The sequence below is a fragment of the Lactuca saligna genome, chromosome 5 (genome assembly GCF_052625555.1).
Source record: "Lactuca saligna cultivar CGN05327 chromosome 5, ASM5262555v1, whole genome shotgun sequence".
Classification (NCBI taxonomy): Eukaryota; Viridiplantae; Streptophyta; class Magnoliopsida; order Asterales; family Asteraceae; genus Lactuca; species Lactuca saligna.
The window spans coordinates 60,820,381-60,892,469 of NC_136421.1; the positions used below are offsets into that span (position 1 = coordinate 60,820,381).

A 72,089-nucleotide genomic window follows, 5' to 3' on the forward strand; every position below is an offset into this window, starting at 1 on the left:
TTCTCTGGCATAGTGATTTGTTCCTTTGCAGTTGTGACAAATGATCACTTCTTCATCACTATCATCCTTTTGACTTTTAATCGGAAGTCTTTCAGGTGTTTGAGTTTGGGCTTGTTGGGAAGGTTGAGAATGGTTTTGTTGGAATCCAAAATTTTGGTTGTTTTGAAAACCATTGTTTTGATTGTTGTAACCTTGATTTTGGAAACCTTTGTTTTGATTTTGAAAACTGTTGTTTGGATTGTGATTATGACCTGAGTTGGGATCGTTTTGAAATCCCTGGTTTTGAAAACCTTGGTTTGAGTTATTTTGGAAAGAAGGTCTTTGAGAATTTTGTCCAAAGTAAGGTCTAGGTTGAAAACCTGAGTTGTTTTGACCAAAAGATGGCCTTGGTTGAAAACTTGAGTTATTTTGTCCAAAAGATGGTCTTGGTTGAAAATTTGGTCTAAAATTTGATTGACCATGATTTGGGATAAATCTCTGGAGATTTGTGTTTGCAACCAACGCGCACAGTTGTTGATAATCTGCTTCATCATTCGAATCAGACTGGAAGGCTTGGTTTTGAAAAGATGTAGTCTGATTAAAATGATTAAAGTTTTGATCATTGAAAGGTGTTTGGTTTTAAGAAGTTGTGGACACAAGTGCAAGTGGTCCTCCAAAAGCTGCAGTGGTTGGTGGGTCAATCGAGGATTCATACGATTGAAGTTCTCCATACAAGTTGTACAAAGTTTCAGTATGAATAGCTGGATTTCCCTGAATAATGAGTTTAACCATTTTCCAGATTTCGAAAAGATTATTTAAAAACTTGAGATTTATCTCGTGTTGTGTCTTTTTGATACCCAAATTGTTCATTTTAACCATAATCAAATTGAACCTATCATGAGCATCATGGATGGTTTCTGATGAAAGCATTTTGAAATTATCGAATTCATTCAAAACAGATGTTCTTTTGTTTCCGATAATTCTTTTATTTCCACAAAAACGATTTTTCAAATTCTCCCAAATTTGATTTGCGGTTAAGAGTATAATGTCATCCATTTGACTTAGAATACTGTGAGGTATTCCAGAAACAAGTTCCTTTTTGGCTTGGAGTTCCAACTTTTTTGTAATTTCAACTTGAGTGGCTTGATTTGTAGCAAGAGTAGCCATATTTTCTGGAGTAACATATGTTCCTTCTACACACTTCCAGACATCTTCATTTATAGCATTAAGATGAAGATTCATACGGCCAACCCACGAATTATACTCTTCAGGAATAAGTATGGGTGCCCGTGAACCAGATCCTAAGCTATTTGCAATGGAGACAGAGTTCATATTGGAGTAATTTGCCAAAGACATTTTTTTTTGAAAGGATTTTGAACAAGTGATATTAAAATGAAATTTTTAAAGAAAAGCTTATGGAAGGTTTATAAACGCTATAACCAAAAGTTTTTCGACAAAAATTTCAAGGTAAATCACACAAGCTCTGATACCAATTGTTGGATATTATTCCTTTTATATATCAGCTCAGATACCGATTTGTTGGAAATATAACAATCTGATCACCACAACAAAAGGCTCGGTTACCAGTTACTGTGTGATAGATATATTAGTTTAAGATGTATATATATATATATATATATATATATATATATATATATATATATATATATATATATATATATATATATATATATATATATATAAAGAATAATAATTGCGGAATAAGTATAAATATGAAAGCTGTAAATGACTGAAAGCTATAATAATATAAATGACTGTATTTAAATGACGTAAAGCTATAAATAATATAAATGACTGTATTTAAATGACATAAAGCTATAAATAATATAAATGACTATATTTAAATGACATAAAGCTATAATAAAGTATATAAATATATAAATATATATCAAGTAGGTTCGTCAATAAATTGACTGAACCGGACTCATGAAGCGACTGGTCGATATTTGTTCTTTGAATGGACTGGTCGATATTGGGACTCTTGGAGCGACTGGTCGATACATGTTCTTTGAATGGACTGGTCGATATTGGGACTCTTGGAGCGACTGGTCGATATATGTTCTTTGAATGGACTGGTCGATATTGGGACTCTTGGAGCGACTGGTCTATATTTGTTCAAAGATCAATCCGGCATTGGATAAGTAACAAAAAGTTCATTTAAAGCTCGATTTTATGTAAAACAAGTGTTTACAAAAGGGTACAAAATACATGGGTTTATGTATTTGTATTTGAAGTATTTTGGGTAAAAACATGCACACGGGTCGTGTAAGATAAGGCACAAGTGACACGGGTCGTGTAGGAGGGTTTTGGAGGGTTTTCTTGAAGAATGATGCTGACACGGGGCGTGTTGATTTAGCCTTGCTGAACACGGGGCGTGTTCATGATGCAGATGCTGACACGGGGCGTGTTGATTTAGCCTTGCTGAACACGAGGCGTGTTGAGGTTCAGAAGTATGAAGAAGGCAATCAGAGGGCAACACGGGGCGTGTTGATTTTTCCTTGGTTTTTAACACGGGGCATGTTCGTGTCAGAGTCAATTTCGGGATTTTTGTGATTTGAAGGTAAGTTTTGTTTGTGATGTTTTGGCTAGGGTAATGGTGTTAAGGTGTTTTGAGGATGTTTTCAAGGTTGTTTAGAGGTTGGAAGGAGGTTTATATAAGGTGGTAAAGGTGGTGAAATTTCTCATGAAGATGATGATGAATAGTGATGGGTTTTGTGGTTGATCTTGATGTAGAAGGTTTTGGGTTGTTTCATGGTTGTGTTTTGGTGTTTTGATGTAAGGAAAGTGTTTGGTGGTGTATGATGTGATGATCAAAGGTGATGAAGATGAAAAACCTTTAGTTTCAATGATGAAGATGAAGATGGTTGATGGTGTTCTTCATTTAGCTTGTTGATGATCTTGGTGTTCTTCACTTCATTGTTGTTTGATCTTGGTGTTCTTCATTTTCTCCAGGGATTTGTCTTTGTTCTTGAGGAAGATGAAGATTGGTGATGTTCTTGGGAGAGTTTGTAGTTTGTAGAAGTGTTACAATATCTTACAAAATGAACACACACACACACTACATACTCACGTATACATATATATGAGAGACAAATATCTTCTTCACTTGTACTTGAGTGTAAGTTGAAGAGTATGGCTGGTGTTTGCAAGTTGATGTAGAGTAGTAGGAGCAAAAAACGTGGGTATGGTTTGGGTTTCTTCATCCTTGACTTTTCTTGACTTCCACCTTTGTTTGACTTATTCAACACATATACAACATATATATAATACATATATACATATATAATACATACATATGTATGTAATACATATATATATATATATATATATATATATATATATATATATATATATATATATATATATTGTTGAAAATGTTTAGTCACACATATGTGTCTTTGTCATTCGCGTGTTTTCGTATTTTCCGTTTTATCACGCATTCATGCAACCTGAAATAACTGATAATATTTGTTAGATTGTATAAAAACAGTTCATCTTATTTCAGTTATGGTCACATACAAGGTTACATAAGAACATTTTTCAACAATATGAATTTCGGGTTGTTACATTAGAGGATAACAATCGATGTAATTATTTAAAATACGTCACTATAATACGTATCTATTTCAAAATGTTATGGATGTGCTCGGGGATGAGATTTATTGGATTTGTAAAGGTTTTAGATTTATAAAAGAAAACTCCAATAAAAAATATACTAATATACAATCTCTTAAATTTTATTTTAAATAAAAAAACATAATCCGAAATCTACTAGAAATACATTTTTCCTTATCCGAGCTTTTAGATGCATTTTTCATTTTATTCTACGCCTTTAATAGCTAAGATATATGTTTTCTGACACTTCTATAAACAAAATTTTATAGTTTCTTGATTATATCTGCCAAATACATGTCCTCAAGTCACATACACACATGTACATGTTAGGAAAATATAATAGAAATATTAGTAGCTTAATAATTTGTTGTTGCATTGGTTTATGTAGTTTTAAATAAAATTTAAAATATTGGGAGATACATGTAAGGTCGAACCTTATAATATGATGATGTTTGAAACTAATCCATCAGCATCAGCATCAGCATCAGCGTCAACATAAAAGTTGTTCAGTATATATATTGTCTTATATGTAACAGATTTAGTATTTATCTTGTTTCCATAGTTATCATATATTAGTTAGGTGAAACATCCTTGATTTGTAGGGATTGTCTATAATAGTTCTATATAATCTTTTGTATGGGTTTGTGAAGGGGTGGTCTTTTACAAACCCTAATACCCGCTTTGTGCGAACAATAATCTCTTTGTGAGATTATCATTCTTAGTGAAAGCTCTTTGTGATACTTCGTTGTTATGTTCTTCTTATTAGTCATTGTTTGATAAATCGATTGATCTAAGGTCCTTTCAATTGGTATCAGAGCAGGTTTCTTTTATCAAACAAATGGCTTCATCCTCTTCTTCTTCAAACTCATCAAATCATCCTTCTGCTAAAATTCCTCCGTTTGATGAAGCAAATTTTGCTATGTGGAAAATAAAGGCTCTGTATGCATTAGAGTCGGTATATGTAACAACCCGTAATTTATTCCGTCACTATAAACCGTTCCCGGTAAATAAAACCATTCGTATTCAAATTTTTCCGTTAACCTTAGAGTTAAATTAAATTAATTGCGACTTTTAATTCGGTTTTATAAGTGTCGGGATGCGTTAAAAACATTAAAATATTTTTCCATATTTATTTGGAAAATTATTAGTTTCATTTAAGTCGTGATTACAGCAATTTATCGGGTACGACCAAAAGCACCGTCTAACGGCAGTATCGAGTAGAATTCCACCGGGCCATAAACTCAACCCCTATATAAGGGAGTGAGTGACATCATTTTGAAGCTTTTTCTCTCTCTCTAAACACTTTCTCTCACTACTCTCTCTCTAGAACTCGAAATTCATCCAAAAACCCCATTTTAAGCTTCAATTTGGTAAGTACTTCATCCTAGCTTGTTGTTTAACTTGTTTGGCATGCAAATTCATGTTTGAAACTTTCAAAAATACCCAAGAACAAATGTTTACGGTCTAGGGACCCTCCCAAAACTGTGAACACCCTTTGAGAGGGTTTTGAAGCCTTAAAACCCCTCCAAACCCATTCTAGTGCTTATATATGGCTTAGAAACTTGCATGCATGAACTTAGGACACCAAATTCGTACCATTTGAGTATTAGACATGAGTTTACGGTCCAAGAACATGCTAGGACCGCAAACCCACATTCATGGACCATAAACTCCTTTTAAAGTGTCAAAATGCCCCTAAACACTTCCAAATGCTTCCATGATGCTTCCATGAGAGTGTAGAACCTTATAATCCTTCATGTGATGCACCAAAACATATGTAAATGGATCAAACTTGATTTTACGGTCCAAGAACATTCTTAGACCGTAAACTCATCTCCTTGGACCATAAAATCATATCCTTGGACCATAAACTCTTCAAATGGGTGTTAAAGTGCCTTGAACACCTTGTATGGCTTGGAATTGAACCTAGAACCTTGTATGCTTAACCTTCAACCACAAAAACGCATGATTCATGGACAAATATGAGTTTAAGGTAGTAAACTCATGTGTTTAAGGTAGTAAACTCCCCAAGAGCATCTTCATAAACCGTAAACTCCTTTTCCAAGACCCTTTCAAGTCCAAATCACTTCCTAAGCCATAGAATCAACCCTAGAACTTTCCTTTGTGCATTGTAAGACCATTTAGCATCCAAGAACACACCATCCATGAGTTTACGGCCATAAACTCATGGTAATATGGTCATAGAACCGTAAAACCTCTTATGAGTTTACTCTTGAGGAGTAAACTCCATATCTGAGCCTTATACGTCCCTAGATGTCACACAGGTCACTCCAAACACTTGATTTGAAGTGTTTTCGCATCTTGGAGTGTATAATCATATCTAATTAGTGATTTAAAGTCTAATTAGATACATTTGTGTATCATTTCATATTACATAGGAACCTCACGCGTTATCAAGCCCCGAACCGATACTTAGCATCCAATCCGACACGCTTCTTGACCGGTGAGTTTATACCCCTACCCTTTTTCAATGGTTTTTAAATGTTTTCAGGGGGAATACAAGCAAAAGTACAAGGATATCTTGTACTTAAATTCATTATTTCATTTTAAATGGTTTCATAATCCTCACACTATTAAGAATTGAAAACTTACTAACAAACTATTTTAACTCGCAGAGTTGTTTGTTCAAACCGATTTTCAATTCTTATTATATACTGTTATGTTGTATACTTTACAATTGATTGTTCACACTTATATTGATTGAGATTATAAATCATATGTAAAGTCTGTAATAAAATACCTTAGGCACAAGTATAAAAGACAGACACCATTAGAAAACATAAATCAATCGTAATGTCCTTAATAACACACCTAGGCTCGAGTGTAAAGGACATACACCTTTAGAATACATAAAACATTGTAATGTCCTTAATAAAGCACCTAGGCTCGAGTGTAAAGGACATGATCCATTAGAACTTAGATAGTCATAGATACTACTTCCCTATGCATGAGAAGTTAAGGGAAATCTTAAAGATTGGAGACACGTCCTTTGTAACACTTCCTTGGCTCGAGAGAGTGGAGGCCTACCCCTGTAACCAAAATCTTCGAACGTAGGAGAGCGTGGCTTGAGTGTGTAGATCTATACGGGACTGAAAATCCTGCACCTAACTGCTAGCTACAGTCGAACCGAAAGGTTCAAGGGTGACGAAAGTCATAGAAAGGATACTGGCCATGACCCGAGTCATATCTAGTCTGAAGTATGGTTAAGGACTCGCAATCAAGATTATTAACACTTTACATTTATTTATTCGTTTTATGTACGTAATAAAACTACTGTACATTTAAGGATAATCGGACTTTTAGGAGACTTCACACACACACATTCAGGAAAACATGGGGTTTTCCTGGGGATAACATTGAACATAATCAGAATCGGTAACAGTTCACACACACACACTTTCAGGAAAACATGGGGTTTTCCTGGGGATAACATTGAACATAATCAGAATCAGTAACAGTTCACACACACACACATTCAGGAAAACATGGGGTTTTCCTGGGGATAACATTGAACATAATCGGAATCGGTAATAGTTCGCACACACAGAAAGTAGTACGTAACCACAAAAGTGTAACAAGTTAGATAACTAAACTTTACAATTCACAAGAACAATTATGATTTCAGTGTACATCTTTTACATTACAATTTGGAATTGGTAAACTTTACTCGTAAGAAAATATGGGATTTTCTTGGTTAACCACTTTTACTGGAAACTAAAGGAACTCATTCTTTTCATCAAACAAACCGCTTATGAACTCACCAGTTTTATGCTGATTTTCAAACCGCTTGTATTCTCAGGTCAGTATTAGACAGGTATCCGACGATCTCTTTTAGTGAAGACGGAGTGCGTAGAAGACTTGTCTCTCTTTTGTTTAAACTATGTATCTATGAAACATGTACTATTTTACTTTTCAACATATGTAATGAAATCTATATAATGTAATGTTTTGTGTTTTACTTTCCTTACTATGTACATTGGTTATGATATCCCCATGAAGTCACCTCCACCCCGAGACGTTTCCACCTTCGGTTTTGGGGTGTGACAGATTGGTATCAGAGCCCTTGTTTATAGTGAACTGAGTATACCAAACCTTATATGGTATAAGACTATAAACATTAAGGGGCCTAAGTGCTCTGAACTAAAAGTATACTTCAAAATATAAGTATTTTCAAAAACATATAAGTATACCTAACCGCCGAGATCCGTAACTAAAAGTAGAACAAAACATAAGTAAATGGGTGTTGTATGCAACGGTTAAACCTGGGCAGTTATGTATTCGTGTCTAGGGTCAATATAGCCTGATCAACTATATTCATTCGAGACACGACCAACATGTGCCTGGGAGTGACTGTGGTGTTCAGCATGCCTAAAACTTACCCAACTATCCCAAACAACGAATCGTCGTCGCACTGAAACATGAAATACTATGGGAGTATTTTTAGATCCAACTTTGTCGTAGAAAATTCTTGTTCAAGCGTTGTCCTTCAATCATTCCTTTAGCGATAGTTTATATGCCTTGATAATTCATTCATGCCCTATCGCTTAATAAAGTTATATGTCTGTCATAAAGAGATATCCCTGTTTCATATCTCTTGAATTAATGCAGAGGAATTATCATCCTCTTTTTCCTAATCACTTTAGATTGAAATGTCTTTGAAGGAAGGATCCAGTTCAAGTAACAACAGCCCTCCGTCACCACCTCCTCCATTCGATCCAATGATGACCCAGTTGGCTATGTCTGCCGCAGTGGCTGCCATCATGACATATTTTCTCTCTAACAGATTCAGTGGACCAGGAAGTATCACCAACCCCCAAAACCATGAAAATGTTCAGGAGCAGCAGAACGAGCGTAAAAAGAGTAAAAAGGCTTTCTGGAAAAAGAGAAAGGGTCAGAGTTCACAAGGACCCTCCAAGAGGCATGAAGCTATGGCAGTTCAAGCTGCCGCTACTCCTGTTGCTGTGTCTACAGTTCAAGCTACCGCTACTCCAGTAGTTGCACCTACAGCTCAAGCACCTATCACTGGGTATGCTGGTAATCACCCTTGGTGCAACAGGTGCAGTTATCACCATCGTATCCCTGACCCATGTCGTGAGTTAATCTGCAAAAGATGTGGCAAAAAGGGCCACTCCGCTCGAACCTGCAGAACACCAGTTCGTCTAATCAATCAAGCTTATGGATCGAGTATTGTTCGAGCCTGCTATGGTTGTGGAAAGGTCGGGCATTTCAAGCGAAACTGCCCAAAAGAAACAACCACTAACAACGTTAGCAACGCCGAGATAGTTTTAGCTGTGAAGCAAGAGGAGGCAGCTGCTGATCCCACCACCGCCGCGGGTATATTTCTTTTAGACAATTCTTATGCTCGCATTCTTTTCGAATCGAGTGTCAAAAAAAAATTATTAGTCATTCATTCAATTATCTTCGTAAACATAGTCCTCGTCTAATAACCGAAACATTTGCCGTCAAAATGGTTACCAGTGAGAATGAGTGCACTAACGACTTATCCTTAAGCTATATCCCTACATTGAGTAATCATTCTTTCCTCATTGATCTGATGTCATTTTCAATAAAGAGCTTTGATGTTATCTTTGGCATGTACCAGTTGAGTCCTGATCATACTGATACACTTTATTATGAAAAAGCTATTCATCTCAATTTCCTCTCTGACCGAACCTGCATGATATATGATGTCAAACCTAGCCCACATCTTCGCATCATTTTCTGTATCAAAGATCGAAAAACTTATGCAAAAAGGAGTATCAGGTATTCCTAGTCCATGCAATCACCGAGAAACAAGAAGTTAAAGACCTCCAGAGCGTCCCCGAAAACTGTAGTATTCCTTAAAAGCTCCCGAGAATTCCTCTCAAATGCTAAATTGAGTCTCGTATCAATCTAATCCTTGGAACTATGATGTGCGTAAAACTCACTTAGTTTTAATCCTACTTTAATTATCAAATAACACACAAAAGGCAGTGAACTTATCAATTGTGGTATAGCTAAATAAGCAGGGTATCGAACATAGGGAACGACAAATTAAATTAAAAACTAATTCTATCTAAGTTGATTAAGCAAAAAGGGGTTTTTCTCTAGTTTTACAAGACTAGAAACTTACTAACTAAAACTAATTTAAGACTAGAAAATGACAATTTAACTAGATTCAATAATGGGAAAGGAACTTCTGTTTAGTTCAACTCGGTTAACTTTATGGTTGATTTTAAGGTAATAGTGCAATGGATTAATTCTTTCGTTGGTTACCGATTCAAGTGATTAGGTTTGTGTTCACTACCCTAATCCTTAGCAAATAAACTAATTCAAACAGTGGCCAATTGCTTAATTTAATTATATTTACTAGATTAATTATTCGGGTTAAGTTAGACTTGCAATAGCTAATTAATGCATTATTCTTAATTAACCTCTTGTTTGATGGTCATCTTACAAGCTTGCACATGAATTTACTCAATTTCCTTATTAATCCTAGTTTCATATTCATTAATTGTAGACATATGGTATAGTGGTCACATATCATATGAGGTTGGTAATCAATAGATGTTCATGCTAATCAATTATCTTCCTATTAACAGAAATTATCATTCATACACAAGGTTCTTTAGCAAGCTAAAGTAACAATAATTCACCAACTTGGAATTAATCATACCAATTAATCAAACCATATTGTCAACTTTGTATTCCCAAACAGAAGTCTAAAGAATTTAGTTCATAACTAAGGTAAATAACAGCAAACAAATATGTTCAAGTTGCTTTTGACAAAACAAAAGAAATAAGTAGAATGATGAAATTATGCCTTAATTATTCCCGGAATTGGATTCTGGCTTCCATGGTCGACTTCTAGGGTTCTTCTGGCTTCTTATTCGCACTAAGCACTTCTGAAACCTCCCAGAATTCTCCCTTCTCGATTTGTGGAGTTATCTTTAAATATGCGTTCCGACTCGTCGAGTCATATGGTGACTCGTCGAGTCCCTCTCACATTCTTCGTATTGCGATAACTATCTTGACTTCCGAATCATTATCCTTCTGATTCCGCGACCGGAATCGTCGAGTCCATGCCCGACTCAACGAGTAGAAGCCTATTTCTAGGTTTTTTCCTTCTTCATTCCACTCTTGAGCTCCTAACCGCTTCTCTTGCTTCCTTTCGCTTCCGAGCTTCATCTTTGGACTGAAAAACATAATTTAACACTTTTAAGTACCTTTTGTCCATAATATGCAACAATTTAGCTAATATATGAATAAAAAAACTACACTTAATACACACTAAATATGCACATATCAAAATACCCCACACTTGTCTTTTGCTTGCCCTCAAGCAAAACTGAATTTTAACACATTAGAATCATATATAATAACTCCAATCTAACCCAGCCATTATGCCAAGACCGCAATGCATGCATTTGTGTCTAAAATGTTTCCTAAAGACCCCCCATATTCCAAATACTCACAATCCTCATAAACATTCGCCCACTCACCCCGAACTATGCTCATTTTATGCAACCCTCCGATTCCATCCTCAGAAAACCTCTTTACCCTCAAGGTATTTTTAACTGAGCAACCCAAGCATACATATTCTAGAATTACAACTTTTCGATACCACTATGGAATTCTTTGAATTCTTCACTTCCTTGATAATTTGATCTTTGATATCTTTGAATTCACCAACTTGTATTGACTTTTGGCTTCTTCAATTTTTTTTTGATTTCTTGGAATTTTGATCTTTAGATCTTCACTTCATTTGCTCAAAAATTCTTAAAATTTTTCTTGTAATTCTCTCTTTTTTTTTTAACATGTAACTCACTTTTTTTTTCACTCAAAACCCTACATGCTTAAGCAGGGGTGCTCAATCTTAACCTTTATTGGCTAATGATAAAAATTTCCCTGGATACATTTCAGGTTTAGGCTGCTAAACATATTGCATCCCTCAGGCTGAGTAAGGTCGTGTTTTTGTTTCATGATTTCACTGAAATAAGGAAGCCACAAATGAACTAGAACGTATATAGGATCAACTAAACATTTGGATTTTCATGCAATTATTAACACAATTCTAATATGGAATCCTAATTTTTTTACCAAAATTTTCTAAATTAAATCCTAAATAATACTTTTGGTATGCAAATTTTTTTAAAATTGACTATTATGTAACCAACCCCCTACCCCACACTTATGTGATGCAATGCCCTCATTGCATATGATGCATAAAAACAAAAAAATAAAGAGGGAATTGGAACAAACTCCCCTGGGATAGCAGTGGATAGGTTGATCACTCTCATTTAAGCTCCACCTTCAATCAACTTTAGATATGGGAACATCCCATCCATGTCTTGGGTGTTTCGTCTAGTGTGGGTCGCTCCAAATATGCGAAAATCGGTGTAAGATCTTCAAGAATGGATATGGAAGAATAAGGAAGCAAGTGGTACAAGTATTAACATCAAATCAGCAGTCTTTCGGCATAAAAAAGAACGACTCGTCGAGTCATATGGTGGACTCGTCGAGTAGCAGCGCCTTCTCAGAATTTGTGGAAATACAAGGCGACTCGTCGAGTCAGCTTAGTGCACTCAACGAGTTGGCCACTGAACGAAAAATCTTGGTATTTTGCAACTGTTTTAGCCTATAAAAACTTCTTTAACCCTTCCTCACATTCAGACTCAATTGCTCATACCCCTAGGACCGGACTCGACACTTTAACGTTAAAAACCCGCTTCCTTGACTCGCTCTCACTCGCGAAAACATCCATGCTTTACATCTCTAAACCATCCTAAGCAAGCAATCATAATTCAATCTTGAAAAATAACTAAAGCAAACAACCATTAAACATAATAAAATCTCAAAGCATACACACCAAATAAAACAAAACAAAAAATTAAAATTGTTTAAAAACACAAAAATATAAAAAATCAATCTTCATCCTCCTCATCATCATTGGCGGCTCCACTTCCCCCGGCTTCGCTTCGTCGCGCACCAATCCTCTCATCCCAAGATGGAATGAATGGGTAATTCCCACCATCAATATGTGGAATATTGAAGTGGTCAAAAAGTCGTATGTGGGATTGGTTGCTAAAGTTCAACCCCATCGCCATTTGATCCTGCATCCGCCTCATCTCTACATTGTACCAATCCATTGGTACGTCTTCATTCTTGACCAGAATCACTGGTGGCTCGTCCTCCACATCCCGTTCTCTTCTTGATCTCACCCTCCTTCCCGGTGCTTCGGGACCAACAACGGGGTCATCATTTGGAATGGCATAATGGCTACCACCATAGTCTTCAATTATCCGTGCTCTTCGGAAAAGAATGGGATTAAACGGGGGTGTCAGGATCAATGTCATGAAGTTCCAGGCACCGCGGTTCATCAACCCGAATGAATTAGCCAATCGAGTGACAAACATTCCTCCATTGATACGGGAGGTTTTGTGATCTTTGACCACACCTTCCGAAAGGTATGAAGGTATACACCACGGGATGTTGCAAAAGATGTCGGGTGTTATTATGCTCCATAGGTAGAAAACGTCAAGGTTGGAGACCTTGTCATCGTATTTCCTTTGGTTGATGGTGGAGGAAATAAGGCGGTGAATGAGGCGGTGAGTTGGGGATCGGATGCTCCCTTCTTGTGCAGACTTTGGGATGTAAACTTTATTTCCTATGGTATTCCACCAACCCATGCTTGTAACTCCATCGGGGAACACCATGTGAGTGTTTGCCAAAACAGCCCGAAAGATGTTTGTTGACACCAAGGGTTGATCATAGATCGCTAGTCGGCAGGCAAGGTCCACCACCGAGCATTGACGATACTCGCCCCCAAGACAAAAAGTAAAGCTTGCCGGGTGATACACATCCACTCCCCCGGTAAAAGATACCGTGGAGAAAAACTCCAAGAAAAGCTCTAAATAGACCGGCTCTTGTATGCGGAAGACCCGGCTCCACCCATCGCAGATCATTGTCTCGCCTTCATGTTGGAACTCCTTCAAAAGGTAAGGAGCTAATTCTTCTTCATATCTAACACTTTGCAGCCACTCCCAATCAATTTTGTTCGGCACATACACCTCCTTCTTCTTAATTTCGGAGAGCTTCTTCTTCCACTTCCTCATTGTTGAAGCGGATTCAATATGCGGGAAGTTTAGCCATGGAAACTCCCCTTAGCTACCACTTGAAGATTGTCCCCTCCTGAACATGATTTCTGCAAAACATATAAACAAAACCCAGAAAACACAGAATATAATTAAAAACTGGATTGTATCTGTAAATCGACTGGACTCGTCGAGTCCATGCCCGACTCGGCGAGTCGCGCAACCTGCACGAGTCGGTCGACGGGTCTCATAAAATTGGACCATTAAACCTGTAAATTCTTTCAAGGGTTTTGTCTCAACACTTAGTATTAATGTATTAAGGCCAAAATAAGCATTCAAAACAACTTAATTCATGAGAAATCAAAACCCTAGAAATTTAGAACTTCTCAAAAACAGGTTTTTCATGCAATTTCTACCTTGGATTGCCTTATAATCATGCTCTTAAAATAAAATAGAAAGAAATTTGATACCTTTTGGAATGTGCTTGAGAATTTTGGAAGAACTTGAAGAACTTGATGATTGCTTGAGAGAGAACTTGCAAAAAAATGGCCTGTTGACGAGTGTAGATGTGAAACTGATTCTTTAGGGTCAAAACCCTACTTACCCAATGTAAAATTAATTTTGAAATTATTTTTTTTCTGTAAATAAAACCGACTCGTCGAGTCATTTAAAAATTTGCATAATTTTCAAAATTTTTCTGTTTATTATGAATCATTTCACCCCACAGTTAGGCTATGCACACTCTCAAGCAGACATGCCCGATGATTTGGAAGATTAATAATAAAAACGAAGGGAAAATAAAAAGAAAAATAAAAAGAAGACTAAAAAGTAAAAGAAAGCAAACTCTATATAACGGGTTGCCTCCCGCCAAGCGCTTCTTTTTGAGGAGTCATGAGCTAGACTCCTTCCCATCTATGTTTTGTCATCTTCGAGCATCGGGAACGCACGCCTAACTTTTTGTGATTTGTACTTGGTCTTGTAAGCGTGGATCTTTTTCTTGTAAGCCCTTTTTAATTCATCTCTTTTTCTTTTCATTGCTTCATCTTCAGCTGCTTGGGCTTGCCTTTTCCTCTTTTTCTTCTTCACCCCCTTCTTTTTCACCGTCTCTTGAACCTCCTTTTTTTTAAATTTAATAACTTCAAATTCCATGATGGTCCGTGCTCTAGGTTTAGTGGTGAATTGGTGATCAGCTTCCTCCTTCCTTTCATTTATTCCTGCATCCTTTCCCGTGCTTAACACTTCCTCGAATTTGACTGTATCAAGACATGCAACATTGGCGTATTGAACTCCCCTTTCCTTTCCCTTTTCTGCTGTTTGTTCTTCTAAAAACTCCTGTATATTGCTGAAATCTAAGGTATGTGAAGGACTAGTAACAAGCAGATCCAGGTCGGTCAAGTGTTTGCCCAAATCGACTGGACTCGTCGAGTCCATTGAAGTGACTCGGCGAGTCGGTACGAATTCCCTAGAATCTTGGGTTTCTTCTGAGTAGGCTCCTTACAGTAGCTTTTCCAATTCTTCCAAGTCCTTTTTAACATCTCCTTCTTCTTCAGAGTGCATCACAAACTTGCTTGGATCTTCTTTCATCAAATGTTCAAGCTCTTTTTCTAATATCTCATCATCCAATTGGATCATTGAGACTTCTTCCATCTTTTTCTCTTCTTGCTTGATTTCTGGAATAGCTTTAAACTTCACAGCCTCATCACCCACTCTCAATGTCAATGTAGACTCACTTATATCAATTAAGGCACACGCGGTGTTCAAGAAGGATCTCCCCAAAATAATTGGAATTTCGGGGTCTTCTTCCATATCAACAACCACGAAGTCTACTGGGAATATGAACTTTTCAACTTTTATAAGGAGATCTTCGCAAACGCCTTTTGGATGGATTATTGTCTTGTCTGCCAAATGGATCTTCATATGCACCGGTTTTGGTTCCGGTAGATTCATCTTCTTATAGAATGACAAAGGCATCATATTGATGCTTGCCCCCGAGTCAGCCAATGCTCGTGTGAAGATCTCATTACCAAATTGGCACGGAATCACCATATTGCCGGGATCACCCTTCTTTTTAGGTAGTTCACTCATCAAGACTTCTGCAACTTCAGCCAAATCCTTCTTAGAAGCAAAAAGGCCCTTAAGCAAGTTGAAGTATTTAGGCGTTTGAAGTATTGTTTCCACGAATGGCACATTAACTTGTAGAGCGTTAACATGATTCATGAAGGTTCTGTATGCTTCAACTTTTTCTGCAGGCATGGCTTTGGTTGGGTATGGCAGTGGAGGCTTATAAGGTTTCGAAGAATTTATAGGTTTCTCTTTTTCGCATGGACTCGTCGAGTCTACAGGAGTGACTCGGCGAGTCGGGTCGGGTTTAGCTGGCTCCGGTTCTTCTACCTTGTCTAGCTTCTTCATGGAGATCCTTTGTGCTTCTGTGCATATTTCTTCACTTCTGGAAGTTATTGCGCTCACGTTCTCATTTCTTGGATTGGGCTCGGTGTCGCTCGGAAGTTGGCCCGGTCTTCTTTCGTTCACTTGATGTGCAAGTTGTCCCAGCTGTTTCTCAATGTTGAGAATGGAAGCTTGCTGATTCCTCAACATGTTTCTGGTTTCTTGCATTGCCACATCATGATCATTATGTCTTTTCTCGGATGCGGTTATGAATCTTGTAAGTATATCTTCTAAGGTCGCCTTCTTTTCCGTCACCGGCTCTTCCTTTTGATAATATCCCCTATCCCTTTGTTTGTATTTCTCCTCCTTAGCCTTTTTATACTCTTCGTATGGGAGCCATTCCTTTTTCGGTTTCCTCCAGTCTTCATCGTATCTATCGCCACTGGAATAGAATACTTGAGCCTTTTTATTTCCATTTTCGTCTCGATCACAATCCTTGGTAAGATGGGGGCCGCCACAATTTTTGCATCCAACTCTGATAGCATGGATCGTTTGATCCATTTTCGTCATTCTTCGGTCTAGGCTATCGAGTTTAGCTATCACCGCCGCCATGCCATCGTTTATCGAGTTTACTGCTCCACGACTCACTTCATTCCTCGGGTTGTGGTATTCTCTAGAGTGCCTGGAGAATTCTTCAATTAACTCCTTTATTTCCGGAGGTGGCTTTCGGGTGAGCGGGCCTTGTGAATCGAGTAGTTGCCTTGTGGTGACATTGACTCCATCATAAAAGATAGAGACCTCTTGTTGGCTATTAAGATCATGGTGGGGGCAATTTCTAAGTAGGCTCTTGTATCTTTCCCAAGCTTCATAAAGAGATTCTCTGGGTTGTTGCTCGAAGTTGGCAATGGCTTTCTTTAGCTTGGCTATCTTGGAAGGTGGGCAGAAATGATCTATGAACTCTTCTTTCATTTTGGCCCATGTGGTAACCGATCCGGGAGGGAGTGACTTCAACCAATCCTTTGCAGCTCCTTTAAATGTGACAGGAAGCATGTGTAGTAGCTGGATTTCGCGGGGTACATTAGGTACATTGAAGTAATCCACCACATCATTCACTTCATCCAAGTGCTTATAGGCGTCTTCATGATCTCTCCCGTGAAAAGGTATCTCCTTGAGTTGAGCGAGAATATGGCCCTTTAGTTCAAACGTAGCGATAGCGGGAATTGCGGGTTGCACAAGTCTTGGGCCGGTGTCATCACGCATCCTTTTCTTCCACTCCCCCATGGGGATTTCGTCAATATTAGCCATAGCGGTGGCTAAATCGTCTTCAAACTCGGATGTGTGCTCGCTTTCTTCCTCGGTCTCGTAGTCGGTGTCTTTTGGGATCGGGTCTTCGATTGTCAACGATGCACTAGATGCTCCTGATTTGCTGCTCCTTTTCTTGCTAAAAACGGATTTGAGGTTTTTGAGTGGTGAGTTCTTTGAAGAAGCGGTTTCTCCAACGATTTTGGCCTTGTTTCTTCTTAATACGGTTTCCGGATCTTCAAGAAGGGGAACTAGAGGCGTAGCAGATCCTCGGGTCATGAACCAACTGCAAACAAAACGAAACAAAACGCGTAAAAAAGAACAAAAAATTTAAATCTGATTCAGCGTTGTACTCGCCGAGTCGGGGCGAATGCACTCGGCGAGATCAAGTTAAAATCAGCATTTTTTTTTATTTTTTATTTTTTATTTTTTATTTTTAAATACCTAAACACTTAAACAAAAAAAAATTAAACAGAAATTAACTTTGTGTAAGATGAATCTTACACAAAGGATCGATTGAATTAGAATTTTAATGCTAATTTTAGAACCGTTCCCCGACAATGGCGCCAAAAACTTGATGTGCGTAAAACTCACTTAGTTTTAATCCTACTTTAATTATCAAATAACACACAAAAGGCAGTGAACCTATCAATTGTGGTATAGCTAAATAAGCAGGGTATCGAACACAGGGAACGGCAAATTAAATTAAAAACTGATTCTATCTAAGTTGATTAAGCAAAAAGGGGTTTTTCTCTAGTTTTACAAGACTAGAAACTTACTAACTAAAACTAATTTAAGACTAGAAAATGAAAATTTAACTAGATTCAATAATGGGAAAGGAACTTCTGTTTAGTTCAACTCGGTTAACTTTATGGTTGATTTTAAGGTAATAGTGCAATGGATTAATTCTTTCGTTGGTTACCGATTCAAGTGATTAGGTTTGTGTTCACTACCCTAATCCTTAGCAAATAAACTAATTCAAACAGTGGCCAATTGCTTAATTTAATTATATTTACTAGATTAATTATTCGGGTTAAGTTAGACTTGCAATAGCTAATTAATGCATTATTCTTAATTAACCTCTTGTTTGATGGTCATCTTACAAGCTTGCACATGAATTTACTCAATTTCCTTATTAATCCTAGTTTCATATTCATTAATTGTAGACATATGGTATAGTGGTCACATATCATATGAGGTTGGTAATCAATAGATGTTCATGCTAATCAATTATCTTCCTATTAACAGAAATTATCATTCATACACAAGGTTCTTTAGCAAGCTAAAGTAACAATAATTCACCAACTTGGAATTAATCATACCAATTAATCAAACCATATTGTCAACTTTGTATTCCCAAACAGAAGTCTAAAGAATTTAGTTCATAACTAAGGTAAATAACAGCAAACAAATATGTTCAAGTTGCTTTTGACAAAACAAAAGAAATAAGTAGAATGATGAAATTATGCCTTAATTATTCCCGGAATTGGATTCTAGCTTCCTTGGTCGACTTCTAGGGTTCTTCTGGCTTCTTATTCGCACTAAGCACTTCTGAAACCTCCCAGAATTCTCCCTTCTCGATTTGTGGAGTTATCTTTAAATATGCGTTCTGAATCGTCGAGTCATATGGTGACTCGTCGAGTCCCTCTGACATTCTTCGTATTGCGATAACTATCTTGACTTCCGAATCATTATCCTTCTGATTCCGCGACCGGACTCGTCGAGTCCATGCCCGACTCGACGAGTAGAAGCCTGTTTCTAGGTGTTTTCCTTCTTCATTCCACTCTTGAGCTCCTAACCGCTTCTCTTGCTTCCTTTCGCTTCCGAGCTTCATCTTTGGACTGAAAAACATAATTTAACACTTTTAAGTACCTTTTGTCCATAATATGCAACAATTTAGCTAATATATGAATAAAAAAACTACACTTAATACACACTAAATATGCACATATCAAACTACTTTCGCAGCCAATTCTTCGTACCATTTTGCCCCAACAAAAATGCAGGAGTTATCCAGTCGACTTAATGAGTTGACAGCCAAAACCGATATCCTCTTTCCCGAGTAGATGACTTCTTCGATAGAATTCAGGAGCTAGCTACTCCTCAAAGATAGAACCTAGGTCGAGACATCATCAGCTACGAGTTTGCGAGGATAATGTTTCCAAGATAGTATTCAGTACTCGATATGATCACTAAGAGTTCGTATTGATATCCTTCGGTCAAACCATTTTACCTTAGTCTTGTAGTGAGCGATGAAGACATACACGTGGATTCTCGTAAGGTGGAAGCAATAGAGAATTGGTCGGCACCGAAGATACCCATAGAAAACCTGTCAATTCTTGGATTTCGCCGGCTATTATTGCAGACCTATTCAGAAATTCTTCCAGAATCACCAAACCCTTAACCACTCCGACACAGAAAGGTGTACCCTTTTATTGGAGTAAAAAGTGCGGATTCGCTTGTGTTAGATCAAGGTAGAAGACACGCAGCTAACCAGGAGTCAATTCCCTAGTAGTACCCACACTGGTTCTGAAACCATCCGTGAAACCATCAAGAAGATCATCTAGACCTGAGAACAATTGAAAACTTCACTACATCGATAGAAGAATTCTGTCAATGTACAATGGAAACCTCTAGAATTTCAGGCTGGAGATCGTGTCCTGTTAAATGGTCTCGCCTTGGAAAGACATGACACACTATGGAAAGAACAGAAAGCTTAACTAGTGGTACATTAGACCCTTCGAGATCCTCATTAGGATCAACCCCGTAGCCTTCAAACTCCGAGTACGTTCAGAACTTAGCAACATCCATCCTGTCTTCCATTTCCCGAATCTTTAGAAGTGCCTATCCAGTGAAACCTTAGTAATTTCTCTTGGACAAAGCCATGTCCCGTTAGTGAAGGTTCGCTAGAATTCCAAGCAAGAACCTGAATTCACTTGGGAGCGCGAACACCCGATACAACAGACACATCCACATCCTTTTCCATAACTTGTATCTTAATTCTTGAATTTCGGGACAAAATTCCCTCTAACGGGGGGGGGGGGGGGGGGGGGGATAATGTAACAACCCGTAATTTATTCCGTCACTATAAACCGTTCCCGGTAAATAAAACCATTTGTATTCAAATTTTTCCGTTAACCTTAGAGTTAAATTAAATTAATCGCGACTTTTAATCCGGTTTCATAAGTGTCGGGATGCGTTAAAAACATTAAAATATTTTTCCATATTTATTTGGAAAATTATTAGTTTCATTTAAGTCGTGATTACGACAATTTATTGGGTACGACCAAAAGCACCGTCTAACGGCAATATCGGGTAGAATTCCACCGGGCCATAAACTCAACCCCTATATAAGGGAGTGAGTGACATCATTTTGAAGCTTTTTCTCTCTCTCTAAACACTTTCTTTCACTACTCTCTCTCTAGAACTCGAAATTCATCCAAAAACCCCATTTCAAGCTTCAATTTGGTAAGTACTTCATCCTAGCTTGTTGTTTAACTTGTTTGGCATGCAAATTCATGTTTGAAACTTTCAAAAACACCCAAGAACAAGTGTTTACAGTCTAGGGACCCTCCCAAAACCGTGAACACCCCTTGAGAGGGTTTTGAATCCCTAAAACCCCTCCAAACCCATTCTAGTGCTTAGATATGGCTTAGAAACTTACATGCATGAACTTAGGACACCAAATTCGTACCATTTGAGTATTAGTGAAACGACCCAAAAATACGACCCAAAATTTTTCGTTTTTCAATATAATCAAACCATAATATAAGTGTCATAACGTAAATCATACGCGGTGTATCCCTAAAACATAATAAAATACGGTGCGGAAGTTTGTATCATACTACATCAATTCCAAAATATCAAAAAGTTATCCCCAAGACAAAAGCTGTGCTGTAGTGTGTGTGCGATGCTGTCACCCCGAGCTCTTCCCTTTGCTTGCGGAAGTACCTGAAACCAAAACTGAAACTGTAAGCACGAAGCTTAGTGAGCTCCCCCAAAATACCACATACCATACAATAACATATAAACACATATTGGGCCTTGCCCACTGCATCGGGCCGAAGCCCGGAAACTGCATCGGACCGAAGTCCGGAATTGACTGGGACCTTGTCCCCTGCATCGGACCAAAGTCCGGAACTAACTGCATCGGACCAAAGTCCGGAACTAACTGCATCAGACCAAAGTCCAGAACTGACTGCATCGGACCGAAGTCCGGAACTGACTGGGACCGTGTCCCCTGCATCGGACCGAAGTCCGGAACTGACTGAGCATAGCATAGCATATCATCTAGCATGAACAAATATACTGCATACTGCATCGGGCCGTAGCCCGGAACACATAACATAAAACACATAACACATAGCGCATAAATCCTGTCTGAACCACGAAGGCATCAAACATACTAACTACTACATCGGACCGAAGTCCAGAAACTACTGCTAACTGGACGGGCCGGCATTGTGGCCTTAGACCCGTCCCTACTGGAGGGAAACTCACCTCGTAAGCTAGCTGATGAGTGTGTGGCTCGGAAAGCTAACGGCTGCTGCTCCTGAATCTCCTCGGCTACAAATCCATAAACACACTCAATCAAATACTAACACTACACTTGGGGGTAAAATGACTCTTTTACCCTTGGTCAAAGTCAACTCACTCTGGGCTGACTCGCCGAGTCGGGCTACCCAACTCGCCGAGTCCTAGTCTCATCTCTCAGCTCTACACGCTGCTACTCGTCGAGTGTGGCATCGACTCGACGAGTACCCTCTGGATCCAAGAACTCAGACAATCTTCATCCGACTCGCCGAGTCGTATGAAGAGACTCGACGAGTTGTTCTTGATCCCCAAGAAGATTGCCTTGGATTCGCCGAGTTGTATGAATAAACTCGCCGAGTCCCTCCATCACTGAGTCTACTCTCAACTCGCTGAGTCCACTCCCTAACTCACCTCGTCCAATCGACACTGATAAAACTGAAGAACTCGGGACTCGCGACCCAACTCGTCGAGTCGTTCTTCCGACTCGCCGAGTCGCCGCCATGCAACAGATTTTTACTTGATTCTGTTTGAATCCAATGCATACAATTGATAGATCTGAGTCCAATAAGCTGTTTTACCACATAAAGTTTCCAACTTTACGTGCACAACCTCATGAATAAGGGAAATAAGGCTAAAAGATGCATAAAATGAGTAGATCTATGGCTAACATGCAATATAACCCCAAAAAGACAGTAGATCTGGGCTCTACAATACCCCAACATTCAGATCCATAGATATTTCGACTTAATAAGACGTTCATGCAAGAGAAAGGCTTGAAACAAGCACCAATTAGCTCTTAGGAGAGCTCTAATGGAAGTTTAAAGCATATAATAAGATGGAACTCCGAAAATACCTCAATAAACTCTGATTTGGCCTTGGACCTTTGCACTACAACCCTTCCCCTTGCTTCTTTCTTCTTCTCCTTCTTCACACCTTCACAAAGAGGCACCAAAACACATATAAGCTCTTCAATGGAGGTTTGGGGGTGTTAACACTGCGTTCTCAGGGTGAGGGAGGCGAGGATGGGGGCTATAAGCTGGTATAAATAGTGGGCAACCCGGGGATTTAGGGTTTCACCCAGACGGATGGACTCGCTGAGTCCATATTATGGACTCGTCGAGTCGCCGGCTCCCGCGTGCCCGCAGACACGACCCTACTCGGCGAGTCAGGCCATGAACTCGCCGAGTCCCTCTTGTAAAACTCACTCTAATTACCAATAAATCAACATACCGGGAACGGGTCGTTACAATTCTCCCCCACTTGTCTCAGACTTCGTCCTCGAAGTCTGCTACGGCTGGATCTGCGAATAACTCTTGGTAGTGTGCTCTCATTTCTTCTTCAGCCTCCCACGTCCATTCAAACCCCTTCCGGTGCTGCCACTGCACCTTTACTAGCTGAATTACCTTGTTCCTCAAGGTCTTGGTCTTCCGTTCCAGAATTGCGACCGGCTTCTCGATATAATTCAGGCCGCTATCAACCTGGATGTCCTCTAAGGGAACGACTGCTGTCTCGTCCACCAAACACTTCCTCAACTGCGACACGTGGAAGGTTTTGTGTATCAAACTAAGCTCCTCAGGAAGATCTAACCGGTAAGCAACCCGACCCACCCGGGCCAAAACCCTGAAAGGACCAATAAATCTGGGGCCCAATTTGCCCCTCTTCCGGAACCTGATGACACCTTTCCAAGGTGAGACTTTCAGAAGAACCATATCTCCCACCTGGAACTCCAAGTCCGAACGCCTCCTGTCGGCGTAGCTCTTCTTCCGACTCTGCGCAGTCTGCAGCCTACTACGAACCTGCTGGATCAATTCCGTCGTCTTGAGCACCACTTCGGTGCTCCCTATGACTCGCTGACCGACCTCGCCCCAACAAATCGGGGTCCTGCACTTCCTGCCATATAACATCTCAAAAGGAGGTCGATCAATGCTCGCATGATAACTGTTGCTATACGAGAATTCCGCTAACGGAAGATACGTATCCCAACTGCCCCCAAAATCTAAAACACATGCCCTAAGCATGTCCTCGAGAGTCTGAATCGTCCTCTCGCTCTGCCCGTCAGTCTGAGGATGAAAAGCGGTACTGAAATGGAGACGAGTACCCATCTCGTCGTGGAATCGCTTCCAGAATCTGGACGTGAAACGAACATCTCGGTCCGACACCACCGATACCGGCACTCCATGACGTGCCACAATCTCTCGCACATAGATATCGGCTAACCTTTCCGCCGATATACTCTCCTGAATCGGAATAAAATGGGCACTCTTCGTCAACCGATCCACTACTACCCATATCGAGTCCACTCCATGTGCGGTCCTGGGGAGGTTGGTGACGAAATCCATGGTGATATCCTCCCATTTCCACACGGGAATGTCTAACGGCTGCATCTTGCCGTGAGGTCTCTGGTGCTCCGCCTTGACCTTCCGGCAGGTCAAACACCTCTCCACATACCAAGCGACGTCTCGCTTCATGCAGGGCCACCAATAATCAGATCGAAGATCTCGATACATCTTCGTCGCTCCTGGGTGGATAGAAAATCGAGACTTATGAGCCTTATCCATCAATACTTGTCGTACCCCACCCCAGTACGGTACCCACACCTTACCATGAAGCGTCAACAAACCCCGACCGTCGTAATAAAACGAAGCTACTCGGCCCATTATCCTCTCGCACTTCTGCCTCTCCTCCTTGAGACCCTCCATCTGAGCCTCCTTGATCCGCTCCAACAAAGGAGTGATCACCGTCATCCTCATACACAGATCTCTGATAGGGGCCGCCGACACCTTACGGATCAGGGCGTCGGCCACCACGTTGGCCTTCCCTGGATGATAAAGGATCTCACAGTCGTAGTCCTTCAGCACGTCCAACCATCTCCTCTGTCTCATGTTCAAACTCGGCTGATCCATAAGATATCGCAAACTCTTGTGGTCCATGTAGATAGTACAGCGGACCCCATAAAGGTAATGTCTCCAAATCTTGAGGGCAAATACAACTGCCCCCAGCTCCAAGTCGTGGGTAGCATAATTAGCCTCGTGAGGCTTCAACTGTCTCGAGGCATAAGCTACCACGTGGCCTCGCTGCATCAACACTGCTCCCATACCTGTGATCGAAGCATCACAATAGACCACAAAATCCTCTACACCCTCTGGCAAGGTAAGGATCGGAGCCTCGCACAATCTCTACCTGAGAGTCTCGAACGCCGCCTGCTGCTCAGGCCCCCAACGAAAAACCACCGACTTCTTGGTTAGTCGGGTGAGCGGCACCGCTATCTTGGAGAAGTCCTGGATAAATCTCCGATAATACCCTGCCAATCCTAGGAAGCTCCGAATCTCAGATGGAGACCTCGGGACCTCCCACTGCATCACGGCCTCAATCTTGGCCGGATCAACCAAAATACCCTTCTGGTTAACGAGATGCCCAAGAAACTGCACCTCGCGCAACCAGAACTCGCACTTGGAGAACTTAGCGAAAAGTCTCTCCCTCCTCAAAGTCTCCAACACCTCCTGCAGGTGCTCCTCGTGCTGCCCCTGCGTCTTGGAATATACCAAGATGTCATCTATGAACACGATCACCGACCGATCTAGCATCGGTCTGCACACGCGGTTCATGAGATCCATGAACGCGGCTGGGGCATTGGTGAGCCCAAATGGCATCACCACGAACTCATAATGACCATACCGGGTCCTGAAAGCAGTCTTCTGTACATCCTCATCCCTGACCCTCATCTGGTGGTAACCGGAGCGTAGGTCGATCTTGGAGAACCAAGACGCTCCCTGGAGCTGATCAAACAAGTCATCTATCCTCGGAAGTGGGTAACGGTTCTTCACGTTACCTTGTTCAACTCCCGATAATCAATACACATCCGATGCGACCCATCCTTCTTCCTCACAAATAAGATCGGCGCTCCCCAAGGCGAACTGCTCGGCCGAATGAAACCCTTGTCTAACAGCTCCTGAAGCTGTGTAGACAACTCCTGCATCTCAGGGGGAGCAAGTCGATATGGTGCTTTGGCTATCGGAACCGCACCAGGAACTAGGTCGATCCTGAACTCAACCTGCCTCTCAGGAGGTATCCCCGGCAAATCCTCGGGAAACACATCCGGGTAATCTCGAACAATAGGAACATCATCAATCGTCGTCTTGCCCTTATCCCGGGCATCCAAGACGTAGGCTACAAAACCGGCGCAACCCTGTTGAACGTAGCGCCTCGCCCTTGCGGCAGAACAAAAGGTCGGTCCTCGCTGGGGCCTCTCACCCTGAATCACTATCTCTCCCCTACTGGGAGTGCGAACCCTCACTAGCTGAAGCTCACAATCAATCACCGCCCCATTGGGGCTTAGCCAATCCATGCCCACAATAACTTTATTCCCGCGCAGGGGAATAGGAACCAGATCCACTGAAAACTGCTCCTCAAATATCTGAAGGGAACACCCTCTATGTACTATGTCGACCCTCACGGTCCTATCATCTGCTATCTCAACCTCTAATGGACAATCCAGCTCCCCTGGAGCTCTGCTAAATCTCTTGCTAAGCGCAAGCGATACAAATGATCGGGTGGCCCCCGAATCGAACAATACCAAAGCAGGGATGCCGTTCACCGAGAACGACCCTAAATAAAACGTACCATCAAATAATATTCAAACGATATACTAATAATTAAAAGATGAAAGAAATATACATACCCGTCACCACATCAGGAGTCGCTCGCGCCTCCTCTGCTGTCATCTGAAATGCCCTGCTCTTCGCCACTGGCGCATCAGCTCGGCCCTGCCGGCCATCCGTGATCCTCAAGGTGGCAGGGGCGGGTGCAAGCACCTTCCCTGCTGCAGCTAAACTGGGACACTGGGACCTTTTGTGTCCCCTCTGATTGCACTGAAAGCAAATCAGATCCGATGCTGTAACCGTAGTGGCAGGGGCCGTACAATCCCTACTCATATGCCCGGTCCGACCGCACTTGTAGCAGCCGGAACTCCCTGCCTTGCACGCCCCCTCGTGCAACCTCCCACACTTGCCATACCGACCGTGGCTCTGCTGACCCCTGGACCTGTGATCTGAAACCTTGGGCTTTTTGCCCACACTGCCTGCACCCGAAACCGCCTCCGGTTTCCTCTTCTTCTCCATCTCGAGATCAATCTCCCTCTCTCTGGCTCTAGCAATCATGTCGTCCAGTGTTTTGCAACTGGACCGGCTCACAAACATACGAATGTCACTCCGCAACATCTCATGATAACGGGCCTTCTTCATCTCCTCATTGGCTGCATACTGTGGAACAAGAAGGGCCCTCTGCCTGAACTTGGCGGTGATCTCCGCCACTGTCTCGGTAGTCTGGGTAAGATCCTGGAACTCCCTAGCTAACTGTTGCACCTCAATGACCGGTGCAAACTCCGCTCTGAACCTGGTAGAGAAATCAGCCCAGGTCATGGCATCCAGTGCCGCATCATCCCCGATGGCATGTCCGACCTCCTCCCACTAGTCTCGTGCCCTGTCCTTCAGAAGACAGGACGCCAATCTGACCTTGTCCCCCTCGGGACATCTGCTGGTGCGGAATGCGTTGGCCACATTTGCCAACCACCTGGTACTCGCTATGGGGTCCCGTGCCCCATGATAGTCAGGAGCCCCGCATGCCCTGAACTCCCTGAAAGTGAGTGTGCGCGACCCCATCACGGCCGCCATCTCAGTACGGAAAGTACTCAGTCTCTCATCCATCATCTCCAAAATGCCCTCCTTGATCGAACCAAAGATCACAGGAGTCTGCTCTAGTATGATGCGAGTAACCTCAGAAGAAAGAAACTCTCTAGTCTGCTCATCCATTTGTCCGACCTCCGGGTCTGATCCCGATCCTGATCCCCCTCCGGCATCTGAACTGCCGGCTGCTGGCCTCGGACGCAAAACTACCATTCTGAAACATATCATAACAACATCAGAACACTGAAATATTTCAAGGGATCATGATACGACTACTAGCTTCCTGGTCTTGTCTTGGCCTTCCTTGATTCGAGTATGGATCCTCTGCTTTCAGTAGTATGGGCCCCTACTACCTTCCACATCTATCCGTACTTTCCTCAAGAACTGCCTTGACTTCCCCAAGTCACTTCTACCGCTGCTATTCTCTGCTACTCTCATCCTAGGATTGCCCTAGAGAAAACTCAAGCTCAATACGACTGGTCCTCAGCTGCTGTAGGTCTCCTCGTACTGCCAGTTAGCCACCACCTGAACACCATCACATGTGATGAGGATCGGATAATCCTTCAAGTAAAAGATCCGTCCCTACAACGGTTGGACTCAAACAAGAGCTGCGCAGTAGGGCCAGTTCCAGCACTTTGGGATTATTCAAACCTGATTACATGTGGTGTAACGTGTCCACCTAATGGCTAACTCCCATTACTCGGAACCCCACCAAGCACGAAGCAAGCAGCATTCGGATAAGGGAAACAGACTCAAGCAAAACTATTCTTATAACAAGAAACTGTACTAGCATAGGATGCTGAGCTCATACTATCAGGCATAACCTAAACAGGCTATCCTACTGCTGTCTACTCAATTCTAGCATGCAATATTCATAAAGCTGTAACACATAAGCAGGCACATAAGGCATACCCTAGATCCTTAGTCCTACACTAGCATGCTGTTCTACTGAAACTGAAACTGAACAAATAATTTGTATGGGTAATTTGGGAGTACTTACTTGAGCTAGGCTGACCGCATGCACACACCTCTATCTTGTTAAAACAATTCTTTCTTTCTAAGTGTTTTCAAAATTCTTTTTGTAAAACATTTTTATTTTATTAAAATCTTTTATTTCCCTTAGTTTGAGTTCAGATACACCCGAAAGTGTATCCGAATCCCTCAAACCAGGGCTCTGATACCAACTTGAAACGACCCAAAAATACGACCCAAAAATTTTCGTTTTTCAATATAATCAAACCATAATATAAGTGTCATAACGTAAATCATACGCGGTGTATCCCTAAAACATAATAAAATACGATGTGGAAGTTTGTATCATACTACATCAATTCCAAAATATCAAAAAGTTATCCCCAGGACAAAAGCTGTGCTGTAGTGTGTGTGCGATGCTGTCACCCCGAGCTCTTCCCTTTGCTTGCGGAAGTACCTGAAACAAAAACTGAAACTGTAAGCACGAAGCTTAGTGAGCTCCCCCAAAATACCACATACCATACAATAACATATAAACACATATTGGGCCTTGCCCACTGCATCGGGCTGAAGCCCGGAAACTGCATCGGACCGAAGTCCGGAACTGACTGGAACCTTGTCCCCTGCATCGGACCAAAGTCCGGAACTAACTGCATCGGACCAAAGTCCGGAACTAACTGCATCGGACCAAAGTCCGGAACTGACTGCATCATACCGAAGTCCAGAACCGACTGGGACCGTGTACCTGCATCGGACCGAAGTCCGGAACTGACTGAGCATAGCATAGCATATCATCTAGCATGAACAAATATACTGCATACTGCATCGGGCCGTAGCCCGGAACACATAACATAAAACACATAACACATAGCGCATAAATCCTGTCTGAACCACGAAGGCATCAAACATACTAACTACTACATCGGACCGAAGTCCGGAAACTACTACTAACTGGACGGGCCGACATTGTGGCCTTAGACCCGTCCCTACTGGAGGGAAACTCACCTTGTAAGCTAGCTGATGAGTGTGTGGCTCGGAAAGCTAACGGCTGCTGCTCCTGAATCTCCTCGGCTACAAATCCATAAACACACTAAATCAAATACGAACACTACACTTGGGGGTAAAATGACTCTTTTACCCTTGGTCAAAGTCAACTCACTCTGGGCTGACTCGCCGAGTCGGGCTACCCAACTCGCCGAGTCCTAGTCTCATCTCTCAGCTCTACACGCTGCTACTCGTCGAGTGTGGCATCGACTCGACGAGTACCCTCTGGATCCAAGAACTCAGACAATCTTCATCTGACTCGCCGAGTCGTATGAAGAGACTCGACGAGTTGTTCTTGATCCCCAAGAAGATTGCCTTGGACTCGCCGAGTTGTATGAACAAACTCGCCGAGTCCCTCCATCACTGAGTCTACTCTCAACTCGCTGAGTCCACTCCCTAACTCACCTCATCCACTCGACACTGATAAAACTGAAGAACTCGGGACTCGCGACCCAACTCGTCGAGTCGTTCTTCCGACTCGCCGAGTCGCCGCCATGCAACAGATTTTTACTTGATTTTTTTTTAATCCAATGCATACAATTGATAGATCTGAGTCCAATAAGCTGTTTTACCACGTAAAGTTTCCAACTTTACGTGCACGACCTCATGAATAAGGGAAATAAGGCTAAAAGATGCATAAAATGAGTAGATCTATGGCTAACATGCAATATAACCCCAAAAGACAGTAGATCTGGGCTCTACAATACCCCAACATTCAGATCCATAGATATTTCGACTTAATAAGACGTTCATGCAAGAGAAAGGCTTGAAACAAGCACCAATTAGCTCTTAGGAGAGCTCTAATGGAAGTTTAAGGCATATAATAAGATGGAACTCCGAAAATACCTCAATAAACTCTGATTTGGCCTTGGACCTTTGCACTACAACCCTTCCCCTTGCTTCTTTCTTCTTCTCCTTCTTCACACCTTCACAAAGAGGCACCAAAACACATATAAGCTCTTCAATGGAGGTTTGGGGGTGTTAACACTGCGTTCTCAGGGTGAGGGAGGCGAGGATGGGGGCTATAAGGTGGTATAAATAATGGGCAACCCGGGGATTTAGGGTTTCACCCAGACGGATGGACTCGCCGAGTCCATATTATGGACTCGTCGAGTCGCCGGCTCCCGCGTGCCCGCAGACACGACCCTACTCGGCGAGTCAGGCCATGAACTCGCCGAGTCCCTCTTGTAAAACTCACTCTAATTACCAATAAATCAACATACCGGGAACGGGTCGTTACAATTAGACATGAGTTTACGGTCTAAGAACATGCTAGGACCGCAAACCTACATTCATGGACCATAAACTCCTTTTAAAGTGTCAAAATGCCCCTAAACACTTCCAAATGCTTCCATGAGAGTGTAGAACCTTATAATCCTTCATGTGATGCACCAAAACATATGTAAATGGATCAAACTTGAGTTTACGGTCCAAGAACATTCTTAGGCCGTAAAATCATCTCCTTGGACCATAAAATCATATCCTTGGACCATAAATTCATCTTCTTGGACCATAAACTCTTCAAATGGGTGTTAAAGTGCCTTTAACACCTTGTATGGCTTGGAATTGAACCTAGAACCTTGTATGCTTAACCTTCAACCACAAAAACGCATGATTCATGGAAAAATATGAGTTTAAGGTAGTAAACTCATGTGTTGAAGGTAGTAAACCCCCCAAGAGCATCTTCATAAACCGTAAACTCTTTTTCCAAGGCCCTTTAAAGTCCAAATCACTTCCTAAGCCATAGAATCAACCCTAGAACTTTCCTTTGTGCATTGTAAGACCATTTAGCATCCAAGAACACACCGTCGATGAGTTTACGGCCATAAACTCATGGTAATATGGTCATAGAACCGTAAAACCTCTTATGAGTTTACTCTTGAGGAGTAAACTCCATATCTGAGCCTTATACGTCCCTAGATGTCACCCGGGTCACTCCAAACCCTTGATTTGAAGTGTTTTCGCATCTTGGAGTGTATAATCATATCTAATTAGTGATTTAAAGTCTAATTAGATACATTTGTGTATCATTTCATATTACATAGGAACCTCACGCGTTATCAAGCCCCGAACCGATACTTAGCATCCAATCCGACACGCTTCTCGATCGGTGAGTTCATACCCCTACCCTTTTCAATGGTTTTTAAATGTTTTCAGGGGGAATACAAGCAAAAGTACAAGGATATCTTGTACTTAAATTCATTATTTCATTTTAAATGGTTTCATAATCCTCACACTTTATAAGAATTGAAAACTTACTAACAAACTGTTTTAACTCGCAGAGTTGTTTGTTCAAACCGATTTTCAATTCTTATTATATACTGTTATGTTGTATACTTTACAATTGATTATTCACACTTATATTGATTGAGATTATAAATCATATGTAAAGTCTGTAATAAAATACCTTAGGCACGAGTATAAAAGACAGACACCATTAGAAAACATAAATCAATCGTAATGTCCTTAATAACACACCTAGGCTCAAGTGTAAAGGACAGACACCTTTAGAATACATAAAACATTGTAATGTACTTAATAAAACACCTAGGCTCGAGTGTAAAGGACATGATCCATTAGAACTTAGATAGTCATAGATACTACTTCCCTAGGCACGAGAAGTAAAGGGAAATCTTAAAGATTGGAGACACGTCCTCTGTAACACTTCCTTGGCTCGAGAGTGTGGAGGACTACCCCTGTAACCAGAATCTCTGAACGTAGGATAGCGTGGCTTGAGTGTATAGATCTATACGGGATTGACAATCCCGCACCTGGCTGCTAGCTACAGCCGAACCGAAAGGTTCAAGGGTGACGAAAGTCATAGAAAGGATACTGGCCACGACCCGAGTCATATCTAGTCTGAAGTATGGTTAAGTACTCGCAATCAAGATTATTAACACTTTACATTTATATATTAGTTTTATGTACATAATAAAACTAATGTACATTTAAGGATAATCGGACTTTCAGGAGACTTCACACACACACACACACATTCAGGAAAACATGGGGTTTTCCTTGGGATAACATTGAACATAATCAGAATCGGTAACAGTTCACACACACACACATTCAAGAAAACATGGGGTTTTCCTGGGGATAACATTGAACATAATCAGAATCGGTAACAGTTCACACACACACACATTCAAGAAAACATGGGGTTTTCCTGGGGATAACATTGAACATAATCGGAATCGGTAATAGTTCGCACACAAAGAAAGTATTACGTAATCACAAAAGTGTAACAAGTTAGATAACTAAACTTTACAACTCACAAGAACAATTATGATTTCAGTGTAGATCTTTTACATTACAATTTGGAATTGGTAAACTTTACTCTTAAGAAAATATGGGATTTTCTTGGTTAACCACTTTTTCAGGAAACTAAAGGAACTCGTTCTTTTCATAAAACAAACCGCTTATGAACTCACCAGCTTTATGCTAATTTTCAAACCGCTTGTATTCTCAGGTCTGTATTAGACAGGTATCCGACGATCTCTTTTGGTGAAGACGGAGTGCGTAGAAGACTCGTCTTTCTTTTGTTTAAACTATGTATCTATGAAACATGTACTATTTTACTTTTCAACTGATGTAATGAAATCTATGTAATGTAATGTTTTGTGTTTTACTTTGCTTACTATGTACATTGGTTATGATATCCCCATGAAGTCACCTCCACCCTGAGACATTTCTGCCTTCGGTTTCGGGGTTTGACAGTAGATGAAGACATGTTGGACATCATCGAAAAGGGTCCATATTTTCCGATGTATCATCCCCTGAAAAACAACGTTCCTGATGGTGCCATGAAGAAAACACCTAGAGAAAACTGGACGGCAGATGACAAAAGAAATAATGGTCTAGATGTTCGTGCTCGTGCTGCAATCAACTATGCTTTGCCATACAATATCTTTGGGCTGGTTCAGAATTCCATCTCAGCAAAAGAGATGATTGATACGCTGACTGTATCTTTTAAAGGCACTGAAGAAGTCAAGGCTACTCAAATAAATGATCTAAATAGAAGGTATGAACACTTTTTTGCAAAGAAAGGTGAAACCCTGACTAAAACCTTTAGCAGGTTTAATACTCTTGTTAATGATCTGCGGAGACTAGATCAGTTGAAGCATCGAACTGCTCTAGTGCAGAAGTTTTTGGATTCTCTGGGTGCAGGTTGGGAGAACCATGTTGATGTGCTAAAAAATAGTGAGAAGATCAACACTATGGACTTACGAAGTCTCTATGGAAACCTACGATACTATGAGGAATCCAAGCTTCATAGAAAGGAGCTGATGAAGGATTCTCAGCGTGAGTCATCAGTAGCTTTATTCTTAAACAAAAAGCAAGTGTCAGAGTCAGACACTGAAAACCATTTAGACACTGATTCTTCTAAAAGTGACACTGATGATGTCGAAAAGGTTGTGGCTAGTGCGGCTTTGATTGTGAAGACGTTTTGAGAAATCAGGCCGAAATTTCTCAAAGTTTTAGAAGAAGATGAGTGGGAAATCTTCAAAAAGATCAGACGCTGATAAAAAGCATGGTACTGAAAGGAAAGGGGAAGCTCAGTGCTTTAACTGTGGGAGCACTGATCATTTTGCAAAAGAATGCAAACAAAGAACCCAAAGCTCGGATGAATACTGGAAGCAGAAGTACAACAAGCTGGTTGAGAAACTGAAATCAGAGAACTTGGAACATAAAGTTCTTGTCACTGAAGAAGAAAAATGGAAGACTGATGAGGAGTCATCAGATGATGAAGTTAAGTGTCTGATGGTCAAGATAGAAGACATTGATGAATGTAAAGTCAACAACAGTTCATTTGATGCTGATATGTCTAATGCAGTGGAAAACTCCAGGAAGCACAACACTGATTCTCCTTCAATGTATCAGGTTCAAAACTTTGTTTCATATTCAATGAATGAAAAAATCAAAATGTTTGAGTATTTGGGTGTTCTTAATTCTAAGAAGAATCAAACCATAAGAGATATGCAAAATCAAATTGATCTTCTTAAAACTGAACTATCCTTAAAAAATAACATTATTAACACTACTCAGGAAAATCTAAGAGTTACTAGTTTATCCAATTCCTCACTATCTGCTGAAATTGATAAAGTTAAAGACCTCTTGAACAAAGAACAAACTGTTTTAAAACTTTGGGCTAAATCTCACAAAAATGCTAATTATGTTATTTCTGCTCAAATACCTCACTCATGTGAGAAAATCCTTGGGGGAAATTTTATTGAAGCAGAAAAGGTTTTTAAATCTCAAGAAAAGGAATCTGAATTTTATTCCATAAATGAATTAAAAGATAGTTTCAAAAACACATTTATCAGCAACACCTTTATTAATCAGAGTCTCGTTGATGAACACTATGTTACTGACTCTAATGGTGTTACTGAGTGTAATATTGAAATTACTGGAATTGATCCTACTTCTTATACTGCACATCTTGTGAGACCAACTCCTCTCACTGAAAATATTATCGCATTTCCTATCTCAAACGGAGTGTTTCATGCTGTTCATGAACAACTTGAACAATATCCCGATTACAGTGTTTCAGTACATAAGTCTAACTCTGATACTGATGTCAGCTCCTCATCCATCACTGATTGTAGTTCTTCTGACACTGAATTCTTTAGTAATTCAATGTTCAATAAAAGGACTCAAAGTTCACTTGGTGAATCTTTGAAATATAAATGTGTTAAATCTAAAAATGTGTTTACCAAGAAAAACTTTGGTACTAGAATTTGCTACAGGTGTGGTGATTCGACTCACAAAATCAGTGAATGCAAGTTTGATAAAACATCATTAAGAGCTGATAACATCAAAGTTAGAAATGAAAAATGGACTCTTAAATCAAATTCTTTAAGCTCTCTTTCTAAAGAGTGCTATAATATATTGTCGAATAACCTTGTGAATGAACCATCTTCGAATGTGTCAGTGTGTTCTAACTAGTTTCTCAGCACTGCAGGGTTAGGAGCATCTTTGGTACTTAGATAGTGGTTGCTCAAGACATATGACAGGATCTAAGTCTCTCCTGGAAGACTATGTCAAGAAAACTGGTCCTGCAGTAACATACGGAGACAATGGAAAGGGGTTCACTAAAGGATATGGAAATATCAAGTGCAATAATGTTGTGTTTCAGAACGTTTCATATGTAAAGGGTCTCAAACACAATCTTATCTCAATCAGCCAATTGTGTGATGCTGATTATGAAGTTCACTTTACAAAGAAGGAAGGAAGAGTTGTTAACACTGACAAGAACATCGTACTTTCAGCAAGTAGAAAAGATGATATATATGTTCTTGACATGTTCTCAAGTGACAAGGCGCTGATGCAATGTTTCTTTACAAAGTCTCAAACCAATCTCAGTTGGATTTGGCACAAAAGATTCTCTCATTTGAACTTTAAGAATCTATCCAAAATATCCAATCAAGATCTAGTTAGAGGTCTCCGAAAACTCCAATTTGTCAAAGACAAGATGTGCTCAGCATGTGAACAAGGAAAACAAACCAAGTCATCATTCAAACCCAAGTCATGTTCTAGCATATTTGTTCCTCTTCATTTACTACACATGGACTTGTTCGGACCTATTCTTGTTCGTTCCCAAGGAGGAAACAAGTATACTCTAGTGGTTGTGGATGAGTTTACTCGATTTACATGGGTGGTTTTCTTGAAGAAGAAAAGTCATGCTACACAGGAAGTTATCTCGCTGATTCGTAAAAATGAGACACTGACTGGTCTCAAAGTTAAGCAGCTAAGGAGTGATCATGGCACTGAGTTCCGGAATTCAACTCTTGAAGAATTTTGTGATTATAAAGGCATTGGACAGAACTTTTCAGCTCCTCGCACTCCTCAACAAAATGGAGTTGCTGAACGAAGAAATCGAACACTGATTGAGGCAGGAAGGACCTTTATGATTCATGTTGGTCTTCCCATGTCATTTTGGGCTAAAGCTGTTAATACAACATGTTTTACTCAGAATCGATCTCTAATTCATAGGATTCACAAGAAGACACCATATGAGATGCTGAAAGGTTGAAAGCCGGACGTATCCTTCATTCACGTGTTTGGATGTATTTGTTATATTCTTAATCAGCGTGATCCAAGATCAAAATTTGAGCCTAAGGCTGACAAAGGTATTTTTGTTGGATACTCATCTATTTCAAAAGCTTTTCGTGTTTTTCATATGAACAGGCAGTGTATTAAAGAATCCATTCATGTGAAGTTTGATGAGGAATCATACACTGATGAAAAAGTAGCTCATTCTTCCTCTATTTTTCAAGAGCTTCTCTCTTGCCCATATGATGAAGTCTCTCACACTGATGAAGAAGCTACTATTCCTGATCCTATCGTTCCAGATCCAAATTCCTTGAATCAAGATATTGCGGTCAGCTCAATAACTCATTTGCCTGATGCTGATGAAACTCTTGAGAATGAAGACTCTCTTGCAACTGATGTTCCCTTCAACAATAACACTTCAGCATCAAATCCAGTGAAATCAGCTTCTGGACATCGAGATCACCCTGTTGATCAAATTATTGGGAATCTTCATGATGGTGTCCGAACCAGATCTTGTGTATCTAATAATTTTTGCATGTACGTGCATTTCGTTTCAATGATTTTACCTGACAAGATACACTCAACTCTTCAAGATGCTGACTGGATTAAGGCCATGCAAGATGAGCTGAACGAGTTCGAACGACACAAGGTTTGGACGCTTGTTCCAAGACCATCAGGAAAGACCATCACCGGAACACGCTGGGTCTACCGCAACAAGGTTGATAAAGATGGTTTTATTACTCGCAACAAAGCAAGACTTGTTGCTCAGGGGTTCACTCAAATTGAATCAATCGACTACGGGGAGACTTTTGCTCTAGTTTCCCGTATTGAAGCAATCAGACTGTTTCTCGCATACGCTTCATACATGAACTTCATTGTCTACCAAATGGATGTCAAAACGGAATTTCTTCATGGTGAGCTACAAGAAGAGGTATTTCTCAAACAGCCCCCAGGCTTTGAAGACAAAGAGCACCCTGACTGTGTGTACTGACTAGATAAAGCTGTATATGGACTGAAGCAAGCTCCCAGGGCCTGGTATGAGACACTGATATCATATCTTCTTGAAAATGGCTACAGAAGAGGAGCAATTGATAATAATTTCTTCATCAAATAGAAAGGCTCAGAAATGATTCTTGTTCAAATCTATGTCGATGACATCATCTTTGGATCTCCATATGAGAAGCTGAGCAAAGAATTCGCTGAGATCATGTCTCAAAGGTTCAAAATGAGCATGATGGGGATGATAACTTTCTTCTTAGGTCTTGAGGTTCAACAACAAAAATCAGGTATTTCAATTTGTCAAAGTAAATACATTGCTGACATGCTAGTTAAGTATTCTCTCAGCGATTGCAAATCAGCTTCTACTCTGGTGTCTAAGACTGATAAGCTACACGCTGATCCCATCGGTGCTGATGTTAATCACTCTCTTTATCGAGGAATGATTGGATCTCTTCTCTACCTCACTGCAAGTCGCCCTGATATCATGTTTGGAACCATTCTCCATTCTAGATTCCAAGCTAATCCCAAGGAGACTCATCTTATTGCAGTCAAACGCATCTTTTGATACTTAAATGCCACTCAAAAGTTGGCACTGTGGTACCCTCGTGACTCAGCGCTTGAACTCTTTGGATACACTGATTGCGACTATGCAGGTTGCAACTTAGACAAGAAGAGCACGTCAGGTGGATGTCACTTCCTTGGAAATCGACTAATCAGCTGGTTCAGTAAGAAAAAAACCTCAGTAGCTATCTCCACTGCTGAAGCTGAGTATGTTGCAGCTGGGAGATGTTGTGCTCAAATCCTATGAATTCAAAATTAACTTTTAGACTATGGGCTTAAATTCACAAAGAATCCTATATTCTGTGATAACACCAGTGCGATTCAGATCACACATAATCCGATTCAGCACTCAAAGACAAAGCATATAGAGATCAGACATCACTTCATCAGAGACAATGTTGAGAAGGGCAAGGTTGTTTTACATCATGTCAAGACTTCCGATCAACTAGCTGACATTTTCACCAAGGCCGTGGATACTCAAACTAATGCTCACATCATTGGCGAACTTGGAATGATCACTCTCGATTGAAAAATTGTTTTACTAATGTTTGTTACTGTCTTATACACTAATATTTTTTTTACTGATTATGATGCGCTGATGATGTTTAGCATGCTGAGTACACTGTATGATCTCTTATCTCTTTCTCTTCTACAAATCTTCTAAACTAAAGTTGAATGATTCACTGTATTAAACCATACATTGATAACAACTTGAAACTCTTTGCTGATGGTTAGACAAAACACCAAGTTCTATCACACGCAACTATCCACTCTTACTAATCTTACACTGATTCTATGATTCGGTGTGACAAAACACATGCTGATGAGAATCTAACAGTCTTTGCCGATGGTTAGACAAAACACCAAGTTCTATCACACGCAACTATCCACTCATACCAATCTTACACTGATTCTGTGATTCGGTGTGACAAAACACATGCTGATGAGAATCTAACAATCTTTGTCGATGATTAGACCAAAACACCAGTGTCTATCACACGCAACAATCCTCTCTTCTCCTTCTTCTCACTCAGTGTCTAATGATTCAGTAAGAAATACCACTCATTGATAAAGACTCGACACTCTATGTTGATGGTTAGATAATTAAACTAGTATCTATCACACGCACCAATCACCTTGCTAACCCTAAACAAGCAAGTTGTACCTTGAATTGACGACAAACTATCTTTCAGCATGTAACTTTCCGTGATAGCAATCTCAGTGCTTACGCAGTCACTGATTGTCGTTTCCTCTTTGGTACAACGACTCTATTTACCCAACGGCTATTTTTTTGATTTGACAGTCTGGCAAGATACGCAGTTATTTTCACTAAAGATAATCATTACTTTTTACCGTTTCATTCCCTATTTAAACCTTTTCACCTCTTCCCCAAACCATTTTACCTTCCTCCAATCTTCTCTCTCTTAAAAAAAGGAAAACCCTAGAATCCTAAACTTCTTCAATGGCGGCATCACTGTTCACCTTCTCCTCCACTTCAAGAAGAGTCGTCCCAGCTCCAAACTCTCCTCCTCTTCCCATATACATCAAAGCCACCAACGTATTTTTCAACCCTGATATTCCAGATGTTCATCGAGGTCTTGGACTTGATGATTTTGTTAATTTCTTAGTCTCCTGCCGACTCCGATACGCAGTCAGTGACGTTCCATCAGAGTTCTTTCCCGAACAAGTCTGTGAGTTCTACTACACTGCAACAATTAATGATGAAAAAAATGCCATCTCTGGGACTATTGGCCGTGGAAGACACTCAGTCTTTATTCTTGCTGACCTCCTCAGTGCTGCGCTCAGGTTACCAATCTTTGAACCCTTCTCTGAGCTTACACCTATTGAACGTTGTCGACATCTCTTTGATCAACTGGGATATGATCACTCAAAGGCTGGCACTCGATCAGCTCTCATTCTACGTCAATGTATGACTCCAGGATGGAAGTTCTTCACCGGTGCTCTGTGCAAATGTGTGGGTCACAAATCTCGCAGTGGTGATCAACTGAGCACTTATGAGCAACAAGTCATCTGTTCCCTTCTTCTCCACAAACGACTTGATTTTGGGGATTTCTTCTTTGATCAGTTTGTTCAACTTCTTCGTGCAATTGTACACGCTGATCATGTCCCCTTTCCACGCTGGATTGCTCTTGTGCTAGATAAATTTTTCGGTGAAGCTTACTACTCACACTCTGGAAACCCCATCCAATGCCCACGCATGTCACTACGAATGTATCAGGATGATCCATTGGAAACTGACATCGACATCTCTGATGGGATGAGAGAATGGATTGCAAATCCATATACTGTTCCTTCACTAACCGCTGATACTGATGAAGGAGCTGATGGTAACAACGAAGATCATGCTGATCAAGAAGCTGAATCACAGGATGGTGGTCATCTCTCCCCTCAACTTTCTCATCATACTCTTTCTATCGCTGAGAGAGTCCACTCAGCTCAGGGGGAGCAACCATCTCAGGGGGAGCAACCATCCCAGGGGGAGCACCCTTCTCCGGGGGAGCAACCATTTCAGGGGGAGCATCCTTCTCCGGGGGGAGCAACCTTTCTCCCAACAAGTTCCAGGTACTCAATTCCTTCATATACCGACCTCAGCATTCAATGAGCTACTTACACTGACTCGGGACATGAGTCAGCATCTTTTACGAATTGAGGCCGATGTCCATCAACTGAAGGGAGTTCTTTTGCCAACTCCTTCCCCTGGCCCACAACATGATGATGGTCAAAAAGGGGGAGAAACTGATGATGATGATGATGATCCAAAAGAGGGAGACACTGAATCTGTTGAGCTCGGATCTGAGGATAACACCTTAAACCAGACTGAGCCGCCACAGCCTGTGCACGAGTCTGATAGACCAATTGTTGAGGAGCATGATAGACCAGCAGATACTGAACAACTTGATGATCATGATGATGAGTGTCAGATGCTGGACATGAACTTCATTGATCCCACTATTCCAGTTCAAGGGGAAGCCTCAGATAATGATGAAGATGAACATGATGATGAATGTCAAATGCTAGATATGAAATTCGTTGATCCCATTATGCCAGTCCAAGGAGAAGATTCAGATGTAGCTAGTGAGGATACTCAACCTCTATCTCGCAAGCGAGGCAGAAAATACTGAATTGGCTTCTTCACAAACTGATACTTCTCTGCCTAGCAAGAAACCTAAGTCCATCGTCAGCATATCCAACTTGGCAACTGAATGGAACATGTCTCCTGATCAAGTTAAGCAAATTCTTGATGAAGCCAATCAACCTCAGCTTCTAAAGAATATTGCTCAAGCTGATGAATCTCTCATTCAGCATCAACTTCAGGCCAAATGATCTTTTGAAGCTCAGATGCAAAAGTTCTTAGAATATCAGTCCAAATCCAAATCTTCTCAGCCTCCTCCCAGCAACAGCTAGTCAAGGACTGAAAATGTTCTCGACAGGATTGATCATAAGAAATTTCAAGATGTTCTTAAACGACGTGTGAGAAGTGATAAGATCATCAAGGTTAAAGCCTCTAAACCTCGTAATGAGAAAATTCTTACTTTGCTGATCACTCGTCAAGGTCCTCAACATCCATACACTGAAGTTGTCAAGAGGGATGAGCTAATCAGATACGGATATTCTGAATCGGTGGAATTGCTCAAATTGGCATCCAAGTAAACTTCGACTCTCTCTTCAGAACTGACCTGTGCTCTCCATTTACTGATCAAGAAAGTTCAGCGTCTGGATCTTGTTCCTACGCAGCGTTCTTAGCAGCAAGGTCAAAGTTCTTTAGTTCTAAGAATCAGAAGGACCATATTTCAAGTTGATAGTGAAGATGTGTTGGTTCTAAATTTTGGTGCTAAAGGAATAAACAACTCTCTTCCTATCGGTGTTGAGCCGGTTCAACATAAGTTCATCTCTGTTCCTGAACATGGAATGTTTTATCTCGATAAAAACAGAAGAATGTGCTTTCAGCGCACCACAGAATTCCAAGAGCTCCAACAGCACATCTTGTTCGCTTAAGACAAATGTGCATGAGTCATCAAGATCTATCTGGAGAATTTCATATACTGATTGCTATGGAGTTGCTGAATAGAAGACAGGAGTTGCTGGATAGTCGTTACTAGCCAGTGAAAATAGAAGCTAAAGCTGAGTATGAAGAATTCTTGTCAAGAGGTGTTCTCGTATTGCTATTGTTTTGAACATCATCATATTGGGGGAGATTGTAAGGTCGAACCTTATAATATGATGATGTTTGAAACTGATCCATTAGCATCAACGTCAGCATCAGCATCAACGTCAGCATAAAAGTTGTTCATTATATATATTGTCATATATGTAACAGATTTCGTATTTATCTTGTTTCCATAGTTATCATATATTAGTTAGCTGGAACATCCCAAATTTGTAGGGATTGTCTATAATAGTTCTATATAATCTTTTGTACGGGTTTGTGAAGGGGTGGTCTTTCACAAACCCTAATAGCCGCTTTGTGCAAACAATAATCTCTTTGTCAGATTATCATTCTTAGTGAAAGCTCTTTGTGATACTTCGTTGTTCTGTTCTTCTTATTAGTCATTGTTTGATAAATCGATTGATCTAAGGTCCTTTCAATACATTTATCTTTCATTGTTTTGTATTTTGTTATTTTTTTATATAATATGACAAGTTTCAAATTGTCTTCTTTAGCATCCATATATTTTTCTATAGACTATATATCAGTTTTTAATTTTACCTATTAACTGTTACAAAAATTATTTTAACTTTAATCATCATATCATTCAATTTGTTTGTAAGTCTTTTTAGAAAAAATTAAAATATTTATCTATTATTCAAAACATTCAATTACGTATTTTAAGAAAACAAATATTATTCGATACAAAATGAGGGTTATGTGCAATTTAAAACATATGAATTCAAATTTTTTTTATTTTGACATATCGTAAGCACAAAACCGTTGAATTTTATTTTGAAAATGACTGACTTACATATAAAAAAATCTATCTACTCATCTTTTAAGAACATATTGTATTACACAAACTAAGTCCTCTTATGCATATATTCACATTTGGACCAATACAACAATAACAAGCTCCATCTGTTCCTTTACAATGTGGTGATGGAAGTGGTACACATACACCTCTTAACTTGGCATCATGATGAGGATTATCATACTCCATAGTAGATGGTTGTGGGCTTGCATCTCCCAAGATAGTCTTTATTAAGGTAGTTTTAAAAGCTTTATCGCCAATGTTGTTCCCATTTACAAGTGCACAAAAGAATTCATAACATAAAATATAACGATTATACCACACATGTGAACAAATTAACATATAAAATATTGATGGAGATAAATGTGAAAATTTTCAATTTATCGTGATATTGTAAAAGATGATCATCAGATGTTGCAACTATGTCATCAAACTTTTTCGTAATAGATTACAGTTCTAAACTACAATATGTTCATTTAGATACTCTAATCATTTATGATATGAAAAATCAACTCACATATGACAAGAAGGCTAAGAAAAAAGAACGAAAACAAAAATTGCTTATTCCCTAACATCTTCATATGAGAGGACATTTCAAGTATTGTTGAGTGAATATATTTATACTAACTTTACTAGAAGTGACTACAATGTATACTCAACTCAAATAAGTGTTTTGAAAATTAAGTCTAACTAAGTATCCTTTATAATTACAATGTATTTATAGTCTAATTAAATTCATATGTTTCTAGTTATTTGATAGTAATTGGTTTTTTTTTTTTTTTTTTTTTTTTTTTTTTTAAATTCATTTTATTTTTGCTTTTAAACTTTAACTTTCTTTTCAAGTAGTTTATGCATGTGAAAGGAACAATGTCGCTAAGATCCCATTTCATAAGTACTTATTTTGACTTTTTTTGTCATTTTAATATATTAGAGGATAACAATCTATGTAATTATATAAAATAGGTCACTATAATTCGCATCTATTTCAAAATGTTATGGACATGCTCGGGGATGAGATTTATTAGATTTGTAAAGGCTTTAGATTTATAAAAGAAAACTCGAATAAAAAATATACTAGGTTCGAATGTACAAGGTCTTAAATTTTATTTTAAATAAAAAACACATAATCCGAAATCTACTAGAAATACATTTTTCCTTATCCGAGCTTTTAGATGCATTTTTCATTTTATTCTACCCCTTTAATAGCTAAGATATCAGTTTTCTGACACTTCTATAAACAAAATTTTATAGTTTCTTGATTATATCCGCCAAATACATGTCCTCAAGTGACATACACACATGTGCATGTTAGGAAAATATAATATAAATATTAGTAGCTCAATACTTTGTTGTTGAATTAGTTTATGTAGTTTTAAATAAAATTTAAAATATTAGGAGATACATTTATCATTCATTGTTTTGTATTTTCTACTTTTTTTTGTATAATATGATAGCTTTCAAATTATCTTCTTTAGCATCCATATATTTTTCTATAGACTATATATCAGTTTTTAATTTTACTTATTAACTGTTACAAAAATTATTTTAACTTTAATCATCATATTATTCAATTTGTTTGTAAGTCTTTTTAGAAAAAATTAAAATATTTATCTATTATTCAAAACCTTCAATTACATATTTTAAGAAAACAAATATTATTCGATACAAAATAAGGGTTATGTGCAATTTAAAACATATGAAATCAAATTTTTTTTTGACATATCATAAGCACAAAACCGTTGAATTTTATTTTGAAAATGACTAACTTACATATAAAAAAATCTATCTACTCATGTTTCTAGAACATATAGTATTACACAAACTAAGTCCTCTTATGCATATATTCATATTTGGACCAATACAACAATAACAAGCTCCATCTGTTCCTTTACAATGTGATGATGGAAGTGGTACACATACACCTCTTAACTTGGCATCACGATGAGGATTATCATACTCGATAGTAGATGGTTGTGGGTTGCATCTCCCAATATAGTCTTTATTAAGGTAGTTTTAAAAGCTTTATCGCCAATGTTGTTCCCATTTACAAGTGCACAAAAGAATTCATAACATAAAATATAACGATGATACCACACATGTGAACAAATTAACACATAAAATATTGATGGAGATAAATGTGAAAATTTTCAATTTATCGTGATATTGTAAAAGATGATCATCAGGTGTTGCAACTATGTCATCAAACTTTTTCGTAATAGATTATAGTTCTACAATATGTTCATTTAGATACTCTAATCATTTATGATATGAAAAATCAACTCACATATGACAAGAAGGCTAAGAAAAAAGAACGAAAACAAAAATTGCTTATTCCCTATCATCTTCATACGAGAGGACATTTCAAGAATTGTTAAGTGAGTATATTTATACTAACTTTACTAGAAGTGACTGCAATGTACACTCAACTGAAATAAGCATTTTGAAAATTATGTCTAACTAAGTATCCTTCACAATTACAAGATATTTATTGTCTAATTAAATTCATATGTTTATGTTTATTTGATAGTAATTGAGTTTTTTTTTAATTCATTTTATTTTTGCTTTTAAATTTTTAATTTCTTTTCAAGTAGTTTATGCATGTGAAAGGAACAATGTCGCTAAGATCCCATTTCATAAGTACTTATTTTGACTTTTTTTGTCATTTTAATATATCTGAGGATAACAATATATGTAATTATTTAAAATAGGTCACTATAATTCGCATCTATTTCAAAATGTTATGGACGTGCTCGGGGATGAGATTTATTAGATTTGTAAAGGCTTTAGATTTATAAAAGAAAACTCGAATAAAAAATATACTACGTTCGAATGTACAAGCTCTTAAATTTTATTTTAAATAAAAAACACATAATCCGAAATCTACTAGAAATACATTTTTCCTTATCCGAGCTTTTAGATGCATTTTTCATTTTATTCTACGCCTTTAATAGCTAAGATATATGTTTTCTGACACTTCTATAAACAAATTTTTATAGTTTCGTGATTATATCCGCCAAATACATGTCCTCAAGTGACATACACACATGTGCATATTAGGAAAATATAATAAAAATATTAGTAGCTTAATACTTTGTTGTTGAATTGGTTTATGTAGTTTTAAATAAAATTTAAAATATTAGGAGATACATTTATCATTCATTGTTTTGTATTTTCATCTTTTTTTTGTATAATATGATAGCTTTCAAATTATCTTCTTTAGCATCCATATATTTTTCTATAGACTATATATCAGTTTTTAATTTTACTTATTAACTGTTACAAAAATTATTTTAACTTTAATCATCATATTATTCAATTTGTTTGTAAGTCTTTTTAGAAAAAATTAAAATATTTATCTATTATTCAAAACCTTCAATTAAATATTTTAAGAAAACAAATATTATTCGATACAAAATAAGGGTTATGTGCAATTTAAAACATATGAAATCAAATTTTTTTTTTGACATATCATAAGCACAAAACCGTTGAATTTTATTTTGAAAATGACTAACTTACATATAAAAAAATCTATCTACTCATGTTTCAAGAACATATAGTATTACACAAACTAAGTCCTCTTATGCATATATTCATATTTGGACCAATACAACAATAACAAGCTCCATCTGTTCCTTTACAATGTGATGATGGAAGTGGTACACATACACCTCTTAACTTGGCATCACGATGAGGATTATCATACTCGATAGTAGATGGTTGTGGGTTGCATCTCCCAATATAGTCTTTATTAAGGTAGTTTTAAAAGCTTTATCGCCAATGTTGTTCCCATTTACAAGTGCACAAAAGAATTCATAACATAAAATATAACGATGATACCACACATGTGAACAAATTAACACATAAAATATTGATGGAGATAAATGTGAAAATTTTCAATTTATCGTGATATTGTAAAAGATGATCATCAGGTGTTGCAACTATGTCATCAAACTTTTTCATAATAGATTATAGTTCTACAATATATTCATTTAGATACTCTAATCATTTATGATATGAAAAATCAACTCACATATGACAAGAAGGCTAAGAAAAAAGAACGAAAACAAAAATTGCTTATTCCCTATCATCTTCATACGAGAGGACATTTCAAGAATTGTTAAGTGAGTATATTTATACTAACTTTACTAGAAGTGACTGCAATGTACACTCAACTCAAATAAGCATTTTGAAAATTATGTCTAACTAAGTATCCTTCACAATTACAAGATATTTATTGTCTAATTAAATTCATATGTTTATGTTTATTTGATAGTAATTGAGTTTTTTTTAATTCATTTTATTTTTGCTTTTAAATTTTTAATTTCTTTTCAAGTAGTTTATGCATGTGAAAGGAACAATGTCGCTAAGATCCCATTTCATAAGTACTTATTTTGACTTTTTTTGATCATTTTAATATATGTGAGGATAACAATATATGTAATTATTTAAAATAGGTCACTGTAAGAGGTGTCTATTTCAAAATGTTATGGACGTCCTCGAGGATGAGATTTCTTAGATTTGTAAAGGTTTTAGATTTATAATAGAAAACTCAAATAAAAAATATACTAGGTTCGAATGTACAAGCTCTTAAATTTTATTTTAAATAAAAAACACGTAATCCGAAATCTACTAGAAATACATTTTTCCTTATCCGAGCTTTTAGATGCATTTTTAATTTTTTTCTACGCCTTTAATAGCTAAGATATATGTTTTCTGACACTTCTATAAACAAAATTTTATAGTTTCTTGATTATATCCGCCAGATACATGTCCTCAAGTGACATACACACATGTGCATGTTAGATAAATATAATATAAATATTAGTAGCTTAATACTTTGTTGTTGAATTGGTTTATGTAGTTTTAAATAAAATTTAAAATATTAGGAGATACATTTATCATTCATTGTTTGTTATTTTCTTCTTTTTTTGTATAATATGATAGCTTTCAAATTATCTTCTTTAGCATTCATATATTTTTCTATAGACTATATATCAGTTTTTAATTTTACTTATTAACTGTTACAAAAATTATTTTAACTTTAATCATCATATTATTCAATTTGTTTGTAAGTCTTTTTAGAAAAAATTAAAATATTTATCTATTATTCAAAACCTTCAATTACATATTTTAAGAAAATAAATATTATTCGATACAAAACAAGGGTTATGTGCAATTTAAAACATATGAATTCAATTTTTTTTTGAGATATCGTAAGCACAAAACCGTTGAATTTTATTTTGAAAATGACTAACTTACATATAAAAAAATCTATCTACTCATGTTTCAAGAACATATAGTATTACACAAACTAAGTCCTCTTATGCATATATTCATACTTGGACCAATACAACAATAACAAGCTCCATCTGTTCCTTTACAATGTGATGATGGAAGTGGTACACATACACCTCTTAACTTGGCATCATGATGAGGATTATCATACTCCATAGTAGATGGTTGTGGGCTTGCATCTCCGAAGATAGTCTTTATTAAGGTAGTTTTAAAAGCTTTATCGCCAATGTTGTTCCTATTTACAACTGCACAAAAGAATTCATAACATAAAATATAACGATTATACCACACATGTGAACAAATTAACACATAAAATATTGATGGAGATAAATGTAAAAATTTTCAATTTATCGTGATATTGTAAAAGATGATCATCAGGTGTTGCAACTATGTCATCAAAATTTTTCGTAATATATTATAGTTCTAAACTACAATATGTTCATTTAGATACTCTAATCATTTATGATATGAAAAATCAACTCACATATGACAAGAAGGCTAAGAAAAAAGAACGAAAACAAAAATTGCTTAATCCCTAACGTCTTCATATGAGAGGACGTTTCAAGAATTGTTAAGTGAGTATATTTATACTAACTTTACTAGAAGTGATTGCAATGTACACTCAACTCAAATAAGCGTTTCGAAAATTATGTCTAACTGAGTACCCTTCATAATTACAACATATTTATAGTCTAATTAAATTCATATATTTATGTTTATTTGATAGTAATTTAGTTTTTTTTAATTCATTTTATTTTTGCTTTTAAATTTTAACTTTCTTTTCAAGTAGTTTATGCATGTGAAAGGAACAATGTCGCTAAGATCCCATTTCATAAGTACTTATTTTGACTTTTTTTGTCATTTTAATATATCTGAGGATAACAATATATGTAATTATTTAAAATAGGTCACTATAATTCGCATCTATTTCAAAATGTTATGGACGTGCTCGGGGATGAGATTTATTAGATTTGTAAAGGCTTTAGATTTATAAAAGAAAACTCGAATAAAAAATATACTAGGTTCGAATGTACAAGCTCTTAAATTTTATTTTAAATAAAAAACACATAATCCGAAATCTACTAGAAATACATTTTTCCTTATCCGAGCTTTTAGATGCATTTTTCATTTTATTCTACGCCTTTAATAGCTAAGATATATGTTTTCTGACACTTCTATAAACAAAATTTTATAGTTTCTTGATTATATCCGCCAAATACATGTCCTCAAGTGATATACACACATGTGCATATTAGGAAAATATAATATAAATATTAGTAGCTTAATACTTTGTTGTTGAATTGGTTTATGTAGTTTTAAATAAAATTTAAAATATTAGGAGATACATTTATCATTCATTTTTTTGTATTTTCTTCTTTTTTTTGTATAATATGATAGCTTTCAAATTATCTTCTTTAGCATCCATATATTTTTCTATAGACTATATATCAGTTTTTAATTTTACTTATTAACTGTTACAAAAATTATTTTAACTTTAATCATCATATTATTCAATTTGTTTGTAAGTCTTTTTAGAAAAAATTAAAAATATTTATCTATTATTCAAAACCTTCAATTACATATTTTAAGAAAACAAATATTATTCGATACAAAATAAGGGTTATGTGCAATTTAAAACATATGAAATCAAATTTTTTTTTGACATATCATAAGCACAAAACCGTTGAATTTTATTTTGAAAATGACTAACTTACATATAAAAAAATCTATCTACTCATGTTTCAAGAACATATAGTATTACACAAACTAAGTCCTCTTATGCATATATTCATATTTGGACCAATACAACAATAACAAGCTCCATTTGTTCCTTTACAATGTGATGATGGAAGTGGTACACATACACCTCTTAACTTGGCATCACGATGGGGATTATCATACTCGATAGTAGATGGTTGTGGGTTGCATCTCCCAATATAGTCTTTATTAAGGTAGTTTTAAAAGCTTTATCGCCAATGTTGTTCCCATTTACAAGTGCACAAAAGAATTCATAACATAAAATATAACGATGATACCACACATGTGAACAAATTAACACATAAAATATTGATGGAGATAAATGTGAAAATTTTCAATTTATCGTGATATTGTAAAAGATGATCATCAGGTGTTGCAACTATGTCATCAAACTTTTTCGTAATAGATTATAGTTCTACAATATGTTCATTTAGATACTCTAATCATTTATGATATGAAAAATCAACTCGCATATGACAAGAAGGCTAAGAAAAAAGAACGAAAACAAAAATTGCTTATTCCCTATCATCTTCATACGAGAGGACATTTCAAGAATTGTTAAGTGAGTATATTTATACTAACTTTACTAGAAGTGACTACAATGTACACTCAACTCAAATAAGCATTTTGAAAATTATGTCTAACTAAGTATCCTTCACAATTACAACATATTTATTGTCTAATTAAATTCATATGTTTATGTTTATTTGATAGTAATTGAGTTTTTTTTAATTCATTTTATTTTTGCTTTTAAATTTTTAATTTCTTTTCAAGTAGTTTATGCATGTTAAAGGAACAATGTCGCTAAGATCCCATTTCATAAGTACTTATTTTGACTTTTTTTGTCATTTTAATATATCTGAGGATAACAATATATGTAATTATTTAAAATAGGTCACTCTAAGAGGTGTCTATTTCAAAATGTTATGGACGTGCTCGAGGATGAGATTTCTTAGATTTGTAAAGGTTTTAGATTTATAAAAGAAAACTCGAATAAAAAATATACTAGGTTCGAATGTACAAGCTCTTAAATTTTATTTTAAATAAAAAACACATAATCCGAAATCTACTAGAAATACATTTTTCCTTATCCGAGCTTTTAGATGCATTTTTCATTTTATTCTACGCCTTTAATAGCTAAGATATATGTTTTCTGACACTTCTATAAACAAAATTTTATAGTTTCTTGATTATATCCGCCAGATACATGTCCTCAAGTGACATACACACATGTGCATGTTAGATAAATATAATATAAATATTAGTAGCTTAATACTTTGTTGTTGAATTGGTTTATGTAGTTTTAAATAAAATTTAAAATATTAGGAGATACATTTATCATTCATTGTTTTGTATTTTCTTCTTTTTTTGTATAATATGATAGCTTTCAAATTATCTTCTTTAGCATTCATATATTTTTCTATAGACTATATATCAGTTTTTAATTTTACTTATTAACTGTTACAAAAATTATTTTAACTTTAATCATCATATTATTCAATTTGTTTGTAAGTCTTTTTAGAAAAAATTAAAATATTTATCTATTATTCAAAACCTTCAATTACATATTTTAAGAAAATAAATATTATTCGATACAAAACAAGGGTTATGTGCAATTTAAAACATATGAATTCAATTTTTTTTTGAGATATCGTAAGCACAAAACCGTTGAATTTTATTTTGAAAATGACTAACTTACATATAAAAAAATCTATCTACTCATGTTTCAAGAACATATAGTATTACACAAACTAAGTCCTCTTATGCATATATTCATACTTGGACCAATACAACAATAACAAGCTCCATCTGTTCCTTTACAATGTGATGATGGAAGTGGTACACATACACCTCTTAACTTGGCATCATGATGAGGATTATCATACTCCATAGTAGATGGTTGTGGGCTTGCATCTCCGAAGATAGTCTTTATTAAGGTAGTTTTAAAAGCTTTATCGCCAATGTTGTTCCTATTTACAACTGCACAAAAGAATTCATAACATAAAATATAACGATTATACCACACATGTGAACAAATTAACACATAAAATATTGATGGAGATAAATGTAAAAATTTTCAATTTATCGTGATATTGTAAAAGATGATCATCAGGTGTTGCAACTATGTCATCAAAATTTTTCGTAATATATTATAGTTCTAAACTACAATATGTTCATTTAGATACTCTAATCATTTATGATATGAAAAATCAACTCACATATGACAAGAAGGCTAAGAAAAAAGAACGAAAACAAAAATTGCTTAATCCCTAACGTCTTCATATGAGAGGACGTTTCAAGAATTGTTAAGTGAGTATATTTATACTAACTTTACTAGAAGTGATTGCAATGTACACTCAACTCAAATAAGCGTTTCGAAAATTATGTCTAACTGAGTACCCTTCATAATTACAACATATTTATAGTCTAATTAAATTCATATATTTATGTTTATTTGATAGTAATTTAGTTTTTTTTAATTCATTTTATTTTTGCTTTTAAATTTTAACTTTCTTTTCAAGTAGTTTATGCATGTGAAAGGAACAATGTCGCTAAGATCCCATTTCATAAGTACTTATTTTGACTTTTTTTGTCATTTTAATATATCTGAGGATAACAATATATGTAATTATTTAAAATAGGTCACTATAATTCGCATCTATTTCAAAATGTTATGGACGTGCTCGGGGATGAGATTTATTAGATTTGTAAAGGCTTTAGATTTATAAAAGAAAACTCGAATAAAAAATATACTAGGTTCGAATGTACAAGCTCTTAAATTTTATTTTAAATAAAAAACACATAATCCGAAATCTACTAGAAATACATTTTTCCTTATCCGAGCTTTTAGATGCATTTTTCATTTTATTCTACGCCTTTAATAGCTAAGATATATGTTTTCTGACACTTCTATAAACAAAATTTTATAGTTTCTTGATTATATCCGCCAAATACATGTCCTCAAGTGATATACACACATGTGCATATTAGGAAAATATAATATAAATATTAGTAGCTTAATACTTTGTTGTTGAATTGGTTTATGTAGTTTTAAATAAAATTTAAAATATTAGGAGATACATTTATCATTCATTTTTTTGTATTTTCTTCTTTTTTTTGTATAATATGATAGCTTTCAAATTATCTTCTTTAGCATCCATATATTTTTCTATAGACTATATATCAGTTTTTAATTTTACTTATTAACTGTTACAAAAATTATTTTAACTTTAATCATCATATTATTCAATTTGTTTGTAAGTCTTTTTAGAAAAAATTAAAAATATTTATCTATTATTCAAAACCTTCAATTACATATTTTAAGAAAACAAATATTATTCGATACAAAATAAGGGTTATGTGCAATTTAAAACATATGAAATCAAATTTTTTTTTGACATATCATAAGCACAAAACCGTTGAATTTTATTTTGAAAATGACTAACTTACATATAAAAAAATCTATCTACTCATGTTTCAAGAACATATAGTATTACACAAACTAAGTCCTCTTATGCATATATTCATATTTGGACCAATACAACAATAACAAGCTCCATTTGTTCCTTTACAATGTGATGATGGAAGTGGTACACATACACCTCTTAACTTGGCATCACGATGGGGATTATCATACTCGATAGTAGATGGTTGTGGGTTGCATCTCCCAATATAGTCTTTATTAAGGTAGTTTTAAAAGCTTTATCGCCAATGTTGTTCCCATTTACAAGTGCACAAAAGAATTCATAACATAAAATATAACGATGATACCACACATGTGAACAAATTAACACATAAAATATTGATGGAGATAAATGTGAAAATTTTCAATTTATCGTGATATTGTAAAAGATGATCATCAGGTGTTGCAACTATGTCATCAAACTTTTTCGTAATAGATTATAGTTCTACAATATGTTCATTTAGATACTCTAATCATTTATGATATGAAAAATCAACTCGCATATGACAAGAAGGCTAAGAAAAAAGAACGAAAACAAAAATTGCTTATTCCCTATCATCTTCATACGAGAGGACATTTCAAGAATTGTTAAGTGAGTATATTTATACTAACTTTACTAGAAGTGACTACAATGTACACTCAACTCAAATAAGCATTTTGAAAATTATGTCTAACTAAGTATCCTTCACAATTACAACATATTTATTGTCTAATTAAATTCATATGTTTATGTTTATTTGATAGTAATTGAGTTTTTTTTAATTCATTTTATTTTTGCTTTTAAATTTTTAATTTCTTTTCAAGTAGTTTATGCATGTTAAAGGAACAATGTCGCTAAGATCCCATTTCATAAGTACTTATTTTGACTTTTTTTGTCATTTTAATATATCTGAGGATAACAATATATGTAATTATTTAAAATAGGTCACTCTAAGAGGTGTCTATTTCAAAATGTTATGGACGTGCTCGAGGATGAGATTTCTTAGATTTGTAAAGGTTTTAGATTTATAAAAGAAAACTCGAATAAAAAATATACTAGGTTCGAATGTACAAGCTCTTAAATTTTATTTTAAATAAAAAACACATAATCCGAAATCTACTAGAAATACATTTTTCCTTATCCGAGCTTTTAGATGCATTTTTCATTTTATTCTACGCCTTTAATAGCTAAGATATATGTTTTCTGACACTTCTATAAACAAAATTTTATAGTTTCTTGATTATATCCGCCAGATACATGTCCTCAAGTGACATACACACATGTGCATGTTAGATAAATATAATATAAATATTAGTAGCTTAATACTTTGTTGTTGAATTGGTTTATGTAGTTTTAAATAAAATTTAAAATATTAGGAGATACATTTATCATTCATTGTTTTGTATTTTCTTCTTTTTTTGTATAATATGATAGCTTTCAAATTATCTTCTTTAGCATTCATATATTTTTCTATAGACTATATATCAGTTTTTAATTTTACTTATTAACTGTTACAAAAATTATTTTAACTTTAATCATCATATTATTCAATTTGTTTGTAAGTCTTTTTAGAAAAAATTAAAATATTTATCTATTATTCAAAACCTTCAATTACATATTTTAAGAAAATAAATATTATTCGATACAAAACAAGGGTTATGTGCAATTTAAAACATATGAATTCAATTTTTTTTTGAGATATCGTAAGCACAAAACCGTTGAATTTTATTTTGAAAATGACTAACTTACATATAAAAAAATCTATCTACTCATGTTTCAAGAACATATAGTATTACACAAACTAAGTCCTCTTATGCATATATTCATACTTGGACCAATACAACAATAACAAGCTCCATCTGTTCCTTTACAATGTGATGATGGAAGTGGTACACATACACCTCTTAACTTGGCATCATGATGAGGATTATCATACTCCATAGTAGATGGTTGTGGGCTTGCATCTCCCAAGATAGTCTTTATTAAGGTAGTTTTAAAAGCTTTATCGCCAATGTTGTTCCTATTTACAACTGCACAAAAGAAGTCATAACATAAAATATAACGATTATACCACACATGTGAACAAATTAACACATAAAATATTGATGGAGATAAATGTAAAAATTTTCAATTTATCGTGATATTGTAAAAGATGATCATCAGGTGTTGCAACTATGTCATCAAATTTTTTCGTAATATATTATAGTTCTAAACTACAATATGTTCATTTAGATACTCTAATCATTTATGATATGAAAAATCAACTCACATATGACAAGAAGGCTAAGAAAAAAGAACGAAAACAAAAATTGCTTAATCCCTAACGTCTTCATATGAGAGGACGTTTCAAGAATTGTTAAGTGAGTATATTTATACTAACTTTACTAGAAGTGATTGCAATGTACACTCAACTCAAATAAGCGTTTCGAAAATTATGTCTAATTGAGTACCCTTCATAATTACAACATATTTATAGTCTAATTAAATTCATATATTTCTGTTTATTTGATAGTAATTTAGTTTTTTTTAATTCATTTTATTTTTGCTTTTAAATTTTAACTTTCTTTTCAAGTAGTTTATGCATGTGAAAGGAACAATGTCGCTAAGATCCCATTTCATAAGTACTTATTTTGACATTTTTTTTTTGTCATTTTAATATATTTGAGGATAACAATATATGTAATTATTTAAAATAGGTCACTGTAATACGTATCTATTTCAAAATATTATGGACGTCCTCGGGGATGAGATTTCTTGGATTTGTAAAGGTTTTAGATTTATAAAAGAAAACTCGAATAAAAAATATACTAGGTTCGAATGTACAAGCTCTTAAATTTTATTTTAGATAAAAAACACATAGTCCGAAATCTACTAGAAATACATTTTTCCTTATCCGAGCTTTTAGATGCATTTTTCATTTTATTCTATGCCTTTAAGTGACAACCAGAAGATGTCCATCGCTGAAACACATTCTACCCGTAAAAGATTCGCCGTTTATCAATTCGTTTCGATTTCGTTTTTGGGCTAAATTATTAAAACTTATATGTTTATTTAATACTAATGAGTGTCCAAACCCCTTAAGAACTCATGAAATTGGCCCAAGATAATTAAATAGAAAAATTCTAAATTCTATTCCGCCGGATTACGGTAACTTAATCGGGTGCGACCAAAAGTCCCGTTTAACGTCGGTATCGGGTAGAATTCCACCGTGTCCAAGTTTTGGGACCTATTTAAACGTGTTCAAGCTATCATTTAAAGCTTTTTCCCTCTCTATCTACTCTCTCTCTAACCTCTCTCCTAAATTCAAGTTTAAGGGTCCAAATCTCAAATTTAAGGCTTCTAATCACCAAGGTACCTTCCCTAACTTGTTATGCAACCTCATTAGCCTTCAAATCCGAACTTAAACTTTGATTTTGGACCTCAAACATGAGTTTACGGCCAAGGAGCATGCTTGGGCTGTAAACTCATGATAAAAGGGTTTTTATGCCTTTAAACCCCTCCTAGACAATTTTGGGACTTAGATTCGACTATATGGCTTACCAATTCGGACTTAGAACACCCTAATCATAATTTTTGAAGAGTAAACATGAGTTTACTGCCCAAGAACAACCTTGGGCCGTAAAATCCTCATTCATGGGGAGTAAACTCATTTTCTAGTGTTAATAAGCCATATAACTTCACCAATAGCCTTGAAATAAATCCTAGAATCATCTAAAAATAGTTTGGTGACCTTAAACATGTCAAACACCCTCCAATAATGTCTTTACGGCCATGACACCCTAAGAATATGTTCCATGGCTGTAAACTCTTAAAGATGAGTCATTTGGTGCCCTAAATTCATACCAAGGCTTAGAAAAATCATTGGAATCACATGTGATTGTTTAAAGACCAAAACTTAAAGGAACTGAAGTGAGGGGGAGTTTACAGCCATAAAATCCAAGTTTACAACCATAAACTCCAATAAATGGTCTTTAAGTGAGCCTAAAATCATCCTAATTGCCTAGATAAAATCCTAGCTAAATTATCCTTGTGTTTTGAAGCCATTTTGCACCCAAAAGCACCCTCCATGAGTTCACGGCCGTGAACTTATGTGGATGAAATGTTTAGGGCATTAAACTCCTTGAGGAGTTTACTCTTGAAGACTAAACTCCATTCCCTAGTCATACAAGTCCTTAAATGCCACCCGGGTCCCTCCAAACGCTTGTAATGAAGTGTTTTCGCGATTAGAAGCATATGTCCCTAACAAATAAATAATTTAAGTCCTAATTAGATACAAATGTTTAAAATTTGATAATCCATAGGAATCTTGTGCGTTTGCAAATCCAGAACTGACGTTTAGGATCCAAACCGGTGAGTTCATACCGCTACCCTTTTTCAAATGTTTGCACTGTTTTCATGGGGGGAATACAAGCAAAAGTACAAGGAAATCTTGTACTCAAACTTATTGTTTTCCGTTTAAATGTTTATATTCTGTATGTTTTAAATATCTAAAACTATGTTTATCAAATAGTTCGAATTACGAAGTCAGCTTTCAGATTAATCATAGATTTCTTGATAAAATGCTACAATCTAAATTATATTTTATAATCTATGAATAATTCATACAAATTATCAATTAGAACTAATTCGAATACGAATATGAATACGAAAGTACAACTAGGAATAGAACGAATACGAAAGTACAACTAGGAACATAATGAATACGAAAGTATAACTAGGAATATAATGAATAGGAATACTAAAGTAATAATGCGAATATGAATGCGAATATGAATGCGAATGCGAATACGAATACGAATACGGATAGGATTAGGATTAGGAATAGGACTAGGAATACAAATACGAATACGAATATGAAGGCGAATACGAATTCGAATAGGATTAGGATTAGGAATAGGACTAGAAATACGAATGTGAATACGAATACGAATACGAATAGGATTAGGATTAGGAGTAGGAATACGAATACGAATAGGACTACAAATATAAATACGAATACAAATATAAAAATATAAAAATGAATATGATTAAGAATAGAAATACGAATACGAAGGCACGCGTCTAGGTACATTCAAGTGTAACACTATTAGGATATCAGAATACATAGCTAATATAACAAGTACGAAAGGTAATCAAACATTACATCGAAATTCAATAACTAAACTTACCTTTAGGAAAATATAGGATTTTCCTGGGATAACAATTGTACATAATCAGAACTGTGAAATAAATCAATTAATCAAACTTTACACATAAGAAAATATAGGATTTTCTTGGATATCAATCTTTTTGGAAAACCAAAGGAAACTCGTACATTTTCAGAAAACAAACATCTTATGAACTCACCAGCTTTATGTTGATTTTCAAACTGCTTGTATTCTCAGGTCAACATTAGACAGGTACCTAGCGATCCTTTCGGAGAAGACGGAGCGTACAGAAGACTCGTCTCTAGTTTTGTTCATATATACTATGTATTACAAATGTACAACTTTACTTTTGAACAAATGTAAACTTTGATATGTAATGTAATGGTTGTTTACTTTGCTTACTATGTACATTGGATTTGATACTCAACGTGGAGTCTGCCCTAGAAATGTTTTCGCCTTAGGTTTTAGGGGTGTGACAGATTGGTATCAGAGCCCTTGTTTATAGTGAATGGAGTCTACCAAACCTTACATGGTATTAAATTATAAACACTAAAGGGCCTAAGTGCTCTGAACTAAAAAGTATCCTTCAAAGTATAAGTATTTTCAAAAAGTATAAAAGTATACCTAATCATCGAAATTCGTAACTACTAGTAGAACAAAACATAAGTAAAATGGGTGTTGTGCGTTGCGGTTAAACTTGGACAGTTATGTAGTCGTGTCTAGGATCAACATAGTCTGGCCAAGTATATTCATTCGAGACACGACCAACATGTGCTTGGGAGTGACTATGGTGTGCGGCATGCCTAAAACTTACCCAATACCCAAACAATGAGTCGTCGTTGCAGCGAGACAAGAAATACTATAGGAGTATTTCTCGAGCCAAATCCGTTATAGAATTCTGTGACAACTGCCAATTCAGGTCATTCTTGGACTCATGCATCTTTATAATAACCATTCATGCACAACATGCCATGACCTAGTAGTATAAATTAGGTCAAAAATCTTGCATAAACTAGGATCCAACTAAGGTCTAGGACTAATATACTTGATACTTACAATTCTAGTAAGTTGCTTAGCTACAATAGGAAATGCCAATACTATAATTAGAATAAAGCGTCAAGCTTTGTTATAATTGAAATAGGGTATAAAACTCTAAAAATAAATTAAAACATTCTAATTATACTTCAACATGTTGTTGAATATCAAACAATATTCCAAAAACCCTAAAGAGCCAAAAATCCAAAGTTATAAATTATAAAGCTTAAAAACTTTATAAAATTTGGCTATAAACTTCCTAATATCAAATTTTATTAATCAAATTATGGATTATACCAATGAACTAGAAATATAAATTACAAGTATTAATCATAAATTATTTGTTGAAAACAAGATTTTTAAATAAATCAAATTGCTTAATAAACATTTTATAAAAATGAATGTTTTTATATAAAATATAGGAGGGAAGTTTATAAAGTTTAAAATTTAGGAGAGAGGAGGCCAAAATGCATGCAAAAACCGGCCATCACCTCTCCTCATGCCCTCTCTCTTCCCCAAAACACAATCATTAAGCTTAAACCCTTATTCCACCTCATCCCTCTTCACTCTCTCACTTCACTCTCTTCTTCCCTCTCTCTAAACTCACGAAAATCCTCTCATTTCTCTGCAAAATTTCGAGATTGTGAAGCCCTTGAAGTGTTCTTACTTCTCTCAAGGTCAAAACCAAGGTAAACAACAACATCTTCTTCCATAGTTTCATGGTTAAACCTCTTTTTCTTCTTAGTCTTCTCTACTTTTCGGATTCTATGCCTTTCCATGGCTAGAAATCTTTATTCTGACCTTGTGGTTTGTAGATTCTCACCATAACACAATGCATGTGTTAGAGATGGTGAAAATCCAGGATCAAACCCATGCAAGGAGTGGAAAAGATGCACATATGATCATGTGACATCAAAACCTAATATTTCATGTTCTTCTCCATTTCTTTTGTGTTCATGCATGAACAAAAGCATTTAAACCATTTCTAGTAGATCTTGGATGCTCATTCATTCCATGCATGTGTTAGAAATCGTGCCTTACCAAAGACATGCATGATGTTCTTGTTGAAATACCCTAATAATGCACACAAGCAAACATGCAATCTGCCAGATTACTTTGTTCGACTTTGAACAGTCATAACTCAGTCATTTCTTAACCAAATCATGATATTCTTTTTGTATTGGTTAGTTCCACGAGTTAACTTTCAAACCCAACTGGTCTCACTGTAAAATATTAAATATCCGATTTTTAGCAGATTTTACAAAAAGGTTGCGCATACAGCTCTTTTTCTGTGATCACTATTTTTATCTTGCTTAAACAATGGCCTTAAACCCAACCATAAATCTGAGGAAAAATACCTTAGAAACTTAACATATCTAGTGACTTATGGTTGAAATTTCGTGGCTTAAAACCTCACTGAATGGGCTACACAAATTCATGAACTTCAGCCACATTTACACTTCATGCATTATTGCATGCAACTTTTCTTAAATTGTTTGGAATCATTACCCTCATTTTTCTTCTGAATACATTTTTTTACATTTTTCCTTTTGAAAGCCCTTGCATGCATGAGATAATCTGGAAAATTTCAAGAGCTTTTGTTATTTCTTTGATTTATTAGAATTATTGCTAAAACCAAGGGCATAAATCATATAAAATACTTCCAGAGGTCAATAAATCCTAAATAAATTCATGGATGATCCTTATGGGGAATAATGACCCCTCACCAAATTTCAGCAATTTTTGTTTCTGTTTCATATGATTTCTAATTTTCTTTTATTTAGGACATGATAAATTACAAAACCACTTTATAGGATGTGAAAATTGTATCTAACAATTTTCGCATACCTTACCTGTGATGGGTGACTCCAGAAAATAATTTCAAGATTTTCCATCATGTTTTACTATTTTTCCCAATTTTTGGTAATTATAATGGACTAAAAATGGGAGAAATAGTTTTGATTATCCAAAATTCATGAAAATTTACCAGGATATAATATTATAGAGTAGGAGGTTACATAAAAATTTTGAATATTTTTCTCTACTGTAAACTATTTTTCTCTTATTTTCTAAAGTTAATTGCACTAAAATACACTTAAATATACATAAATACCCAAAACCAGTTTATACATTATGATAACCACTTTTGATATTTTTCCCAGGATATTTATACTATAAATGATGTTACAAAAATTTATGGTGATTTATTTTAACTGTTTAATATTATTTCTTTAATTAATGACTATTTAAAGGAATAAAACAAGGAAAAATAGAAATACCCACTGAAAAATATCTTTTATATTTTTCCCAGCCTATTTATGTATAATAACAATTAAATAAAAAGTTTGGGTAATTTTGAAAACTGTTTTCTATTTATTTCAATTTTTATTGAAATAAATGCTCAAAAATCATAAAATATAATTAAACATCTTGGAAATCTATTTCTATAATTTTCCCAGCTTAGTATTGTGTAATAACAGTTAAATAAAAAGTTTGAGAATTTTTATCCCTCGAATGCTATTTTCGTGAATTTATGTTGTAATAAGGACTTAAAAATTTGGAAAGTTTATATTCCAAGGTTGTAATTAATCGCCCGATATATAGAATTTCATTACTTCAAAAAAAGTGTAACTAATTGATATAAAATCCAATACTAAAACATAAATTGGCATTTCCCTATATGTAGAGTTTAGTATATTAGCATTAGATATCGACATGGAAACTCACTAGTGCGTGTGTTTGATGTCGTAGGGTCCCGGTAGTAAGACGTTGGTGCATCCCGAAGTACCGCTTGTGTCTACACAAAACATCGTGAGTATTCACCAATCCCCTATTTTATGGTTTTAAATGTTTTTGGGTGGAAAAGCATGTCCTAAACTATTTATATCCGTTGTATTTATTTAACTCGTATAAACTTGGTTGCTATATTTAGCATATTGTGAGTATTCACGCACTCCCCTATTTTCGGTTTTTATGTTTTGGGATGGAAAAGCATGTCCAGAAAAACTACTGTTTGCATGTTGTATTTAAATTGAATTGTATCAAACATGATTGCTATTGTATTGCTATGTTTCTTTATGTATGTCTATGCAACACGGAACATGAGAACTTATCGTACTAAGGCCCTTCCCTTATCTCTAACCATTAACTCTTTGAGCCAATGGTCGTTATGGATAGCACTATTAGGAATTGACAACTCCTCACTCGCCCGAATCGCTGGAGTGCATGATACCATATTCATCTATGGAACGATAAGCATAGATCTCGATAGGGCTTCAGTCATAGTTTTGGTTGAGATTCATTATTTGCTCATACACATACAAACGTGTTTCCCGTTCTAGCAATAAACTTGTATACCTTAATAGCAATCAACTTTGTTTTATCATTAAAGCAATGTACTTGTACTTACGAAAAGCATTATTGTACCCTCGATTTATAAACTTGTGATACTCACCAACTATTTTCATAGTTGACGCTCGTTTTACATGTTTTTTCAGGAAGTAATTAGTAAGTGGATGTAAAGATTCATCATCATAGAGCATGCTGCATCGTGTTGAAGCTATTATGAAGCTATATTTTGAACAATGTTATTTTGAAAAACTTGTATTTTGTTTCTTTTAAAGCTATGGGTTGTAAACTTTTAAATACTGCTATGGTGATGTATCTTTATCTTTTGCATTGAAACCGTTATCGCTGTCATACCTTGCGTTTCCGCTTTAGCGGGGTGTGACAAATTCCTCATCCCAGCGTTGCTCCTCAATCATTCCTTTAGCGATAAATTATCTGTTTTGATAAATCCTTCCTGCTTTATCGCTCAAAGACCAACAACAATCCTCCTCCACCACCACCTTCTTTTCAAATCGATCTGGCAACTCTTCAGTCAGTTTTAACTGTAGCATTTTCAGCAGCCATGGTGCAAACGAACCCCGGTAGTTCACGAGGTGGTCCCCTGCCTCAAAACCAGGAAGGTAGCCAGGGACACCGAAAGGAGTGTTCCTATAAAGACTTTATGAACGCAAAACCCACATTCTTCGATGGCACAGGAGGTATCATTGCTCTAACTCGGTGGCTAGAGAAGATCGAATCTATCTTCGAGATCTGTGCTTGTTCAGAATCTGACAAGGTGAAGTTTGCTGCCTGCACTCTCACCAATAAAGCTCTGACTTGGTGGAACGGCCGAGTCAAATCCCTAACTCTACCTGTAGCCAATGCTATGGGTTGGGAATTTATGAAGGAACTTCTGCACGCAGAGTATTGCCCTCGGGGTGAAATTCAGAAGTTGGAGCATGAACTCTGGAACCTGAAGATGAAAGGTTCCGATATCGCCGCCTACACATCCAGATTTGATGACTTAGCGCTTCTTTGTCCAGGGATGGTTACCCCGGAAAGTAAGAAGATTGAGAGGTTTATCTGGGGATTAACTTAGCCAACCAAAGGGAACGTTATAGCTGCGAAGCCGGATACCTACGACAGCGCCAAATGCCTAGCGCAAATCTTGATCGACCATAGTGAGGACGTAGAGGAAGCAACCACCACTCCTGAACCGACAAAAAGAAGTAGTGAGAAAAGAAAGCTTTGGGAGGCGGGGGAGAAATGTCAGCCTTCATAGGAGTTCTCGAAGAAACAACAAATGGTGGCAGTCCACGCTGCCACTACCCCTGCTACTGTTTCTGTTGCAGGTTTCCCAACCCAAGCACCTATCACCGGATATGCCGGTGTTCTCCTGTGGTGTAACCAGTGTAGTTACCACCACTATATCCCTGGTCCCTATCGTGTGAAACTTTGCAAAAATTGTGGCCAAGAGGGTCACCTTGCGCGGAGTTGCAGAACACTAACAAATCAAGCTTCTGGAGCGGGCATCAGTCAGGCCTGTTATGGTTGCGGTAAAGTCGGGCATTATGAGAGAAACTGCCCTAATGCAGCAACAACTGGAAACACTGGAAGAGTCCTAGCTATAGGACAATGGGAGGCAGCCGCCGATCCCACCGTTGCCTCGGGTATATTCCTTTTCGACAATCCTTCTGCCTGCAATCCTTTTTCAATTCTAGTCCTGAAAGATAAAATGTTACCCATGTTGGATAAGGTATCTAAGTCCATAACTATTTCTGGTATGTACTTGACCCGATCCGGCATGGTCCATTTGGGTTGCATGGCACCATGCAATTGGATAGACTAAATGAGAGAAATAACACTTGGAGATTATTAATATATTATAAGTTCTAATATATTAATAATATTATTTGATTAGTTTAATCAAGAATTAATTTAGAATTAATTAAGTGATCAAAAGATAACTAATTAAATATATGGGTTGATTATGTAAATCATCCATATCTTGTATAGTGGGCTAAGAGACTCCATGGATTATCAAGTTGGGTTCCACCCATAGGATGCTCCATGGGAGTTACAAACCCATGGGTCATGGAAATGAAGAGTCATAACACATTAGGGTTTACATGGTGTAACCCTAGATGTGTCAACACTATATAAGGATCTCATTCTCCACCAAAATCGACTGCACTAAGGAAACAAGAGGGCTAGGCCGATTTCAAGAAGTGTGCATTCTCTCAAAAGTCTTTCCAAGAGCATTTGGTGTTGTGTGAAGCATTTGAGGCATCACACTTGGGGTGCTAGGCTCAAAAGGTTTCAAGGAACATAAGCAACAACAAGGTAAGTTATTCTATCTATCATTCAAGTTAAAATTGTTCCCCATGTATGCTAGATAGGAATATAGCCTTGGAATTCAACTTTGCATGATAATTAGACAAACATAGATCCAAGGTTATTAGGGTTTCATGTACACTTAGGAAGTGTTAGAATGCTCAAAACCCAACAGTGGTATCAGAGCCTAGGCTTTTTTGTTTGTTATTTGTGCTAAAAAGTTGAAGAAAGTCGAAAAACTTGCTGTCTGACTGCTGGACTCGTCGAGTCCATGGGGGGACTCATCGAGTAGGTTAATGCACTCAGCGAGTAGGGTCGACAGAGTGCAGATTTTCGACTTTAGTTGTTGGAAATGGATTAGAAACATTACCCTAAATTGTTTTGGTACTTGAAAATTTGTTTTAGATGGTGTAATGTCTTTGCTAATTCATTTACAACAACTAGTTATCAAAATTACAAAGTTTTAAGTGTAATTTTGATTTATGAATGTGTTCATATTCATTTTCTTGTTCTTATGATGTTTTAGATGATCATAATAATTATTTGTAATTGATGTGGAAGATTAATTCTTGATCATAATGTGTTTTAATGGAGTCCATAACTTGTCCTCAAGTTATGGAAAACCAAAAGTCACACTTGAATTAAACCCATTAAAAGAACACAAGAGTTAGAAAAATGAAGAGTCTTCATTTTATTACTCAATTAAACTCATAAGTTACAAGAAATGAAAAGTTTTGAAAGTTACAAAACTTGCCCTCAAGTTTTGGAAAAAGTAAAGTTCCAACCCTTAGAATTTTAAAAGAAAAATTCAACCCTTATACTTATATTATTATAATTTAATAATTATATATATATATATATATATATATATATATATATATATATATATATATATATATATATATATATAAGAACAAAGTCGTCTTACCGCTAGTACTCCTCATTCACGAAGCCGGTCTATAAGGTGGGTATAAGGTTGTTGCCTATAAAATGGCAACTTAATGGGTGTCCATTCTCAGCCACCGCTCGCTTGACTGGTGGAGGGTCGTTAGCCGAATGGGTAGGACAAGGACTTATAAATTCTCATTAAAAGTATGATGATATTGTAAAGTAACTAAATGTTTTATTAAATTCCCAATCTTAGTTACTTTAGAAAAATGTGAATAAGGTGCTAATCCATGAAATTACACTTTACACTTTGTCTAAGTAGTTGGTGGAGCGTGTGTGGTTAACCGACACACTAACTTGGACTTAACAAGGTAGGTAAAGGGTGAATTAAGGTTTGTTATAGTATCGGTGGAGCGTGTGTGGTTTACTGGCACATCGATTGAGTGATAAACTTTAAGGGTACCAAGTGATTTGCATGGTTACTTCACACCTCGTTTTGTGATCCTCGGTATCCCAGTCACAAAACTTGGAGGGCACACTCGAGATTGAAACATGACTTTGAAAAGTTCATTGAATCTCAAAGAATCTAGGAATTTCTAAGAACCAATCATAAAACCTAATATCTAATATATCGGTTTTCGTGGTGGAAATTGGTGAATCGTCATTCACCTACCTTTCAAATATGTTATAGCTTGGATTACGGCATACCTCTTCTAAGTTATAATATATTGTGATTGGATCCTAGCCTTAATATTACATTTGGGTGTTTTATTAAGGACTCTGTTAATATCTAAACTAATGTTGTCCTCTTCCTTTAGATGTCTTCAAACAATGCTGCTTCTGGCTCTAATCCTAATGGCTCCTTTACCCTTATGAACTTGTGTGGGAAAGTCACTTTTGATGGATCCAACTTCAATGAGTGGATCAGAAACATCAGGATGATTACCCGCTACGAGGACAAAGAATATGTCCTTGACAAGGAGCTTAAGGAGATTGATGAGACCACTGCAACTCCTCAAGAGATCGTTGACTTTCAGGCACATGAAAGGGATGCTACGAAAGTAGCATGCATCATGATGGCCACAATGACAGCGGAACTCCAAAAGTCCTATGAGGATTTCTACCCTTATGAAATGCACCAAGATTTTATGGAAAGATACCATCAAAGTTCACGGCAAGAGAGGTACGAAATCATCTGCTCCATGATAACAACCATGATGAAGGACCGGGATTCCGTCACGAGCCACATGCAGAAAATGCAAAGGTATGTGGATCGATTGCTGAAGCTTAATGTGAACTTCCCTGAGGAGCTTGCAATAGATATAATTTTGCGCTCCTTACCATCGTGCTATGATCAATTCCGCATGACATATCACATGAATAAGGAAGAGGTCACACTCAGCAAACTTTAGGGACTTCTCAAGACCGCAAAATCAGGTCTTAAGGGGAAGTCGGTTGTTAACACTCCTACTCCAAACTCCACTCCGGTTTTGGTAATCGGGAAAGGTCGAGGGAAGAAGAGAAAGAGTTCTTCGAAGGGTACCAAGGTTAGGAACCTTGATGGCTCTTCTTCAAGTGGAACCAAGAAAGGTTTTTTCACTCCTTCTTCTAACCCAAAAGAGGCTGAATGCTTCTATTGCCATGAAAAATCACATTGGAAGCGGAACTGCCCAAAATACCAGCAAGATGTGAAGGATGGGAAAGTTAAACCCAACCATGCAGGTATTTACACTATCATTTCTAATAACTCACCCCATTCGAAATCTTGGGTCCTTGATACCAGTTGTTGTATTCACATTTGTTGTGACTTGCAGGGACTAAGAAGAAGTGAGAATGTGGAGCAAGGAAGAATAAACTTAATCATGGGGAATAGGAAAGTTACACATGTCACCAAGATTGGACTTTATACTTTATCGCTAAGTAGTGGGTTAAATTTAGATTTGAATAAATGTTGTTATTCGCCAGAAATGGCAAGAAATATTATTTCCTTTCATGCATTGTATAAACAAGGTTTTACCTTTTCATTTGATAATGAAGTTGGTTCGATTAATGCTTTCTTTAATAATGTACTTTATTTTAAAGCATTACCTTGTGATGGTGTGTATGAAGTTGTATCCGTTGTAGATAACTTAGGAAATAATGTTTTGTGTATTGATTCTCTTAATAATAATAACTTGGATAAAGCATCATTATGGCATTATCGTCTTGGACATATAAGCAAGAAACGCATAGGCCAACTCCAAAAGGATGGAGTCTTGGAGTCGTTTAACCTAAATTCAAATGATAGTTGCGAATCATGCTTACTTGGAAAAATGACGAAGTCACCCTTCTCAGGCTTGTGTGAGAGGGGTGAAGGTTTGTTGGACCTTGTACACACGGATGTGTGTGGACCATTCAAACATGCCACAAGGGATGCTAATCGTTATTATTTGACTTTTACTGATGATTACAGTAGATATGGATATGTCTACTTAATCAAGCATAAGTTAGAGACTCTCGAAAGGTTTAAGGAATTTAAACAGGAAGTCGAGAATCAATTGGGCAGGAACGTTAAGATGCTTATATCCGATCAAGGTGGTGAGTATCTTAGTTCAGAGTTCCTCGACTATCTAAGGGAATGTGGGATTTTCTCACAATTGACACTTCCCAGGACACCGCAGTTGAATGGTGTGGCTGAGAGGCATAATCGAACCTTGTTAGACATGGTTCGTTCCATGATGAGTCGAGCTTCGCTACCAATCTCATTCTGGGGGTATGCCTTAGAGACTGCCTCCCATATCCTTAATCTAGTCCCTACAAAGAAAGTTGCCAAAATTCCTCACGAGATGTGGACTGGTAAAGTACCCAAACTAGACCACATCAAGATTTGGGGTTGCGAGGCTTTCGTGAGATGCAAGACTCATGATAAGCTCGAACCTCGAAGCGAGAGGTGTATTTTCATCGACTACCCACATCAATCCTTTGGTTACCTCTTCTACAGACCTAGTGATAATGTGGTCTTTGTAGCAAGAAGAGGAGTCTTTCGAGAAAGAGAGTTTATAAGCCAAGGAGATAGTGGGAGGAAAATTGACCTTGAAGAACTTCAAGAGTCAAGTGGTGAAGGAACTTCAAACCCTAGCCCTCAACTTGAGGAGGAAACTCCTGTTGAGCCAATTGACGATTCTGTACCTCTGAGATGTTCCACGAGAGTTAGGAGTGCACCTGAGCATTACTATGGATTCCATATTACTGCAGAAGGTGAGACACTTATTAGTGATGGGACACTAGTAAGTCAAGATGACCCTAACTGCTACGAGGAAGCCATGGCAAGCCCCGAGTCTGCTAAATGGAAAGAGGCTATGGATAGCGAGATACAATCCATGTATGACAATCAAGTTTTGAACTTGGTTGAGAATATACCAGGTCGTAAGACAGTAGGGTGCAAATGGATCTTCAAGAAGAAGACCGACATGGATGGTAATGTACACACTTATAAGGCTCGACTGGTCGCAAAGGGCTTCTCTCAAATTCCTGGAGTGGATTATGATGAGACCTTTCTCCAGTAGCCAAGATTAAGTCTATTAGGGTTATGTTAGCCATAGACGCATTTCATGACTATGAAATTTGGCAAATGGATGTCAAAACCGTTTTCCTTAACGGAAAGTTGGCTGAAGATGTTTACATGAGTCAGCCATAAGGTTTTGTCAGTAGCGAGTACCCTAATAGAGTGTGTAAGCTTGAGAAATCCATCTATGGATTAAAGCAAGCACCTCGCAGATGGAATCTTTGCTTTGATGAAAAGGTCAAGGAATTTGGCTTTTCTAGGAGTGAAGATAAATCTTGTGTGTATGTCAAGGCTAGTGGGAGTATAGTTAGCCTTTTGGTATTGTATGTGGATGACATACTACTCATAGGAAACGATATTCCAACCCTGCAGGAAGTAAAGTCCTGGCTTGGGAAGTGTTTCGCTGTGAAGGACCTTGGTGAAGCTGCCTATATTTTAGGGATAAGGAGCTTGAGAGATCGGAGTAAAAGACTAATTGGACTTAGTCAGAGTACCTACTTGGATAAGGTGCTGAAGAGATTCAACATGCAGGACTCCAAGAAAGGAGAGTTACCCATCCAGAGTAACGCCAAATTGAGTAAGACACAAAGCCCTAACACTGAGGCTGAGATAGCAGAAATGAGTCGAATACCTTATGCTTCGGCTGTAGGATCGATCATGTATGCTATGACGTGTACTCGACCTGATGTAGCCTTTGCCTTGAGCATGGTTAGCAGGTTTCAGGGGAACCCTGGCAAGGCTGGACTGCGGTAAAGAATATTCTCAAGTACCTACGAAGGACTAAGGACTGGGTCCTTACCCTCGGTGGGAGTGATGACTTGAGAGTTGCAGGGTATAGTGATGCTAGCTTCCAGACTGATAGGGATAATTTCCACTCTCAGTCGGGCTGGGTCTTTACCCTAAACGGAGGAGCAATTTCTTGGAAGAGTTCCAAGCAAGAGACAGTGGCTGATTCAACTTGCAAATCAGAGTATATTGCAGCGAGTGAGGCGGCAAAGGAGGCTATATAGCTAAAGAACTTCATCGGGGACATTGGAGTTGTACCAGCTATTAAAGAGCCAATGGAAATTTTCTATGATAGTGAAAGAGTTGTTGCCTTAGCCAAGGAACCAAGGGATCACGGGAGATCCAGACACATCGATAGAAAATACCATTTTATTAGACATCTAATAGAAGAAGGACTCCTCGTGGCAAAGAGGGTATCATCGGATGAGAACCCAGCAGATCCCCTCACAAAGGGACTGACTCGGGTTAAGCATCTCCAGCATGCTCGGAGCATAGGGCTGAAGGATGATATTAGATTTAGTAGTTAGATAACCTCGAAATTGTAAAGTGTAATTGACATTAGATGATGAATAAAAGGTGTTTTATTTATGAGTAAAGTGTTGCTATCTCTTGTCAATCGTTTACTATATTTCTTTTGCATGTTTTGACTTCCAGAATAATTTTGTTTGGTATAACATATTATTCAAACCTCCACAGTCGGTCATATGTCGGAAGTAGGTATGAATCAAGACTGTCATGATTGGTTGCAGAGGTCTAAGGTGTTAGACAAGGCTACAACAATCATGAGTGCTCATAAGCTCTGAGCATTGTACTCAAACCACGCTCACTAGAATCACTTCATGGAATTCTATCTCGAGTGATCGTGAGACGGTAATATCATATAAGTATTCAAACCTAGAGATATGATTTGTTACTTACAAGTTGGTTATGCATTGATTGTACGAAAACGCATTGGTAACTCGATGTTATAAATCGTGATGTTGTGTGTAATTCAATGAGTGGTAGAACAAGCATATGAGTCGAAGTTTATCTATTCCTTCTTGGATTAGAAGCTGATATCTGGGCCCCTCGATTATTTTGTTTTGACCTATGTACCGGGCCCGGTCAGAACTAAGTTGATGTGTTCAATTAAGTTCTTTGTCAAACAAATCGGAAATCGGGAAACAAACTGTTGGACAATAGGTAAGACATTGTTCCATGTATTTGTCCGATTGATATCTAGAACAAATGATTATATGATCACTTATCTGAAAGGGCGTACCATCATCTTCTCAGATCCGAGAAACCTTGAAAAGAGCTACGATT

At 36.9% G+C, this 72,089-nt stretch overlaps 1 protein-coding gene across 1 annotated transcript; it reads left to right on the forward strand.

Moving 5' to 3' along the window:
- The first annotated feature begins 37,808 nt into the window (after window positions 1-37,808).
- LOC145045342 (uncharacterized) lies at window positions 37,809-38,489 on the forward strand. The gene is made up of 2 exons (XM_078993681.1): window positions 37,809-37,968; window positions 38,335-38,489. Exons 1-2 carry the CDS (start codon window positions 37,809-37,811, stop codon window positions 38,487-38,489), a joined length of 315 nt encoding a protein of 104 aa, XP_078849807.1.
- Window positions 38,490-72,089: the final 33,600 nt, after the last annotated feature.

Excerpts from the sequence above, each read along its gene's own strand:
- LOC145045342 (XM_078993681.1), top strand. The coding sequence starts at position 37,809 with ATGATTCTTGTTCAAATCTATGTCGATGACATCATCTTTGGATCTCCA. Across the intron at positions 37,969-38,334 it reads GGTTCAACAACAAAAATCAG|GTTGCAACTTAGACAAGAAG; the intron begins GTATTTCAATTT and ends GCGACTATGCAG.